This window comes from Brachypodium distachyon, chromosome 3 (assembly GCF_000005505.3).
Source record: "Brachypodium distachyon strain Bd21 chromosome 3, Brachypodium_distachyon_v3.0, whole genome shotgun sequence".
Taxonomy (NCBI): Eukaryota; Viridiplantae; Streptophyta; class Magnoliopsida; order Poales; family Poaceae; genus Brachypodium; species Brachypodium distachyon.
This window is the reverse complement of record NC_016133.3, coordinates 37,821,702-37,882,649: the sequence shown is the minus strand read 5'-3', so window position 1 is coordinate 37,882,649 and position 60,948 is coordinate 37,821,702. Positions and strand designations below refer to the sequence as shown.

Sequence of the window (60,948 nt, the reverse complement as noted above, 5' to 3'; positions counted from 1 at the left end):
AGATTCCAGAATTAGCTGTGGCTATCAGTTGCAGCTGAAAGGTTGGAGTTGTCTGATGCCTGTTTGTTTGTGCGGCTGGTCCGACTGCAGCTGCAGCTACAATGTGCTGAAATGACCTGAACGACCCTATAGTTTTGTAGATTTGGTATTAGTGTTGAATGTACTATTTTAACTGCAAATTAGTGTTGTGTACTATTTTAACTGTAAATTAGTGTTGATAAGCGTAAATTAGTTGTTTAAGAGTTGTTTTTTCCTGCATGCATCATTTTTCACTCCATCAAGATGGGGATGCATGGTTATTAAATAATATAGGAGTACATCTTAGATTAGTGAAGTTTCACAAATATCAGACAATAATTGATTAGTGGGTACACCTTGGGTTCTGCTAAAAATTCATTAGCACATACACCTTAGATTAGTGCTTGCGTATATACCTTAGATTAATGCTTAACAATTGATTAGTAGATACACCTTAGATTAGTGCATAGTAGGCAGCCAGACATCGGGAGAGAGAAGGAGCACAGAAGAGAGTTCGGACGAGAGAGAGAGAGGGGGGGGGGGGGGGAGGGAGGGCCTCATAGAAGCAGGGAGCACGGCCGCACGGGAGCAGCAAGTCCGGGATCAGGCTCGTCCGCACCTCAAGAGCTCGGGGCGGCTCCGTTCCACGCCGACGAGCGGGTAGCCACAGCTGAGCGGCGGCGATGTGCAGAGGAGGGCGGCGCCCAGGTTGGGGCATGGGAGTTTCCAGCGGCGGCTCAGGATAGGTAGGTTCCTCCGGACGAAGGAGATCTACGGAACCGGGGGCCGGAGATCCGCCGGAGGAGTGGCAGCGGCTGGAGGTCGGAGAGGCAGGGGCGCACGACCGCACAGGAGCAGGAAGTCGGGCAGATTGGGGCAGACCGATAGGGTAGGTGTTTGGGCCAGAAAAAGGAAAAGAACGAACCGTTTTGTGGCATTTAGTATGTTATATGTGGTTTGGTGGAAAGGCATTGTAGTAAATGATCCGTTTGGGGCTGCAGCTAGCTGGAAGAAGCACCGATTTTGTAGTTTCTCGTCGCTAGTTCATCTTCAAGCAGCGCTCCACAAAATCCAATTTTAGAATCTGGCTGTTAGGAGCAGATTCTACGGCTTCCAGGCTGTAGAACCTGGAGCCGATTGCGACCATAAAGTATCCGCCCATAGCCCCATAGGCATCATAGTATTCGAATAGTATGGGCCGCTCCCTGATAAAATTTCTATTGGAGCTGTTCTCCTTCAGCCCATAGGAGCCTAGTTCGGCCTGCCAAGTCACCGTCACCATAGCGCAACGGCGCAAGTTAACTACGGGCTAAACTCCTCCTCCTCGACCATCTCGCCGCCGCGGCTGAGACCTAAAGCTCTAAACCCGTCCATCTCTCGTCTCCTCCCCCTCCGCCTCCCACCGACCCACCCTATGGCGCGCCTCACCCCCTCAACGTCTAGCAGCAAGTCGAAACCCTCCATGGACGGCGCCGCCTCGTCAGGGGAGCACAGGCCGCGGCGGCGGCCGCAGATGAAGTCGAAGGCGGCGGGGAAGAAGAAGGCGGCGCAGGCAGCGCATAAGAAGCCCAAGTCTGGCGGGTTCGAGTCGATGGGGCTGTGCGAGGAGGTGTACCGCGGGGTGCGCCACAAGGGGTACCGCGTGCCCACGCCGATCCAGCGCAAGGCGATGCCGCTCATCCTTGCCGGGCTCGACGTCGCCGCCATGGCTCGCACTGGGTCCGGGAAGACCGCTGCCTTCCTGGTGCCCATGCTCCAGCGCCTCCGCCGCCGCGACCCCGGCGCTGGCATACGCGCTCTCATCCTCTCCCCTACCCGCGACCTCGCTATGCAGACGCTCAAGTTCGCCCACCAGCTGGGGAAGTTCACCGGTGAATACTCCGCGCCCCTATTCATGCTATGTTTTTACATTATTTGTACTGTGATTCGTGTAACAGTTGAGCCTAGGTTCGCAGTTTCTTCTTTCAGCTGTAGTGGCTACTGGAGGCCTTGACGTTTTGTGATACAAGACAATGCACCACACATTGTTGCGGGGATGCACGTGCACGATACAAAATAAGAAAAAAATATTAAGCACCCGCTGAAAACAATGTGCCCCAAATATAGGAGGTTTTCGCATGATAAATTCTTAAAACTATGTAAGCATGTGAAGCATGTACTAATATGATAGGTCAGAAATAAATCCATGGTTTATTACTTGATAATGTAGCTTAAGGAGATTTTAGGAAAATACACTGTGGGTTGTAACTATTCAGGTATAGATGATGATTGGTATTTAGAGCAGCCTATGTTTATTGGTTAGAGTGGTTTGCGTTCGGCATTGCCGTGCGTCTATGAAACCTGGTTATGATGCTTTAAGGTGACATATCAATATCAGTTATGTATGCATGGGATAAAAGAGTTGATAGCATGTGTGTAGCACCAGTATGGTCGTTCCCATACTACTTCATGTCACTGGTTGTTCCACCCGGAGTTTCATGTATGTAAAATTAATCTTGTATTTTCATACATTAAGTCACTATATGAGTCCATTTGTGACTTCAAGTCATGCAAAACATAATGTTTGAGTAAACTGTTAACGGTGACTGAATCCTCATAATAACTTGAATATTATTTTCTCGCTTTCTGGATTGTGCATTTGCAACTGCAAATGATAACAGTGCTAATGAACTACATACCTTTGCCTTTCTGTAGGTCTAAAAACTGAAGCAATTGTTGGTGGAGGTAGCATAGACAGTCAATTTGAGATATTGGCAGATAATCCTGATATCATTATTGCAACACCTGGTAGGTTAGTGCACATTTTGACAATGGTTAATGACTTGTCACTGCGGTCAGTAGAATATGTTGTGTTTGATGAAGCGGATTCCCTGTTTAGCTTGGGGTTCGCCGAGCAATTGCACACAATTCTACAGAAGCTGAGTGATACACGCCAAACATTGCTCTTCAGTGCTACTATGCCAAAAGCCCTCGCTGAATTCGCAAAAGCTGGCCTACGTGATCCTCAAGTTTTAAGACTTGATGTGGATAAAAAGATAAGCCCTGATCTAAAGCTTGTCTTTTTGACACTGCGTCAGGAAGAGAAACTAGCTGCTTTACTGTATCTGGTCAGGGAGCGGATCAGCTCTGAGGAGCAGACAATGATATTTGTTTCAACGAAGTATCATGTTGAGTTCTTGAATATTCTTTTCCGAGAGGAGGGCTTAGAACCTTCCCTTTCCTATGGTGCTATGGATCAAGAAGCCCGCAATATTCATATTTCAAAATTCAGAGCAAAGAAGACCATGCTACTTATTGTGACAGATGTTGCTGCAAGGGGCTTGGATATTCCATTGCTTGACAATGTGGTGAATTGGGACTTTCCTGCAAAACCCAAGTTATTTGTTCATAGAGTTGGTCGAGTAGCTCGGCAAGGTAGAACTGGTACAGCGTATTCATTTGTCACTTCAGAGGACATGCCATTTTTATTGGACCTACATCTCTTTCTGTCGAAGCCTCTTAGACCTGCTCCAACAGAGGAGGAACTGTTGAAAGACATGGATGGAATGAATTTGAAAATCGACCAATCTCTTGCTAATGGTGAAACCGTATATGGCCGCTTTCCTCAGACAATCATTGATCTTTGTTCTGATGGGGTAAAAGAAGTCATTAACGGATGCACTGATCTGATTGCATTGGAAAAGCCATGTGCTAATGCTTTCCGTTTGTACCTGAAGACTCGTGCTATGCCTTCAAAGGAATCTATTAGAAGGGCGAAAGATTTTCCTCGTGAAGGTCTCCATCCAATTTTTAGAGATGTTCTTAGATCAGATGAGATATCAGCTCTTGCATTCTCGGAGCGCCTGAAATCATTTAGGTAGTTGCTTTAGCTAGCAATTCTTTACTTTGCTTGTGTTTGCTCAATTTTGTATCATCTAATTGTTGTTTTTTGTCCTTAATTAATGAATATCAGGCCAAAGCAGACTATTCTAGAGGCTGAAGGCGAAGCTGCTAAATCAAGAAGTTCTAAAGTAATGAATTGCTTCTTCTTTTTTCTTCTGAGAATTTTCAGCATCATAGTCTTAGGTTATTCTGCTACATCTGCAACATGAAGCCAGTATTCTGTTATATCTGATTTGAATACTTGATTAATCCTGAAACTTACCATTCATATGATTATAGGCATTTCAAATGTAGTTCAGGCAAACATTACAGAAATGTGTGTTACCATATCTCTTAAAACTAATATGATCATGTTGTCTTGCTTGCAGGGTAGTAATCAATGGCTAGATGTTATGAAGAAGAAAAGAGAAGTCCATGAGGGTATCATAAATTTAGTGCATGAGAAGAATTCTGGTGATCTGGCGACAAAGGTCATTATTACTCTGAAGTCATATCTTTTTTTATTCCCAACTAAACATGAGAACATAGCAGGTTGCAAACCACCACTGAGATATGTAGTACTTATAAAACTTAATTCATACATTTAATGTACCTTGAAAATGCAAGATATGACAATGTTATGTACTCCCTCTGATCCTAAATTCTTGACTCAAATTTGCCTAAATATGGATGTATCTATTCTTAAAAAACGTCTAGATACATGTAATATTTCGACAACAATTTAGGATCGGACGGAGTAGTTATTATAGAACAGACTAACGGAAGGTCTTGAATCAGATCTTGTAGGTTATACTAATTTGAAGTACCTGATAATTTGAAATTTTTATGGATCAAGTAATCCAGAAAAGATTGATTTTGCAGCAAAGACGCTTGGAACAAAATAGATTAACTGGAGAATTCATTTCTTTATATGCTGAAAAGCAAGAGTGTATATTGCACTGGCCTAGAAAGTCAACATTGTTTCGTGAATTTTGTCTTTGTGTGGACTCAAACAAGGCTCATGTACATTAGTTATGCGTGTTTGTTTTATTTAAAACTGTGGACATGCATCTTTTGTGTTCTGAAATTTGCGGATGATGATCTTGGTTGTGATGTTCTTTAGTATGTTTTTTTAGAGAATAATATGTTGGTTTGGAATGTTTACTTCTAACGGAATGCTTTTAACGATTAGTCTGAGTAGGTCAGCAGTTCAACTTTATGTGGACGGACAATAGGACGATATTTATTCATGTACTTTTAGATGAAATGCGTAGCAGATGCATCAATTAGGCCTCGTAGTGGATGATGCATTTGTAAGTTAGCTCTTTAGTTTTATAGCTTAGTGTTCTAATGGTAAATGATACTTGTTTGGGTATGCACCTAATAGTGATTGTACAGTCTGATGCTGATTATTTGGACTAACTGACAAATTATATGGTAGCACTACTATGCGAGACACCACGCATCCATTCTGTGTATATGTTCTATTAGACATATTTTTAGAATAGTTAATCCCCTAAAGTGTAATAATTGATGGTCGGTCAATATGCCATTAATATGATGATATGAGCCTACCTTTATTTGTTCGTCTGCAAGTGCTACTTTGAAAGTGGTACTCTGTTCTTATGCTTTGTGCAGTGATTTATGCACTTATTCATATTTTTCTGCAGGAAGAAGAGGCGGAGAACATTTCAAACTGGGAGACAAAAGGTCAGCATTTTTCCCCTTCTTGAGGTGTAGTGATTTCAGTGCCTGTCATTGCTGTATCAACGTCGTTCATCTTGAGTTCTTCAACAGTATTCCAGGAGGATTTCATTCTCAACTTGATATGGTGATTATAATAGTTTACATATTCTATCTTTTTCAGAAGTTTGTGGTAAGAAGCGGAAGTCACAGAGCTTTAGAGATGAGGATTACTACATAAGTTCAGTTCCTCAAAACCAAGTATGCAGTTTAAAGAGAAATATCCTTCACAATTATTGCTTGTGTCACTTATTGAACTTCTTAAGTGACAGCTGCTTGATGTAACATTTCTCCATATTGATCTCATTATTCTTTTCCTCAGCATTCAGAAGCTGGGTTGTCAGTGAAGGGTAATGAAGGATTTGTTCAAGATAGGTATGATGCATACAATTCCTAGTATATAATTTACTCTATTTGTTGATGTGGAAGTGTACCACTGCACTTGATAACTATAAATCGCCAATTTTCCATAGAAAATGATCAGTATATTTACTGGGAAATATACTGGTTATAGGGAATAGGGATAAGAACACCGGAGTTTGAAACAAGACTAATATATTAATGGTAGATTGTTGTCTTATATAATCATAAACATCAAGGTTTTGTTAAATTAGCATGAGAGTACTTATTTTTCTGTCTGGCATAGAGTCTGCCAGTACGTCAGATGGTTGCTTGCCATGTGTTCTATTATCCCTGGTTTTTATTAAAAGTCGTATCATATGATGTTGGCACAGCTGGTTCTTTACAAAATATCCATTAACACAGGTTGCTTTAATGACAGTTAATCTTCCCCTCGCTCCAGCATGATTCAGTCAAAATTACACCAGAACTTATTCTTACTAAAAAATAATGCTGAGTGGGGTCTCCTGTATTTAATCTAATAAGTTTCGTCTGATATTTCGGTTGAACAATAGTTTTCTTATCCATCTTTTCTCCAATCCATGAAATGTGTTATTAGTCATATCCCTGTGTTGCTCTGGATTAAGCTTAATGTTGCCGTGCAGATTGGACGCTGCTGTCCTTGACTTAGTTGATGATGAAACTTCTGGAATGCAATCCCAGAAAACTAGATATCACTGGATGAAGGTATAATTTTTCCTAGCGACATTGATCTGCAATATAGAATTTCACACTTAGTCATGGTATTTATTCTACTATTGCAGAACAAGTTTGTCAAGTTGAATAGTGGGGATCGTGTCACTGCTTCAGGAAAGGTAGATCTTGTACTTACTATGTGTTCTGTCATGTTTTAGAAGACGATTGAGATTCCACTATTACTATTTGTCTAAAAGAATGCTACTGTTGCTAGATTTCTGCAAATTGTGATTGTCCTAATTTGATTGCATAAATTAGATGTCAGTAGCTCATTTGTTTTCCCCTCCAGACATAAAATATGCATCTGGCCAGTTGCAACTTTTCTTGGAAGTTTGGGTGTTATTTGCCTGTTAACTTGAACCGGAACTAACTATTATAAGTAGTATTTGCGCTTAAGAATATATGTTGATGCCATGATTGGTATTGCAAGCCTATCTGAGCTACACGGAATTGCACTATTATGGTAGAACATGAAATGTAGTTTTGCAACAAGAGTGTGTCCAACTGGAACCAATGGTCAACACTAGCATCAATGAATGGTAACTAATTTGAATGATTACTAACAGCATGATTCTGCCCTGATACAATGCTGATTTAAAATTTGAATGCAGTGGCATATATCAAATTAACCCAAATTATGCTCCGATAACTAACATCAGATTCTGCTCTGATATCAATTAATATGAAAATTGGAATTAAGACTGCTACACACATATCTAAATGATATTAGCATGATTACTTGGGTTTAGTGCTAATGATGGCAATATCGTTTGCTAATGCGTACCATTTACTCCAACTCTCCCAAGACAATCATTAGTCTTGTGTTTGACATAGAAATTGTACATCACGCTCTACTCTGTACCTAGGTTGTTTCTGTAGAGATGTCTTGCTTAATTAGTCTAGATGAGCAGTTTGCTAAAAAAAATTAACCTTTTTGTTTCTACTATTATTACTAGATTAAAACGGAAAGAACTGCAAAGTCAAAGGCCGCGAGCCAAGATATCTATAAGAAATGGCAGCAGAAATCACATAGAGCAATTAATTCTGGCGGAAAAGATGGTGACTTTAGAGAAGGGGCCCCATCCACGCCAGGTAATCTGCTTGACTTATCCTGTGTATCACATGCAGTTGCCTTGTTTGTTTTGACATCAGCTTTTAGGAAGCTCGTTGTAGTTCATCAATATCATGTAATTATAAATCTTGTAATTTTGTTTGTTAACTAACATTCTCTTTCTGGGCATACCATCCATAAGCTCTATTTGATTACCCAGCCCATTAAATTTTGTTTTAGCTTTTCTGTTCTTTCACAGTGGCTGTCCAAAAAATACATATCTGGTTAGCATGTCAGTTTTGCAGTTTGGCATGTTTAACACATTATCTATTTTGTCAAAAAGAAATACATTGAAGGTGTGTGAGCATTTACACACTCAGTGAGTTAAAACATGCAAGGGGGATTGGTCCTATTTTGCAGATTGCTTATTTACACACTCGATCTGATTTTTCTTCATATACCCAAAGTAAATTACATTAGAGCTCCCTAAGTTGCATGCCTTTTTCATTTACTTTCCAAACTTGTAAATTACATTTTGGGCTGCCTGAACTTGTGTCTCTTTGCACTGCTAGTCCAGTCGACTCTCAGATAACGTAAGTTACTAGGGTGGAAGATGGCTTGGCAAAACAATTCAGTTGTGTGAGACAAAATAAAATGGTAGACCTGCATGCCTCCATTAAAGATGGCAGTCGGGTCGGGTTTAGCTGGGTCGACCTAAACCATACCCGAACCCATTTGCATGATCATCATCCGCCCACGAAGCTGCCCATGGGTCCTCATCCAGACCCATACCCAAACTAGACGGGTTACCCGAACCGATCTGGTACCCATCGGGAAAGGAAGCCCCTGCACCCCACTTCGCTTGCTCCGAGTCGACAAGTCGGCGGGCAGCCCCTGCTCTGCCCCTGTCCAGCAGCGGCTCCTTGCCGGACCGACTGGATTTACATGGCTGGAGAACGGACGGGATTGGGAAGATGATAGGTGAGGAGGCATCGGGATTTCTGGACGGGAGTGGGAATCTGCAGTTTCTTGAGACTTGAAAGGCTCTGCATTGGGCTAAACTCTGAGAGGGAGAGGGACGGAGGGAGGAGAACGAAGCATCGATACTGCCTACGCTAGGGATACTACCATTGGGAGGCATTGGAGTGGCACTTGGGCTAGGTAAGGCTGGGCTGCTGTGTTGGGTTTAGTTTGGCTAGGACCTAGGAGTTGGTCCGTTAGGTTAGGTCTTCAACTTTGTTTTGCAGCAATGTTTATAGTATTTGTTGATTGATGCAGATTTGCAGAACGGCTAATAGTGATGTGTTGTAAAGAATGAAAAACTAATATTTATTCAAAAAATAAATTTAATCGGGCGAGGGTATCCATGTGTATGAAGTTACACCCATACCCTGCCCATGGCTAACCAGGTTACCCATGGCCGAAATTGGCGACCCATACCCTACCCATTCGGGTCGGGTATCCATGGGCGCCTTTACCTGTGGGCGAGATTGCCACCTTTAGCCTCCATTTTGCCTCTCCACCTTTTCCCCCATCTTCACCCCCCTCCTTCCCTTTCTCTGTCCTGGCCTGCATGCTCTCGCAGGCAGATGGTCAGCCTGATTCAGGCGACATGTCCAACCTGACAGCATAGTCGTTGCTTGCCATCTACCCTCTCCAGTTCATGCCAGTCAGATTCACCAGCTCGGTGCCCTACATCTGCATCGTGCCCTTCGCCACTATGCACGACGCTGATCTCGCGCTCCAAGTTGTCTTTTCCACACGCACCTTGTGTTCAGTGAGAATCTGGTTAGGGCTTCATAGACATGATGGCTAGCGAGTGGAGTGCGCACATGTGGCCGCTGACATCTCCTGCAATGGAAAGAAAAGTTTTGCTTAGAATCTGCAGCCTGTGCGTGCATATATCCTATCTGTCCTATTGTTCTAGTGGAAATGCATGATATCCTCACCTTTTGTAGCTTGTGGTGGCGTGTTGCTGCTCCCAGCCAGTGCCAGTGCCAAGAAGCTGCAAGAAAGCCCCTCCACCCCCACCCCCACCCCCCCCCCCCCCCCCGTTATAACAGCCGTCTGTTTAATTGCTCATTACGCTTGGTTCGTTTTAAATTTGTAGGCCATAGGTGATTTAGAATCTTCTTAACTTGATTCGTTTTAAATTTGTATTTGTGACATGTGGACCTGGCACCAGAGCTCAGAAAAGGACAGCTGGGTAAAGCCACTTTTTTTTCTGACAAAGTAGTTGATTGTCTTTTTTTCATGGGCTATTATCAAGTATTTAATTTTTATTGCGTGGAAACCTACCAGGAAATTGTTGTGCTTGCACCTTTTGCAGTGGCCTGCACCTAAGCCATCCCATTTAGTTGTGCTACGCATTTTGTAGAAATTATTGGACTTGCATTATTTGAGGTATAATGAAAACCTGAGAGTTTAGATAAGGAAACTCGCTTGTGAAAGAATGTTGACCATAGTTCACTCCACCAGCCAATTGGGACCAGTAATTAACAGCGGAACGGAGCAAGCCTTGAAACCACATGCTATACTAGTTTTGTCTTGTCTGTTTGTATCCTCTTGAATTATCTCTTTCTCTTCATATGTCGCCACAGTTGTATTTAGCTTGGATTGTGTACTGTTCAATTTAGCAGTGTAACAGTTCTCAACTTATGTAGTGTCAAAACCATATGTACCAGTAACACTGCCTGATGGTATTGCCTTTTACAGGTGGCTATCAAAGAGGAAACAGAAGACACCCTGCAGCTGGCCGTGGGCGTTGGTCTATACCAAATGCGGACGTGCCATCTGAGATAAGAAATCCGCAGCAGATGCAGAAGGGCAGGCAGCAAAAGGCAATGCAAAATATGCGCATGAAAGAGAAATCTGCAAAGGATGGTAAATTTCCTGGTAAATTCCAGAAAAACAAGAGGCCCGATGGGTCCGGAAGAGATGGTAAATTCCAGAAAAACAGAAAACCGGATGGTAAAGGGAGCAGAAAAGGAAATGGGAACGGGTTTGGGAAAGCAAAAGGGAAGGGGAAACCCAAAGGGAAGGGCAGCAGGTGAAATTATCTGGCCAAATTTTGCAGCCCACACTCATACATGCTGAAGCAAAGAATGTGTTGTAGAACCAAAAAGGAAAGAACTGCGCGACCAAGAGCTCTTCTCTTCTCATATGGCACGTACCTGCTGATAGCTCAAACAGGGTTCTTAATTTACTTCAGATTTGTTTCTTATATTGTAATTCTTTTTGTGATAGTCGGAAAGAAATAACCCTGAACTTACCAGAAATTTGAGGGCTGCTGTAACTCATGCGACGTGAATGACCAAAGTTTATCTTACCGAAGCATGACCAAAGTTTTGTTTGGATAGCAGTCAACCTTCTGCAAGACAAGCTTTTTTGTCGTTTAGTTTTCCCTCAGTATTTGCCGGCAATCAATACACTTGGCCAAATTTTTTGTTGTTAAAATATTTTGCCTGAGCTTGGATTCAACCCGAATGTGACCTAAAAAAAACATCTTCCAAGCCCTATTTGTATTTTGTCCAATTATTTGGTGCTGTGGCGCAGTATAGAAACTAAACTAGTATCTAATATTACCTGATGGAGGAAAACCAGAGCAGAGGCCATATGCCATTTCCGGTCTGCGATGTGGGTCAATCAGTTTTCTTATTTTGTGCCGTCGGTTATGTTTTCGTTTTTCAATGGCAAGTTGCTTTCAATATCATAACACATTGCAGCTCAAATTGACTTGCATTGTCAACCGTGCACACGCCAGTCTCCCTGAAAATTGCGTCGTTGCAGCCATGTAAGTGCATCTTGTGCCAATTAATTATCATTGCACATCATGCTATTCAGCTCTTCTTTCCCTTGCACCTGAGCATTTCTTATCCAAGTCTGTTTTCTTTTCTTTATCCTTTGCAACTTCCCCATCTTGTCCAGTGGCAATGAGCCATTTGGTCAGACAGACAACTGAACGACCATTTAGAAATATGCTGCGTAGATAACTTAAACAAATGATCAAATAGTCACCTCAGATCAAAAGATTTGTATTATTTTCTCCATGTACATCATGCAAGGACAAGGTCAGATCTTTTCCAGATTTGGAAAATGCAACCTCAACTCCAACCGAGATGTTGAACATTCAGCAGGGTTGAAACAGGGTGAGCTGCTAATAACAGAAAGGTAGGTGCTCTTCTTTACTAAACAAAATAAAAAGGGCAGCAATATCTGGTAGAAAAGAGGAGAAACTTAAGGTCAGTGGAATCATTTTTTTGATGTTACTGGTGGTGGTGCAATCTGGAAACAGCAAGTGGGGGACTAAGGTTATGACATTTGTTAGAATCTAAGAAAAGAGGCTTATCAAAAGATGCACTACTGTTCCTCATGTCATCGAAAGCAAGACACGGAAGGGCATCTTACTGGGTCGATTTCGACAAAACAGATCTCGGAACGAAACTATTTCACACAATGAACTCGACGCGAAACTATTTCACAGATATAACCTTTTTGCTCAGCGCCCAACGGTGTGACGCTATCCTCCATAGGTCAGCACCTCTCCGCGAGGCGCTATCCCCTGCCAGCGTGTCCTGCCTTGGCCCCACACATCGGTTGTGTAGCGCCCGAGGCACGGGCCCCATGCCCACTAGCTTCATGCCAGAGTTATGGGCGCTATGGTCCCAAATCTGCGAGGCGAGCCCAGCGGCCGTCAATTAATTCGATCATGAGTGATCGTTTATGCATGTCCTAATTAATCGATTGGTTAAGTAAAGGTGGGGTTGTTTGGGTGCTTGCTAGCTTACGCCGTGGCCCACCATTACTGAACTTTAGGCCATCTTCAAGCTTAGCCCTTGCATGTAGCCTGAAGATTCTATTACGGCCCTGGACGGTCCTTCTGAATGCTCCTGCCACTGCCTCTTATTTCTCAGATAATCCCGAGAGCGAGCATCGAATGCCCTAAGAATGACAGTAGAAATCTTATCAACCCATTCTGCTCTGAACTCTTTCAATGTGGATTCCAAGAATCGAGCTGCATTAATGGACTGTGATACTTTGAACACGGCATTATCATCTGCCAAAGCTCACGGCGGGAACGCAGATTGCCGCCTGATCCGACACCACGCCGGCCTCCGACAAAGAGCCCTAGAAAGATTCATCAACTCAAAAGGGTCGGTTTCGTCTCGATCGAAGGCAGGGCAACTAACACTGTGCGCGAGGGAGTTGGTGTAGGAGCCGTAGTTGGAAGGCGGCGGCGGCTTGGCAGCGCCTCCTCCTCCTCCCCCTTGCCTCCACATGCAGGTTATTCGTCAGCGCCTCCTCCTCCTCCAGCTCGGGCGCCCGCATGGCGCCGCCGTGGAAGCCGAGGATGGGGGAGATGGGGACGCGGAGGTGGCGCTGGGCGAGCAGGTTGGGGCGGTGCACCTCGGCGTCGGCCTTGCACGTCACGGCCACCGGGCTCGCCTCGCAGACCCAAGGGTTAATCTTCTGTATCCCTCGTCTTCCGCCATTCCGAAGAACTCTAACGGGTATGGTCACTCGCAGATTTGAGACCATAACGCCGATCACTCAGGCGTGAAGCCAACGGGTATAGCGCCCATGCCTCAGACGCTACACAACCGTGTGTGGGGCTTAGACTGGCCACGCTGGTAGAGGGATAGCGCCTTGCGGAGAGGCGCCGAGCAATGGAGGATAGCGCCGCGCAGTCGGACGCTGAGTAAAAAGATTAGATCTGTGAAATAGTTTCACGTCGAGTTCATTGTGTGAAATAGTTTCGTCCCGAGGTCTGTTTTGTTAAAATTGATTTGGAGATGTTAGTCGGAAGATTTGCTTAAAATTTATGGGCAGTGCACAATATTTAACTCACCTTATCCATACTTTGCGTATTAGATTGTTCTAGGTTTCTTTTCCTCTTGACAAGACTTAAGAAAACAATTTCTCTAGTTTTCGGTATTATACGAAACACAAATTTATACTTCTAACTGCACGTAACTGAGGTTGCTGAGAATCAATACTGAACTTTCAAATTCTGTCAAGCATTTCACTAGGTTTCTGATTCGATCCGATGGCTCGTCAGAATAAGCGAATCAATTCCTGATTCCCCTCATCCAAATCTCTAGATTGCCAGCTGCAGCACCCTGAAAAGTCTATATTCGCATGATTCCTCCTCCCATTTCCAGCCACGTCTCAACTTTATTCGTCACTATTTATCGTACACTCGCGGACTCGCCCCCCAAAAAGGTTGCCAAACTTTCTAACCTTCTGCATAGAGAAAACGCAGCAAACTTTACTTAACTCAATTTCCCGTTTGCTAAATCCCAATTAGGAACTTAATCGGATATACGAAGTACTCTTTTTCCTCTTATATTGATTTGGCTGAACTCCTGCCCTTGTCTCAGACAAAAAAAAAATTCCAATTTGAGGAGCATCTAGGGAAACACTGATTTTTCTCTTTCTTTCTTTTTTCTTTTTGCAAAAGAACTAGTACTTCACTAAACACCCGCAAGAAAAAAGTACTTCACTAAACAACTCCAGCATCACAGACAACCCTTAACAACAAAAATTGAGGAAAGTAACCATGTTGAACTCTTCGCTATGTCAAAAGGAACATTGAACTGAGGCGAATCTGAAAACCGATCATAAAACCTAATCCAAAAAAAGATGAGGACTCATGGACGGAGACAGATCCTCCTATCTCACGACGTCGATGAAGACCCTGAAGATAGGAAGACGAGAAAGATCGGAGGAGTTGTTCCGGTGATGGTCAGGGCAGCATGGATGAGAAACCCTTGCTAGAGTTTTGCTTCCATGGCTAAGTTCCGTGCTAGCACACATTTCTCTTAGCAACTTACAAAGAAACTCTCAGTAATATAAGATGCACGTAACCGAAGAAACAATGTTTTTTGAACAAATTCCCGTCTAAAATCTAAACACGGCATCATCAGTTTGACGGTGGCACAAATATGCTCGGACGCTCCATTCCAACGAAGGAAACTAGAACCACAGTACGTGAAGCGTATGGAGCCATGGAAGTTAGTTGGAGCTGGGAAGCCGGGAGTTGTTGCAAATCGGGAAATCGCTGTCTGCGCGTGCCGATGGCGTCAGGGTTCCTTGCCCGTTTGGAATTGGCGTCTACAGGCGCTGCACCTGGTCCTCTGAACCAACCAGCTGGGGATGACAGACAGGGACAGATTTGCAGTATCCAAATACTAGTTCTATAGGTAACTCGAATTGTTCAATCTGATTCTTCTGCTAGTAAAATGGTAAATTCAGACCTGTGAGTAGCTATGGTTTGCACGTGTGAGTAGCCTTTGGTTCAACTAGAACAAGTTTTCAGATGGCAAAATCAGGGGTATCGTAGGCACTAGGCAGCATCCCGGAGTTGGTATGATTTTTTCCACCACCTAATTCTAAAGACTGTTTAGAAGGATGGTATTTTTCAGGAAAGTTTTGGTATTGAAAAACAAATGTGAGCTAACTGCTAACGTTTTTACTCTTCTTGTCTGCTATAATTAATTTTGGTATATAAATTAATTTGGCTTAACCGGCTATAAATGGGTTTATTTTCGTGCAGGGCTTACTCCGTACTATATATTTGTTCAAAGATAAGTACAGAAAACTTAACGACAATCGAGCTGTTGTTTTTATATGTCAGCGGACTGATTATACCTAATTCTCTGCACTCCACGAGGATCGAATCATAAAGGTTTACAAACTCTTTTGTGTGTCTTGCCAAGGAATATTTTCACCTTTCAAGTGACAGGCTGGTCTGCGGGTTGTACTTAGTTTTCTACAAACACATCTAAGGCTCAGTTTGGCATTGTTGAACTGTGTTGCGCGTGATGAACTTATTTTAGAATTTGTCGTGGAAAAAATACACACGAAAGTAGCGAAAAGTAGTTAGCCAAACATGAAAATAGCCGTATGCGGATGAAAAAACGGGATTACGATAATCCACCGCAATGACAAACGCAGCCTAATTAATGATCTCAAAGAGCAGAACTGCAAAATAATTATTCAAGAATAATAAATAAAATAAAAATGAATAAAAATCACGCATGGGATTAGAAACGCGAGGAACACATTTGTCGACATAATTCTCTTTGCTGGCCCCTGATTTGTGTGAGATGGTACCATCGACCGGTCACAATATATGGATCACGAATTCACGATTCGTTCCTTCATGTGACATTCTTTTTTTTTTAGGAAATCTTGTGACAGGTATGGCGCCATAACAAGGTACTGATCTACAAAATCCTAATTTTGGTGCATGGATAGCCTGACGCCACGATCATCACCAAAAGACACGATTAGCGACCTGGTGGAGAAAGGCCTAGCTAGGCGGCTAGCGGCGCACGGAGTTCCTCACGACGACGGGATCCTTCGACGATCACGATCCTAGCGTTCGCCTTTGTCGCAGCAGGAAGCCAAAGGTCCACGTTTCAGTTGGGGGCACGTACGCACAATATGGCCGACCAGGTGGGACTCTCGCCATGCCGGATCCGCACCGCCAAACGTGACGGCTGACGTGCACCCTAGGTGTTCATGCTCACGGCTCACCTTTGCTTTCCTCTCTCTTTTTTCATCAGTGACACACAACCAAGATCACTGTAAAACCACCCAGACACAGAGAAGTATCTTTCGAAGATCGGCCTCAGCGTTGACACATATTTGTGGCCATCCATTTGGGTTCGCGACCTTCTGCCTGCAAACATAACGGTCCTTGTCGTTGCAGCTAGCAGAGAGAGGCCAAAACCGAAGCTACCGGGTTTGTGTATATGGCTGGTGAAAGACAGTAATACCACTAGCTAGCTAGCCAGCGCCGTTCTCGATCATTATGTCAAACCTGTTATTGCCGACGCCGCTACGTACAAGATAACAAGATGAGTCATGCATCGCTCCAAAAACAACGGCTCCAAAGAAGAAACAACGATGAACACGCACGCTACTGCTGTCTAATCCGGCAAGCTAGATATCTAGGTTTTCTCTCGGATTTGTGAGGGTCAACAATGCCGACAACTTCACCAACAGTAACAAAACTGGGCAAACCTTTTCACTTGAAGTGCCACAACCACTACAGCTACGTGACCATCGCGCCACTCAACGATATCATAAAGGTTTTAGTAGCATCTGACCCAACCTGAAAGCTAGGAGGCCATGCAGCCAACCATGATGTGGTCGTTCCCTAACAGTTTGAGTTTTCAGTGAAATGGTTAGTGCATAATTTTTTTTCTAGAATACAACAAAAATAGGATACGGCTACAACAAAAAGAGTTACCCCTACACCATCACACGCCACCTTGAATTGTGAACACCGCCGCCCAAAACGACATGGACTAGTGATAACGTCAGTCAAGGGAGATGGTCGGGTTTGATCAGGTCCGTCACTCAAAATGTTTTGCTTCTCTCTATCTCATTCTCAGTATGTATTTAGCCGAAATTATCTTTTTTTTTGTCCTCCTACAGTGTACACCAAATTATATCTCAAAATTTGCTGACATCATATACTTGTAGAGTATAAGCCGGCAGCCTAAAGATAATGGTAGCACCAGATATTTGATACTGGTCCACACTGCACAGTGCGAACTATTATCTTATCGCGTTCCGGGACTGTTTCCATTTTTCTTTAATCAAAGAGATATTGAAGCATGGATTCAACGTAATTGCCCTCGCTTAGACCTCGTTTACACAATGTTTTGGATCCGCGATCAACGCTAAGTAGCACCAGTGTCATAGATCTCCCTCGCCACGTCTCGTGACTTCAATTAACAAACCCTAATCCCCAATTAGGTTACAAAACAACCTCCGTAACCAAGGGCGTTCTCGTCAATCCACACAACACGTGTCGCCTTCTCCCTCTTGGAGCCAATATAAGTCCACCCTCTCTCCTTCAAGCTCCTAAACTTTAGCCACAGCATTCACAAAGTCGCAAAAAGATCCTCAAGAAACGAGAAAATAACAGCAGGCGCTGCGTCTACCATCGTGCTTTCTGTCCTCTGCATACCACTGGGAAGAACGCTATTTGCGTTTCGGTCCCTGGCCTTCCCCGTCCTGCCGCCGGTAAGGAGCAGCCCGCCGGCGAAAATCCCGTCCCCCTGCCCTGCGGCGGTGGCATGGGGTTCTCGCTGTACCCCATGAAGACGTCTACGCGCATGCTGTGGAGCACCAGCTTCTTCCGCCATAAGCTCTCCACCTCCTTCTGAGCCACCCACCTCGCCTCTCCGTGGCGGAGGCTGCTGCTGCTGCGCACAGGTAGCCGGCGAAGTGCGCGCCTGCGTGCACGGATTTCATTAGGTTTGGTTTTGTTTGGATTCTTCGAGAAGGACGAGGAGGAGGAGGGGGAGAATAGGATGGATCCCGGACGCGTCGTGTTCGATTCCGGCTTGGCGCGGATGGCTGCCCCTGGCGGCGGCCGCGCGCAGATGCTGCTCTTCGGCGGCGCCAGCAACACCGGCGGTTTCTTCCGAGGTGAAACGAGTTGACTAGCCTTGGCCGAGGTCTGGATCTGTACTAGTTCTCGCGATTCATGTCTCACAGCTTCAAATCCTTTGCGCGTGCAGGTGTTCCGGGCATGGATGACGAGCGGGTTGTTAGCAACAAGCGCCCCTTCTTCACGACGCACGAGGAGCTCCTGGAGGAGGAGTACTACGACGAGCAGGCGCAGGAGAAGAAGCGCCGCCTGACGGCCGAGCAGGTGCAGATGCTGGAGAGGAGCTTCGGGGAGGAGAACAAGCTCGAGCCGGAGCGGAAGACCGAGCTGGCGCGGCGGCTGGGGATGGCGCCGCGGCAGGTGGCCGTGTGGTTCCAGAACCGCCGCGCGAGGTGGAAGAACAAGCAGCTCGAGCAGGACTTCGACCGCCTCAAGGCTGCGTACGACGCGCTCGCCGCCGACCACCACGGCCTCCTCTCCGATAATGACCGCCTCCGGGCTCAGGTAACTTAACTGATAGAGATCAATGACCTCCTGAATCGATCTACTTTGTGAATTATTTACGGCATATTTGATTTGTTTCGATCGCTGGTTAGTTAGCTGATATCACGGACTCCGATGGGCTTGTTGGTATTCATGATACACTAGTGTTCATATACACGCACCTGATGACTTTAAGGAATTTCATGGGAAACTCTAGAAATCGGGACAAATTCCTTAATGCGAGGCACTTAAGCCTTAGTGCAAGCCTTGGCAATTTGTGGAGCACAGCTACAACATGGATAATACACACTTAACCTTAATTGGTGGATTTTACACACCTAACCTCAAGAATGTTCCACCTAGCTTTTTCTAGTGTCCGTTCGTTACTTTAGTAACTCGAGTCATCCCAAGATTGATAACCGAGTTAATACATGGCTAATATCTTTCGTTGCAAGGGAAAAGGAGGCTATTATGCTCTATGATGTGATTCTGTTCTAGCATGTAGGGTGTTGGAACTACTATCTATGATAGCATTACTCATTGCTTACGTGAGGTTTGCTCGTCTGACATTCTGTTGTTAGTTAGCTGTAGCCTGTAGAACATTGACATAAGCTTTATTAATTTGATTTTTTTCCCAAATCACGAAACATTCAGTATCATTTTTACTCAGCCCCTTTGCACTCAACTAAACTCACTTTTGGGGATAGTCAAATGTCTAATATGTCAACAATAAGAGATCCTCTTAAACATGTGTTTAAAGAGAGAATATACCCACATCACCAAGCGTAAGAATCATCTCATGTAATGCAAGTACTTACTGTTGCATGAATGGTTAGGTAGTTAGCATGGAAGTAAAATTCATACAACCTCAATTAAATGCGCAACTTAACTACAAAAGCAGTGCTTTCATGTGCGTACCAAAACATTACATGGCAGAAAATGCAGATTCAACTAGGGGAATAAATAAACTTCAAATATGAGTGTTCTTGGGAAACTTCGAGCATCGGTACCTCTCAAGGCGTGATTTTTATCACTTCAGGTTGATTCTTGCATAGTTGAAAACCTAGTTAACTTTTGACGTTTTTTTATCCTTGAAACAGAATCACCAAAATTGACAATATATCTTTAACGCAAGCATATTCTACATTGATGCCTCGCATCCAACTTGCTAGCACCTACCAGTAGTATGAGTAATATCTGGAAAATGCACCAGTGCACTTGGGGCTCTGTCTTATACACACTACTTAAAGGGGATTTTGTTCCAGATACCTTTTTCATTAAGTTTATGTTTGGTTTATTATCTCACTGGCAGATCTAGCTAATGAGTGCCTGTGCGGCTGTGCTTCTGTAATACCTCTAGTACATTAGAGTCACATGCTGTGTCATAGATGTACACATGCATGACACATGCACCCAGATCATGAGTGTACCAACCTAGTGGATGGGATCAGATCACAGTGCCAGCTAAATAATTGATCGCACCATAGAACATGCATTTTGCAATGATTTGTATTGTCACATTAGGTTCAGAATCGTTCGGGTGATACTATTCGTAACAAATAGATCCGTTGTAATAGGTTGCTGTGACAATTTTTATCGCGACAATAAATCATGCTGCTGCAATGATCTGTGGCTTTATAGTGACAATTAACACTACAATTTGTGTGTGTTGCCACTTGCCATGTTGGTCACAAACTCACTATTATGCATGTTGTAACAGGTGATCTCACTGACGGACAAGCTGGAAGGAAATGAGACATCACCATCAGCAACTGCCACCATGGCGCAAGAGGTTGATCAGCCAGACGATCACACTGTGGGAGCGACTGCAACAGTGCCGGCCCAGCAGCTCAAAGAAGACATCCTCAGCAGTGGCACCAACGACAGCAGCAGCCCTGTGGTGATCAACATTGCCGAGGTCACCAACCATAGCGGTGAGTCGGCCTATATCGCCAGGGATTATGGCTGCACTGGGCAGTATGGCGTTGGTGCTCTCTCATCGGAAGAGGAGGACGGCGGCGCAGTCAGCGACGAGGGTTGCAGCTTCCACTTACCGGACGCTATCTTGGGCCCCGGGCTAGTCCATAATGTCACCGAGGAGGAGGTGCAGCTGGGCAACTGGACCTCCTGGTTCTGGAATGAGTGATCGGTGATGGGTCCACACATGAAATGTCCAGATCAAGACATCTCCTCCATCCTTTCTGCACCCTACAAATTACTATGTTCATTATGACGATATTATGTCTTCAAGTGTTTTGGGTTATGACTATATATTACTCTTGTTGTAAGTATATGTTTCTGAAGGTGTTATATGTTGCGATAATATGATCTCGTCATGGAAGTCAAACTATTGGGAAAAGCTCCAGTGTTGAGCTGTGTGTATTAGTAGCATACTTCTTGTTTCGATTAAGAAGTTCCAATGTTGTCTAAATATAAATTTCATACTACTTTGACTTCTGGTAAAAAAAAGGTTAATCCTAAAACTGCAAAAGATAGAAAGGACTAGAGTCAAAACAAAACAAATTGACACACAATTGTGCTCCAAGTATTTTGAAAGCTCTACACAGCCTGCAGGAAGGGAAATCGTGCAAAATTAGCCTCTGAAAGTTATTTTTTTAGGAATGGTCTCCGAAATCTGAGGATCATAATTTTTCTGGTTCGTATATCCTTCAACTGCATCAGTCATTGCCGATGATTGCAGTTTCAAAAGGACAAAATCCCCCAGTGGCCAGCAATGGAGATTCCACGAAAATGAAAAATGATGACCGGACAAAAAGGATATGCAAACCAAAAAATATTGGTGAGGACGCAGGCAAGAAGCCCAAAACTAAGTAAAAATTGGTCCAAAGACTCCGAACTACAGACCTACAGTAGTCTCTATGCTTGTATATCAAAGATGCATTGGTCAGCTTTTAAGTCCAAATTAATTTTCTTTACTATTTGGTCAGTTGAATGCTTCCTACTGACGACTCAGCAAGTCAGCAAGAGATGAGAGGAATTTCGGAAGTGATGCAATTTTCGTTTGAGGAGAAGTATCTAGGCTTACCTGCACCAGAGGGAAGAGCGAAGGACAGCAAAGCAGATTTCAACAGATCAAAGAGCGTTTTGCCAAAAGACTTGCAGACTGGCCGGGAAAGATCAGGATGCCGGCAGAAATCAAGAGCAGCTATCTTCTGATTTCTGAAGCGCATACACTCAGTAAAAGAGGTTACATAACCCGTCCAGAATTCAGAAGCGCATACAGAGTGGCTATCTCTGAAGCAATGGGAAACAGCGTCGGAGGCGGCAGCAATCATGGAACAAAGCGATGGTGGCAGGAAAATATGTCATCTGATCTGATCTGGCAATGCAAAGGTACCACGAGTGTTTGCTTGCAGCGCAGAGGACAGATGGCCAATCTGAGGAAGAAACAGCTGACTGGACCCTGAACCAACCTACTCCAAAATGCCTTACCTAGGATCTACTCTGCTGTGTAAAAATGTGGCCGGCTCCAAAGGGGGAAAGCTGTAATGCGATGCTCCGAGCCAGAGGAGGTCCACGCTAGGGTGTGCCTGTTTGGTCTGAAGCTCGCTGTCGAACATATCAACACATCCCTTACCCTAGAAACGGCGCGTCTGTGGCTGCAAGTTTGAGTTCAACTCAAGTGAATCTCTGTCTGGTTGGTGCACCGTCTACACTACTACAAGGAGTATCAGATGGCTCAGCGAATCTGGCTAGATCGACCTGTAATGTAATACGTTGTGGTATTTGCAGGCACTGAGCTAGTGACCTGGTTCTTGCTCTACTGTGTATGAATTGCAACCATGAGCCTTCTGCTAATATACTACTACCTCCGTCAATAAAAAGAGATGTCTGAAATTTGTTTAAAATTTGGATGTATCTAGACAAAGTCAAAACTCAATTGCATTGAGAAGAAATTAAAAAGAGAATGAATAGTGTCAAACAATGAAGAATTACTGTGCCACTGGACAGAATTGATTTTGGACTTGAAGTTTTTACACACATCCAGATTGTAACTTCCCTAACATATGAAATTTTGGATTTTTTAAACTTTTTTACAATGGTTTTCACAAAAAATTTACTGGAACGCCACCAAAAGCATGACTGAGATTAAGGCAGTATATAAGCAATGCCTATATAGATAACTATGAAGTTAGGATTAAAAAAAGCGGCTCATATTATTTCATTCTAATGCAATGTTTTTTATATTGCTATAGATGTAGAAATAAACATTCGGTAAATCGAAAATGCTTATTAATTAATTTGAAGCTAGATCCAGGCTCACTTAAAACTGGCATCTCATGCATGTGTGCTATGAGATCATTATCTTCCCAAAGAAAACACTAGTTACTTCTTTAGTCTAATTTTATATGTGTGTGTCACCTCGAAGACCGATCCATTGCTCGTTGCTTTTGGATCGAGGCCCACGGGAATCATGAAGCATATGACAAGTTAGGCATTCGACTCTTATTTAGAATTAGCTGATGTGAAAAAAGAGAAACAAGAGAGATAATTAATCTGATTCCTCATGAAGAGACAGAGTTTTTAAGACAAGAATCGACCAAGAATCAGCATTTTTACCATTTTACAACATTACATTTAATGCTAAAAAATTATTTAGAGTCAGTTTAAAAAACATGACCAATTATACTTGTGTAATTTAACGTCGATTCTCGATGACGGTAAGGAGTCAATACTAACTTATTATTGCGGATGTCTGTGTCTATGCGCACATATATATTGCCGGATAAAGAAACATAAGATCTTCCAAAAAGAGGATAAAAGGGAACGAGTCACTCTCACGCATTTTGCACGCGCTGTGGCGTAAAGAAGGGGTCTGGAAATTCCAGCGTGCAATTAACGTGGCATGCAACTGGGAGCCGTAGCAGCCGGGTCCAAATGCATTGGCCACCACCCGACCCGGCCGCCGTACACAGTATGCCATCGTCCTCGCATGCAAAGCATGTCCAAATCCAAATATCTCTCCCGATCTAAGGCCTGGGTTTGCAAAGCTTGCAGAGGTGTCTATATAAAGCAGAGCGCAGCACACTACATATATTACGCCCCGTCCTAGGAGCTAAAACCGTGAGAATGCCCGTTGAGCACGCATTGAGAATGCCGGCGGGGAGCGTACCTGTGGCCATAATGCTTTGTTTTGCTCTGGTGGTGGCCTTGCTGATGATTCATATGGCGTTTAGATGGAACAGCGGTAGGCGCCCATGCAAGGCAACAGGGGCGAGGCTGCTGCTGCCGCCGGGGTCGAGGGGTTTCCCCTTCATTGGCGAGTCGTTCCAGTTCTTCGCCGGGAGCGCATCGCTGGAGCTGCTCCCATTCTTGAAGCGACGTCTGGACAGGTACATACGTTTTCAAAACAAAAAAAAAATTCGAGCTTAATTTAGTTACTGATTCTTAATTAACGTCATTACCAAGTCGATGCTGATGTGAAAGATCTCGTCAGTTCAACACTTGACGAGCTCTCTGCATGACACGCAATCCAAAATAGTGGAAAGTACCAAACACATGAACAACGATATGTGAAAGAAAAATCATGTACTCTCTCCGTCCAACAAAAAATGTCGCAAGTTTGTCAAAATTTGAATGAAAAATCATGTACAGTAGATGTTGTCTAGAAAAGAATCGAAAAGGTTGATGACACAATTGTTCAAAAAGGTTTACTATATATAGCACTAAACGTTGTCGAACGGCTGAATTTTCAGGTACGGCCCAATCTTCAGGACGAACCTGCTGGGCGAAGACCTGATCGTGTCCCTAGACCAAGAGCTGAACAACCTGGTGTTCCAGCAAGAAGAGAAGCTGTTCCAGATCTGGTACCCGGAGTCGCTCATGAGAATCCTGGGAGCCGACTGCATCATCGCGACGCTGGGCTCTTTCCACAAGCACCTCAGGACTCTGGTCCTTCGCCTCTTCGGCCCTGAGAACCTCAGGCTCGTCCTGCTCCAGGACGTGCAGCGGACGGCCCAGGCCAGCCTGCTCTCCTGGCTCGATCAGCCCAGCATCGAAGCCAAAGAGGCCACCTCAAGTGTAAGCCACATATAAATTAATTTCCCTATGGATGCATGGTACTGAACTTGGGAGTCTGATTTTACAGAGCGTTATGCCTTGTTGCAGATGATATTCAGCGTTACGGCGAAGAGGTTAATCAGCTACGACTCATCAAACTCAGACGGGAAGCTGTGGAAGCAATTCGATGCGTTTCTTCGGGGACTACTAGCATTCCCTCTATACATTCCTGGCACTGCATTCTACAAATGCATGCAGGTAATTAAGAACTGTATACACACTCAGTTTTTGAAGGATACACGTATTAGTATTACACATATTATTCTCCAGGGACGGAAGAATGTAATGAGAGTTTTAAGGGAATTGCTCGAGGAGAGGAAGAAGGCACCACGTCGGGAGAGCACTGACTTTATTGATCTCCTGATAGAGGATTTAAAGGAGGAGGAACATTTGATGAACGAGAGAGTTGCTTTGGATTTGCTCTTCTTGCTGCTCTTCGCCGGCTTCGAGACCACGTCGTCCGGGATAACTGCAGCACTCAGGTTCCTGACCGACGATCCCAAGGCCCTGCAGGAACTAACAGTAAGTAAAGTGGAGACACTTGGATGGTTTTCATTTTGAATGTAACAAAAAGCTTTTTTTTCAAGCTAAAATGCATGGAAAAGTGGATTAAAATTAGTTTGCTGGTTGCAGGAGGAGCACGACAACATCCGGAAAAGAAGGGCGGATCCGGACTCTGAAATCACATGGGAGGAATACAAGTCCATGAAATTTACATCTCATGTATATGTCTCACTTGATCCTGTTTTTTTTAATGGCACCAATCACCCCCCCGTGTGCACATGTAAACCTAGAGCCATAAGGACTTTATACAATGTGTATTCATCTGCTTCATTGTTATTTGTAAGTTATACACGAAGCATTAAGGCTGGGTAACATCGCCCCCGTGATGTTTAGAAAAGCCAAAGAGGATGTTCATATAAAAGGTAAGAAGGATTTTCTAAAGAAACGGAGACATTTAGAAGTGATTAACCACAGTCAGATTTAGAGAGAGACACGCACAATTATTTTTAATTAATCGACTAAACTGTGTGTTACTAATTACCAGGAGTACTAAATATGTCACCGTTATTCATGCAGGTTACACTATCCCAAAAGGATCAAAGGTCATGGTTAGTCCTTCTAGTGTTCACTTCGATCCGACAGTTTACAAGGATCCCAATGCGTTCAATCCTTGGAGGTGGAAGGTTTGTAAAATTTCATAGGAAAATTCCTCTCACTCCTCAAAAAGAGAAATTCAAAATGCAGAGCTCAAGAGCTTCCCGAGAAAGTAAAAGTAGTTCACTGTCAATAGTATCATATCCTAGCTAAGTGAAGTTTAACATTATTGAAAAAAACTCTCCGTATTTAGGAATGGAACATTATATGACAGTGTTTTGACAAGAAAAATGTAGGAGAATCGAAGGCTGAAATAGTAACATACCCCTAAAAGGGGACTTCTAGGCAGTAATATGAATTGGGCTACTGCAAGAACTATGTCTCTCCGAAACCTGTAAGCTAAAAACTTTGTGTACAGGATACTGCAGAACCAGTTGGTGGCGCCTCCAAGGAATTTATGGCCTTTGGAGGCGGTCTGCGGTTATGTGTTGGTGCTGACTTTGCTAAGCTGCAAATGGCTATCTTCCTTCATTGCTTAGTTACTAAATACAGGTGAAGTGCTCTTTCTTGCCCTTGAAGTGTTAATAAGCATGGAGTAAAAATATCAAAGGTAAAAAAATGAAAAAAATGTCAGAGGCTGCCAACTCAATTAGTGAGTGGCTAGTTTCCTCCACAGCTATAGTAAATCGAAGAAATACAAAACACAGGACATGAGCACTTTTGCCTCGTGGGTTGTAGACATACCTTTTTGTTTATGAAAATATTTGTACAGAGATGATGACTTAAACTTGTCCTGCAGATGGAAAGCTATCAAGGGAGGAACCATGGTACTTGCCCCTGGACTACAGTTTCCCGGTGGGTTTCACATCCAACTTCTCCCAAGAGCTTGATGCGAGGTTCTTGATCGCTGCAATACCCACCGGCACCACTAAGCCTCAGGGGCATATGGAATTGAGTCATGGAACTGGGATTACTGAATAAACTCTTTATTAAGGAACATACTCGTAAGGGTTTAGTGAGAATGAAGTCTTTGTAATTTTTATTTTCTGCTTACCCTACCTATAGAAGTGTGATTTCACCGAGCTGTATTGCTAAAAGAATAGTACTAAATGTTACTACTACATTGCCATATTTTGCTGACAAATGCGTATTTGTTATGGGGTTATTATCTACGCCTTTGGGAGTAGTTTTCTCTTGTTGCCGTTTTCAACCCTTGTCTGTCATAGCTGTTGTGCTTAGGACTTCTCGAAATTTTTGGCACCGGAATATATTTCTCAAAAAATGTAGAGCCACAAACGACTGACGGATCGGTGGGTTAGGGATTAGGCCAAGAGATGGCTACTACCTTATCATCAGAATACTTTGATCTTCCACAGGAATTTAGTCGAGACCAGATTTTGTCTGCTAACACTTGATCAAACTGCATTTTTTCTGTCAGAGCTAAAGTTACACTGAATGTTTGTGCTTCGGTTTTTTCGAAATTTTGGCTACCTGAATATATCACTCAATTAACAGGGAATTAAACAGGGGGTGAAATAGCAACGAGAACCGCAGAACGACTAAGCAAGCATAAGCTGAGAACAAGATGAAAAAAATAAAAACGAATTAAACGCCCACCGTGGGGCTCGAACCCACGACCACAAGGTTAAGAGCCTTGCGCTCTACCAACTGAGCTAGACGGGCTAATTTGCTTTTGCAGGTACAAACGACTTAATTAATCTAACTAACTTAATAAACTCTAACTCAACGTATGAAGGTTACTCCAGCTATTTCGGCACCGCTTGTTCAAAGTTCAAACGTAATATGCCAAGTACTGCTGGAAAGCAACCGGCAGTGGCGTGACGTCCGCGCGCGATTCGGTCTCCCGCCGTGAGAGCCATGCGGGTCAATCACGCACAAAACGACGTGCCAGCCGATCGAACAGGTCGCGGAGAGGTCATCTTTCAGCCGTGCGCGCTTCAGCATTCCCGATTTTGTAGATGTTGCTCCAGCTATCCAGAACAAGACGATTTTCTTGCATCTTCAGACAACAGAATGACAGAGGAAGTAAAGGAACCACCTGTTTAGCTACAGAAGCAAAAGCAAGATACGATCAAGCGAATGAATGACATATCTTTTCTGCAAAGGAAAGACTGTAATGTACTAACCCAGTAACTTTTTTTCTTTCGAAACGGAGGCAAAAGATTTGCCTCGCCTCATTAATTAAGAAGAAGTAACATGCTTCGCTACCACTCACGAGTTGCAGACCACAAGTAGCGTCAGTTCCAAATAAATCACTCAAGGTAGCAACATACGCATTTCTGCAATTGGATATATGAAATTTGCAATCACCAATATCTCTCGCTGCGTGAAGACGAGTTCGATCTTTGTGTATTCAAAGTCGGCACAAACCACGTGGACTGCAGTTCTGCAGCCTTGTTTATATGACACTCTCTTATATGTACTACAAGAGCAGGACAATTAAACAAGTTTTGGAAACCACTTTCACATCATCGTTCTATGTTCAACTATATACACATACATACATGGCATACTCACACCACCGTGTGTATCCGGTTGTATGTCTCACACGGTCGTAGTATGAAAACCCGTCCTTGCGCTCTTCTAAAATACGAGCTAGGCCGCCAAAATAACCCAATTTACAGGAATCAAATGTACACCTTATGTTCTTAGGACACAAAGTTCGTGTGCTGGACGCGAATGGCACGGTCACCGGCCGGCTGCGCGACCGCCGGCAGCTGACGCTGGTCGTACACCCGGTGGATCTCGTTGACGAGCCACCTCGCCCTCTTGGCCCCGACACCGCCGCCCTCAGCGACGAGCGCGTAAAGCGCCGGCATCAGCGCCGGCATCTTCCCCATCAGGGCCACGACGCCGTCCCCTCCGTGCCGGCACAGCGAGGCCAGCAGCGCCACGCAGTGGTCCTTCCCCGACCTCGACGCGCACGCGCCCAGGAAGCCCACGAGTCCCTCCACGAGCTCCGGGATCGCCAGCACGGCACTCGCGCCCGCCGGCTGCTCGGCGATCCTCGCCAGCAGCGCCACGGCGTCGCTGGCCAGGTCTTCGCGGTCGCCGGAGCCGGAGAGGACGAGGCCCGCGAGAACGCCCACGGCGCCGGCCGACACCGCCTTGCCAACGCTGACGCTGCTTCTCTGGCTATTATTGCTGCTGTTCTGGAGCACGCCGTAGAGGCTCACGAGCGCGTTCTTGCGCCCGCGGTAGGCGCCTTCCCGCATGAGGCAGACTAATGTAGGGATGGCCTCCGGGATGCGGCTGATCTCCTGGCAGTAGTTCTCGCTGCCGTTGGAGGAGAGGTAGAAGAGGACTGCCGCCGCGTTCTGCCGCGCCTCAGCCTTGGCGGCCACGTTGACGGCGTCCACGACCAGGCCCAGCCCGCCGGCCTCCACCAACGCGGCCCGCCCGGCCGGGTGCTTGGACAGGTTCAGCAGGCTCGCCACGGCGTTCTCCTGCACGGACGCGTCCGGCGAGGACAGCAGGTGGAGCAGCCAGGGAACGGCGCCGGCGTCCACGAGGCAGGCCCGGTGGAACACGTTGCGCTTCGCCAGCTTCCGGACCTCCTGCGTCGCCTTCCTCTGCTCCTCCGTTGTTGTGCTCGTGCCATTGCCACGGGAGAGCCTGGAGACGAGGAACGCGGCTGCGAGGCGCACCCCGCCGGCCGCGGCAGGGCCGAACGCGGCCACCGTCTTGTCGACCGCGTTCCGGTGCTTGTTGCTCGGCGGCTCGTGGAGCGCGTTGCGGCTGAGGAGGAGCTGCTCGATGATGCCGCGCGCGGCGAGGTTCGGCACGAGCTCGGCGCTGCGGAGCCTCTCGCCGGTCACGGGGCACGTCCGGCACCCGCTCTTGACCCACCGTTTGATGGACGCGCGGTCGTACGTCTGCCCCGTGGACACCGTCACCGGGTCGCTCATCAGCTCCAGGGTGATCGGGCACAGCAGCGCGTCCTGGCTGCCCGTCCACGTCGCGCCGCAGCTGGCAGCAGCCGGCGAATCCTGGCTCGCAGCAGCCGGCGCGTTCTTGGAATCCACGCGGTCGAAGAGGACGACGCGGCAGTAGACGAGGAACGCCATGAGGCCGCTGATGAGGACGAGGTCGTTGTCGTCCTCGCGGCCATCCTCCAGCCGCTCCATGAGCTCCGCCTCCAGGAAAGCCGCCTCCTCGGCGCAGAGCCACCAGCTCGTGATCCCGACGCGGCCCAGCACCATCCGCGCGTCCTCGGCGTCCGGCGTCGCGCCGCCCTTGAACTGCGCCAGCATCGACCGCACGCTCCAGGCCGCGCGCGCGTCGTCGGCGTCCGGACGCACCCTGGCCGCGCACCAGGCCTGCTCGGACACGAGCCTTGCGAGCTCCTCGGCTTCGACGGACGCCGCGGCCACGTCCGCTGGGAGCACGTCCATGGCCGTGGCCACGGAGCCGAGGACGAAGCGGAGCTCGGAGGCGACCAGCTCGGCGTTCATCAGCACCCACAGCCTCGCCCCTTTCCTCGCGCAGTCCGCGAGCAGGAACCGGAGCTTCTGCGTCGCCACGTGCAGCTCGGACAGGCCGAGCACCGCTGCAACGGGAAGCGCGGCAGACTCGCTGATCTCCTCGAGGAACGCGAGGAGGACGCCGGCGATGCGCACGGCGTCGCCGGCGCCTCGACGGAGGGCGGGGAACGCGGAGGCGTCGCGGCCGGAGACGTCGGCTACGAGGGTGAGGAGAGATGCCAGCAGCGGGCCCGGCTGAATTGCCTCGCACGGGCACACCGCCGGCAGCGCCAGCATCCGGCGGCCCGGCGCCGCTCGACGCTCGTGCGGCTGCATCTCGTTGTACGTCCGTCGTCCGGGCAGTGGAAATTGAAATTGGAGGGAACCCAACGGAAGAGAACAAAATGGCGGACAAAAATGGAGAAGCGGGCGATCTCGATCTCTCTCTGTTTCTCTTGCGGCGGACAAAATTGGAGGCGGAGCTACTTATAGAGACGACCGCACACGTGTTGTTCCGCCGTGGACAAAGATTCACGGGATGGCAACACGTGGCGATCTGCGGGCTGCGAATGGCCCCGCGGGATGCTTCCAGTTCCACAATGGTCGCGGGATGCGGAGAGGAACCTGCTGATGCTGAACTGCAGCTTCCCGGATGGGACGACGCGCCAATAAAAATTATGATTGCACAGTGCTGCTGCTCCACTGTTGGTTTTCAAAATCTCGTTGCTTTATTTGCTTCAAATAAAAGATTGGCTGGTTTCTATCATCTTCGTATGATTGACTGGCTCCACTGAACTTATCCATCAGAGAAGGACTGCTGGACTGGGGATTCAGTAGGTACATTCCTGTGTCACAGAACAGATTTTTTATCAGCGGAACATCCCCCTGGCAGTTAACATTATTAGGCGGCCAGAAAAGGGCACACATGGATCGGCGCGTGCTTTTCATGCGGCAATCATAAAACAAACAGATTCTGGATTAGTCGGACAACTGTTGGCTGCTGTTTTTAAGCGAGGTCCAGCTGACGCTCGCTATATTACCGCGCGAAGATTAGCAAGCTATTCTTGGGGAGGGGAACACGTTTGCTGTTCGCGTTTCATACTTAAAACATTCCCCATTGCTGTTTGCTCGACGTGGCCACATGGGCTTTCGCGGCGGTGCTGCCGTAGTACTTTCCCGGACGGTACGGAGTCCGGGACCGTTGGGCGCGGTGTAGAGCCCGGCCACACCGCGGACCGTCCAGGACACGTGGGCGTGGCTTGGGAGGGCGGCTGGGCCCACCCTGGCCGACACTGTGCCGCCGCCCAGCCCAGGAATGTGTTTTGGCGCCGCCGAACCACCCGCCTGGCGGCCACGTGCGCTTCAAGATTCACGCCATCACGTGCATGCAAAGCGCTCGCTGCTGCGATTCGATGCACCGGGAGGGGAGCCTCGTATTGTACGGTTCTACTAGAAAAAGAGTCCTTCCTCCTATGTACTGTACGGACTTGGGTCAAGTGAGAAGTCAATTGTGCCGAAAATTATTAGTCCTGTGTCGCGGCTGATCGACGCTTTCGCTTCTTCTTTTTAGAGATCTTGCAGAAATCTACTCATTACATCACGTGTCATTGCGCGGTTCCACGGTAAGTTCAACCGAGGTTTCCTTGATTTAATTTAACAATAGAGAAACGATAGTACCAAGACATGCTCTAGGTTATCCAATTCAATAAGCGGCCGACGTCTATCGCGGAAAGAGGCTCATGTCATGTAGGCAGGGGGTACTAAGTACAGATCCACTTGCATGATGCATCATTCCGTGGGGAACAGGCTGAAATTAAGAAACCATGGTCACTCTCGCCGTGTTCCCCGACCGACCACTCGCAATCATGCACGGTCATCAGGCCGGTGCCCCGTCTTCACATCACCCGATCAATGATCCCGGAATCTCGTAATCCCAATAATCGTCCGCAGGTGTACGGGTCACTGACAGCTGCCGGCTCTGACGCATCAATCAAATGAAGAACCCGCCCCGGTCCACAGCTTCCGTTTAAGCGCGTGCGTACGTGCAGCCGGCCGACAGACGCCCGAGCTGAGAAGTGACCAACGCCCCGAATCAAAATCGTCGGTCGGTCGGTCGGTCAGACTGTCACTGATGTCTGATGACGTGGCCTGGTGCTCGGCAAGCTAGGCAGAATTTGCGACGCGGCAACCAACGATTTTTGTGATAGTTTTTTCTTTTTTTGAGAAAGATTTTTGTGATAGCTACGTGCGTCTTGCACGCAAGAAGGCAAATTAAGGACCTAAACGGGCCTGCTGCCAAAATAAGACCTCAACGGGCCTTTTTTGTTTGGTTGGTCCACTGCCTGACCGGTGAGCAAACCGACCCACGGGCTTTCACGGTCCAGATCCAAACGAAACGCACGCCCATAAACAAAAAACTCTCTCCGCTGTCTTCCGGTCACCGCTGGTAACTTTCACTCTCTTTTTTTGAGCGAGATAACTTTCAGAGCCTAAACCACAAACTGAGCAGTAGTTGGGCTTGACCGTAAGTCCAGTTGAGTTTCGCAATGCCGATCCACCTTTCTTTTCTCCGGCCCTGCTGATACTTTGAAGGCCCAGATATGGCTGGCGGCCTGGCGCTACCAACAGTTGGGCTTCAGACAGGAGAATCTCCTCACGGCCGGTGAGGGAAACTCTGGAATCCACTTGGGCATTCTGTTTTCTGAAGACGCATGGCCCCGGCATTGGTTTCCCTCGTTTTTCATTGTTCGTTTTCAAGATAGATCTCCCGTTGCTCTGTAATCAGCGCTGCCCTGGAACTGGAGTGTGCTGGCTGCATCGTCATGTAGTATCATCATCCAATTAACAAGATAATGCTCTTTACAGTTCATGAAATACCAAAGAAGGTGCGCCGATTCACGTACTGCTGCTTGCATTTTGTAGAGGCAAGTTCGGTTTACGAGAGAGGAGAGACCGCTATAGCTCTTCACGGTATCACCTCGTTGCTTGAGCGAGGCTTTTCTGCGGGGGCAGCTTTATGTTGCTAGCTAGCCTTGCACGCAGACGTAGCTTTACCTACTGTGCATACCCAGACAAAAGGATGGCTCAGGTTTATCTCCAAATACATGCGACCAAGAAAGCCTAGGAGCCTATCCAAAAATAGGCAGATAGCTCCACATGGCCGGCCTTCTCCGGGGCTTCAGCTAAACTACTCGATCTTCTATTGCTGTTAGCTTGCTTTCTCAGCTACTACAGTTCTCTTACTACTGTTCGACCTAGTATTTACACAAGTTGACTTTGATCAGGCCTCAAAAGATGAACCTAGCTTGACTTTTGTGGAACTTGGACATGGCCTGTTCAACACGAGTTAATTAATTATTAATCCTCTCTCTTCCAGGGAAAAAGAAAAACCAGCCGACATATCAAACATCCCCTTCAGCCCTCTTTTAAACCTTTCCTTTTTTCCCCCCTCCACTCTCATGCTGATTTAGTCTCCACGCATGACGCATGGTCATCATATATACAAAGCAAAGGCAACAACTTGCTTGCTTGGTCCTAAGGTACGTAGCATCTACATATCGTTCTTTGCAGGGCCTTGAGAAACCAGCACCAGCACCTTTTCCCATCCAATCTTATTATCTTTGGTATGGTCTCTCCAAGATCTCAGATATGACATGCATGGGCAAATCCACCAAACACGCGCATATATGAAATACTAGGACCCCATATCCTTATCTCCCTAAACTACCATATCCTTATCTTCCTAAGCCTTTGCGCCGTGGGCAAGCATGCATCTTGATGCACATGAAGGCCATGCCAGCCGATATACAAGAAGGCTGTAATTAAACGAACATTGGTTTGTTCGCTCACTCCATCCTTTTTCAAAACTCTTATCAAAACTGCAACCTGGCAGCACATCTCTTCGATAGACATTGGAGTACATGCATGACCTTATCCAAAGGGCAGCCCTAGACATCACATCGGCATCCCCGATCAAAAGAGCGTCTCAGGATTAGAGATGGCCGCTTTCGCTGCGTGCCCCCTCCCTTTACAAGTTTAACAGGCAGAGCTGTCCGGCTACGGGCTCCCTCTCCCGAATCAATGCAGGTTCCATATGTTCATGTGCCTTGGTTCAGAGAGACAGTCCTTGCAGGCCCATTTGCTAGCTGCTGCTGCTCCCTGACGCGTTGGTTTGGCTCGCGCGTGCAGCTCTATCTTTTCGTTCAAGTGTGTGTCCGAGAGTGAGAGAGAGAAAAAGTCAACAGCTGGGTCGTCGTCGACAGGCTAGCGGCCTGGCTAGCTTAGGAGGCCTCCATGCCGTGCCACGTGATGGTCATGTGGGAATATAGAAAAGAAGAAGAAGAAGAAGCAGCAGCAGCAGCTGGGAACGGGTCGACATGGCACACATGCAGAGGCAGGTTTGTCGATGTTGTACTAGAAAGAACACATAGTCGTTAGAAATTAATTTAACTTTGCTTTGGGGTTGATCAACTGGCCGGTCAATGTGCTGTCAGCTCCGAACCTAGATAATCTTGCTCGATCCGTTTGTTTTGCGGTACCCGCGGGGCAGGCATCGGTGACGACTCTCGTACGCACAGAACAGACGACGCATTAAAAAAAAAACTTGACCTCCGTCGTACTACTGCTGTTCCGGCCGTCGTCGCATTCTCCCGTCGATACCCAGTTTCTCGCTCTGGACTCTGGAGACAAGCAACATACCAAGTTCATGAAGAATCTCGATGGTCTGGACATTTTTTGTGGGGGGCTCTCGTCAGTGTTCTCTGCTGTGTACGATTAGGAAGTTTGCATAGCCGAATTTCCCACGGTCGCCCGCCGACCCACGAGAGGAGAGCGGCGCGGATGGGATGGCTGGCCCAGTGGCCCGCATGGGTCGTGGACGCAGCGACCGAGGCGGGCCGTGGAACGCGGCGACCCAGCGCAGTCCGTGTGTGGCCCCGCATCGATCATCGCGGCCGTCGTTTAGTGATCGGACGGGCGCGAGGAGGGGGGCATCGGGGGGAGGAAAACGCGCGCGCCGCGGCAACAGCCAGGGACACCCAGGAGCCAGCCAATGGCTCCGGTTCGCGCGTCGTCACCACGTGAGGACAGCCCGGGCCAGGACGCAGCCGTTCGAGTTCCCCTGCCTGGACACCAAAGGGAGGAGAAGCCTGAGCTCAGCTCAAGTTAAAACTGAAGCAGATGTACTCCATTTCACTGTATATCAACGATCGAGTAGCTAGGACCGTCAGGAAGTGCTTCGGTTCAGGGCTTCAGTCTCGAGATGTCACCAAGTCCGGTCTTTTACTGTATATCAATCACGTCATGCATATGCGTATCATGTTGTCGGTAAATCAAGCACGGTCGACATCTTTGTTGTGCTGTTGGTATATGGGTGGCGTCACGTACGGGGACGGGATAATGGACTTGCGGGCGCACTAGCTAGCTACTCCGTCCGTTTCATAACACAAAGCACGCACGCACTCCTAATTCATCAATTTAGCTAACGAATCTAACGATGTATTTTTTGTTAAAAAACATGGGTATTTAATTGATCAAATTGAGAATCTAGTGATGTGTGTGTCTCATGTTATGGGACTGAGGGAGTAATTAGCTAGCCTGATTCGAAAAGATATCAAATATGGATCTAGTGACGTGTGCGTTTCGGCTAAGTGCACATTGCTCGCAAATTGCAAAATCTTGCTTTTTTGGCAGATCTTGATTGATGGCAATTCTTACTCAATGTGTGATCGGCAAACAATACGGATGCGTGATTTTCTTCAAAACTTCCTGGAATTAAAAAATTCTCGAAGTAAAGAGCTCACTCGACTCGAGCTTAAAATGCTCAACACACATATATACAGGTCCGTTAGTTAATGCCAGTGTGCAAGTAGCGAGAGCTCATTCATCGTGTGCGCCAGACCAATCGTCAAACGTTACGGCGAGCCGGACAGGACAACCGAGCGAAGAGCGCGGCAAAGGAAAAATCTAGAGCTACACTTTGCTGAAAATAGGGCATATCTCTCTCCCATGGATGGAGCCCACGTTATTTCTTTACATGGAGTAGAGTACACCGGCCTAACCACCTTTTCTCAGGGTCTAGCCAGAGTCTTGATTATTAGGCCATGAGCGAGATTAATACTCTAATAATAAGACCAAACATAATCCTCTGTCCAGGGTGTGTACTCCTGTGCTGTGTACCAATGGAAATCGTTTATCCATGTAAATAAAGAGACCAAAGTACATGGCTGTCACATCAGCGATTTAGGAGTACCATGGCTGTGTGCTGCTACTAACAGTTTACCCCATCTCCAGGGTCTGTACAACAGCCCTCTGTGGCTCTGTGCCTTTCACTTCTCCCGAAAATGCATGAGCAATTGACCTGTACTCCCAAAATATGAGGATCGAGACAATAATAACATGGAATCCTGAGGGCTGAACTGCAAAAGGGTCGGCCTTATCCGGATCGTGATGCCAGCGCGGACGTCGCGTGGTCGGGCAGCGGCGCGCAGTCGCCAGTCGCTCTCGTGTCAGTCACGCCCTTCGAGTCGTCGCGGCCACTCCACCCGATTAAAAAATCCACTTTAATTAATCCCATCCGAACACCTTAATTAACCCAGCAACGACCCCACGCTAATTCCAAAAGGCTACAGTACCTTTCCCAAATAATAATAATACGGAGTATATCTTCTTTAAAAAACTCGACCTGTGATTATCACGGAGTAGCAGATAAATCCGGAGGTTAAAAAATTTGAAATTTCGAAAACCCGACGCCAGCTTCTCGAAAAGAAGCGACAAACTGGACAGTCGGCAAAGGCGTGTTCTCCAGCTGTAATTAGTCAAACCCGATGCAGAGAGCCTATAAATGCGACAGGCGGGCCCAGCAAGTCCGTCCCACATGTCAGTGACCTCCGGTGAGCAGTGTGCGCGCAGGGGCTTCGTCGGTGAGCTGGACCGCTTTACCACGGGGCCCTGGGTTTAACTAACGTTATCCACTCGCTGTTTAGTGATCGCCCCCGAACTTACGACGGATTTACGAGGGGTGCCACTGGTTCAGAGCAGATTTGGCGCTGGTTGGTCTTGTTTTATAAGATAAGCTGTGCGTGCTGTTAGCGTCCTCCTAATCTTCTCTGAGATCTGTCCTGTTGGTATAAAGTAATGATTGATTATGGATGATAGGATTAGTTAAATTATATGATGGTTGTGGTGGGGATGCAATCGGGATATGCTTGATACCGATTCCAACCAAATTGTCAAAGCTGGTGAAAGTCTTTAGCGCGCATGCGACGCATGGGAATTTTGTTTAGTGTTCATGTTCCTCCTTTCTGTCTGGTTAATCTCATCGTATCTTATGGACCAATCTAATAGATGTAATCCGTTGCAGTTTAAACAAGTGTTTGGTGAAGTAGAGGGCAAAGGCCCGTGGCTTTACAGGAAAAGAGGCATGCGTTTGGACTTTGGAGGAATTTGCTCTTGAGGGCATAAAAAAAAGAGAGCACTTTTTTTTTTGCACAATGTACAGGGGTAAAAAACATGATTGGACTAATGAGTCTTTTCATAGTCACATTTTGAGTAATTTGTCGTCGTCGGCGTGTGCAAAATATTTGGCAATTAGAAGCTTAGAGTGGGTTTGGCATTGAGGTGGATTATGATAATTCGACTTTTCCAACCAGTTTTTACCTATTTTTGTATTCCCTCCGATCCTAATTAATTGTCGAAATATTACATGTATCTAGACACTTTTTAGGCATATATACATCCTATTTGAACAAATTTGAGTCAATTAATATGGATCGGAGGGAGTATTTGGCTAACGAACTTCTCTCTTCTTTCATGTGTATTTTTCACAACAGATTATAAAATAAGTTCGACGCAACAAAATTCAGCAGTGCCAAACTGAGGCTTAATTCAGTAGCTTCGATACTCAACAGTTTTTACCTATTTTTGTATTTGGTGATTATCTTTTTAACCACAATTGCTTCTTTTGGGCCAGCACATACATTTTTTTTAACCACTGTAGCTCCGATACTCAATTGACATGAAACCTAACCTCTCCTTATGGTGACGCTAATTTCATCCTTTTCCTATGACTGAATTGTACATGATAAATCAATGTCATTGTAGTTTTTGAAACAAAATTATAAAGTATTATGATTAGTATCATTTCTTTAATGCCACATGTATCTGAAATTTTGGAGACATGCCATTCGACAACCCGCGCTTATCTTTTTGTTGTTAAACTCTGGATTTGTGGTGCTGTTTGGTCAAAAGTTGTCGTAGTCTGTATGGGACTTTTCTCTTCTTCTCTAATTGTGTAGTGTTCAACTAGATAACCATATCTGCCAATGAAGGATAAGATAAATAACGTGCCTCCACCGCTCTGTATTTGGATAATAGCAAAGTTGGTAGTTGATACTTGACCCTGTGTCTATCGCGCTGATGGTCTGCTTATCCCCTAAGAAACTGAGTAATTAACGGGCTAAGTGTGCCCTTTTTGGCTAATTAACATGCCAAGCGTGCCATTTTTTAGAACATGCTAAGAATTCCTTAACTAGCATGTTAATAGGCAAGTACTCATTCAGTCCTTCTCTGATCTCTCATCTACACCTTGTCTCATCCATCAGGATGACAACAACAGCAACAAAAAATGATAAGAGAAAGTAAGCATGATTAATTATATGATTATTAATTAGGCTTTGGAAGTCTAATATACATTTTCATTCCTCTAAGAGACTCAATTGATGGCGGGGTCCATCACACAGTGACATCTTGAGACCGTATCACTTGTTCATTTGAAACATGATCTGAAACAAATCAATAAGATGAGAACAAATATTGATTATATGATTTAAGACAATAAATGTTAGTAAGATATACTTTTATATTCGGTAGTAATGCACATATATTGTACTAGTAAAAGATTTTGAAAAAATGTGCCTATACTATGTTGTCTCTACGGATACACAAAGAAACGGAAAGAATTTTCAACATTAAATAGAAGTTAATCTTCTCTATAAAAAAAGAGTAATTCTAGAAGTGCTTATATATCCGGTCGAGTTAGTACAAACCATGGTCTTACTTTGGAAGCCCGTTACTCCGAGGTATACTACTCCCTCCGTCCCAAATTAATTGACGTGGATTTATATAGATTTTTATACAAATTCACGTCAGTTATTTCGGGACGGAGAGTACATTTTTGGGTCTTTATCAATTTGTTGTTATCTCTGCATTGATTCTATACTTATGGGAGAAGAAGGTGATCTTATGGCAAATTAAAACCCGCTCCTATATTCATACCTAGAACGCCAAATTATTACCTTGACAGAAAGGAGCCTGCCCTTGGACCATATTAGCATTCTGGAGTATATAATAAAGCGATCTTATCCTAATGTCCGTATCGTAAATATGAGAACCTCTGGGGGCAGTTGTCGCCTCTCTCTCATCCATCCTAAGTTGGGCGTTTCGCTAAACCTTTGAGCCCGAACTTCCAGCTCAGAGAAATTTCTCATTTCCTCTCGTCCCCGTCTCCGGCGTTTCTTGCCGTCTCAAACCTGCCCCCTCCCCCCTTGCCCCCTCTCTCCCAGTTGTGTGTTGCTCCCCTCTCTCTTAATAGCCGTGTGTCAGTGTTGGTGTGGTGGAAGGGAAGGAGGAAGCAAGGCAAGAAACAAGGGCAGAAAAGCCAAGAATTCCGCAGGGAGCAGAGGAGCGAGACGGGAGTAGCAGCGTAGGCCGTACTTCGGAGCAGCCGCGTTGATCTAGGTGAGGAACACCTTGCTCTATGATTTCTGTTTCTCGGTTCGCTTGAAAATGCTGTTCTTTGGGGGCGGTCTAGTCTTGGAAAGGATTCGATCTTGGATGTTCTTTCGGACCCCATTTCTTGTTACTTCCCCTTTTCTAATTAAACGGCGATCTTTGTTTTGTCGATGCAGAGTCTGGTGATTTCTTTGTCGCGGGTTGTTGCGAGTAGTTACAATCTGTTGTTTATTTCCTTGGGAGAAAACCGATTTGTTTATGGTTTGCATTTGGAAGGATATTTAATGCAGAAAGATTTTTTATATAAAAATGATGTTGCTTTGATAATCTTCTTTAGGACTTATCCTGTCTCTATTTCCATTTCTATGTATGATCTGTAGTTACTGCATTCGCGTACAAACAGTGCGGCAACTTATGTTTCTGGTTGTTTGAAAAGGCCATACGGTTTATGAACAGGGGAAAGAAAGCCGTACTTATCTGCTTTTGCGTTGTTTTATATGTGCTCCGCACCAATTTATTTCTAGTTATTTTAGGATGTGTTTTAAATCATCCGCAATTTTTCTGTTCTTTGACCTAAGAAATAAACCGCCGGCGAGATTTATTCTTGTTCAGGCACATCTGTATTATTAACGAGCATTTGGAGCCAGCTGTATACTTGTATTGCTACTGCATTTCTTGCTACCAAGATAGGTTGCTATGTAAATCTAATTTATGTACTTCACCAAGCTAATACTCAGTCATGTATTTTTTATTTTCTTTTGCTGCTCGGTATCTTACTTACTCCTACAAGATTATGATGTGTAGTGGTTTGAGTTTGATGCGAAAACTCCTATGTGAGCACGTTGCACGAATTTATAGCATCAGCAGCTGCGTTTAATACGACATCCCCGCTAGTTTTGGCAGCTAGGATGAGTTGGATTGGGTGCCGGATCAAGTTTCCATGGCTGCTTTGCCATGCCATGTTAGTAGTATCTTGTGTAGGCCAGCTCCAGCCAAGTAGGCTTTGCAATTTGTGTGTGTGAACTGCTCTGATTGTCATAATGATACCTCACGCGGGCCTCTATATTGTGATGCCAAGTAATTGCAGGCAGGCAAGTGTGGCATTGAGGTTCTAGGCTGCTGTCGTTGGTGAGATTAGAATGGGAAAGGACTGAAATGAATAGTGGTTGTGTCATGCTGATGGAGTGCGGTGGTGGTCCTTGAATTTCTATTTTTGTGTTTTCGTGGTAGGGTGAGTGGTCCAACTTTTTTTTTTTGGAATGGATATTGTGGTCCTCAATTGAAGGCAAATGTGCTGTTATTTTGGAAGTTTGGGGATTTAAGAGATAGATTCACAGGACTTATGTCAAAGCTCTTGAGTTGCAGAATAGCGTCCTCCGTTAAGGATATTATGAGGTGCTGCAGTTGCATGCTGAACATTTTTTTTTTCAAAAACTTGATCAATACACCTACGCTAGCTATGAAATTTATGTACTATTTGTGTTGAATCTATTTTTCATTGCTTTACTATGACATGATATTTCAGTGTCATTTGAAATTTCTCCACAATTGGATGCTCCTGAGTTCTAATTTAAGAATCACTGTAGTCAGCTAGCTCAACCACATTCATAACCTATTTCAGTTTTGTTACAAACTAGGTTTTTTTTGGACAAAGTTATGTACTCCATTTGGGAAGAGAAGCTATTTGTTTGACATCGAATAACGATATCATTTTTTTTTGTATTTAATGGGTTGTTTTGTGCTTCATATTATATATATTGTACTGTATCCAGATTAATAATTTGACTTAAATTCAGCAAAATGGGATATTATCAAGGTTGCTTACATGATCTGTTTACCGTTTAACAGGGGATCGTAACGTATTTTGGAACAAGGGCTTCTACAAATTGGCTTCTCGGTATTTTGGTTTCAGCATAAGGCAGTGGAATCATGGTTTCAAAGTCTTACTCGAATCTTCTAGAGATGAGCTGTGGAGATAGTGTTGACTTCAGACAACCTTTTAAGTCTCTTCCTCGTGTAGTGACTTCTCCTGGCCTTATATCTGATCCTGATTGGGATTCCAGAAGTGATGATGATTCAGTTGGTTCAGCTTCTTTTACTGAGAGGAAAATAATTGTTGCCAACTTCCTTCCACTGAACTGTATGAAAGATGAAGCTGGCCAATGGTCCTTCTCAAAAGATGATGATGCATTACTCATGCAACTTAAAGATGGTTTTTCAGATGAGACTGATGTTATCTACGTCGGTAGTTTGAAGGTTCAAATAGACCCCAGTGATCAGGACCATGTTGCACAGAAGCTTCTTAGAGAATATCGGTGCATACCTACTTTTCTCCCTTCTGAACTACAGCAGCAGTTCTATCACGGCTTTTGTAAACAGCAATTGTGGCCCCTTTTCCATTATATGCTCCCTATTTGCCTTGACAAAGGTGAGCTCTTTGATCGCTCTCTGTTCCGAGCCTATGTCCGAGCCAACAAAATTTTTGCTGACAAAGTTATGGAAGCAATCAATACAGATGATGATTGTGTTTGGGTTCATGATTATCATCTCATGCTTCTCCCAACATTTTTGAGAAAGAGGTTGCACCGAATAAAGCTTGGTTTCTTTCTCCACAGCCCATTCCCTTCCTCAGAAATTTACAGGACATTGCCTGTAAGGGATGAGATCCTGAAGTCATTGCTTAATGCCGATCTCATTGGTTTTCAAACTTTTGACTATGCCCGCCACTTCCTTTCTTGTTGTAGCAGATTGTTAGGACTGCATTATGAATCAAAACGTGGTTACATTGGAATAGAGTATTTTGGCCGAACTGTGAGCTTGAAGATCCTCTCAGTGGGTGTCCATGTTGGGAGGCTTGAGTCTATCTTAAAGTTGCCTTCTACAGCTAGCAAGGTTCAAGAAATCGAACAAAGGTACAAGGGCAAGATGCTGATGTTAGGTGTAGATGACATGGACATCTTCAAAGGGATAAGTCTAAAACTGCTTGGATTGGAGCTTCTTCTAGATCGGAATCCAAAACTTAGAGGGAAGGTGGTCCTTGTACAGATTGTCAATCCAGCAAGAAGCCCAGGGAAGGATGTGGAGGAAGCAATAACTGAAGCTGTCTCTGTAGCTGAAAGAATTAATGTTAAGTATGGTTCTGCAGATTACAAGCCTGTTGTCCTTATTGACAATCGTATTCCATTTTCTGAAAAGATTGCATTCTATGCTGCATCTGATTGTTGCATTGTAAATGCTGTGAGGGATGGTATGAACTTAGTACCATATGAGTACACTGTTTGCCGGCAGGGAAATGATGTGATGGATAAGCACAGAGGTTTTGACAAAAACCACCATCATACAAGTACCCTAATTGTTTCGGAATTTGTTGGTTGCTCCCCATCTCTTAGTGGTGCTTTCAGGGTAAATCCTTGGAGTGTTGATGATGTGGCTGATGCTTTACACAGTGCAACAGACTTGACTGAATCCGAGAAAAGACTGCGACATGATAAGCATTATCGCTATGTTAGTACTCATGACGTTGCTTACTGGGCACGCAGCTTTATTCAGGACCTGGAAAGGGCATGCAAAGATCACTATAGCCAAAGGTGTTGGGCCATTGGATTTGGTCTGAATTTTAGAGTTATCGCTCTTTCTCCTGGCTTCAGAAAGCTGTCTTTGGAGCACTTCCTTTCTTCTTATAACAAGGCTACCAGAAGGGCAATATTTCTTGACTATGATGGCACCATCGTGCCTCAGTCATCAATCAACAAAACTCCAAGTGCTGAACTCATTTCTATCCTTAACAGCTTATGTAATGACCCAAAGAATGATGTATTTATAGTCAGTGGAAGAGGACGGAATTCACTTGATGAGTGGTTTGCTCCATGTGAAAAGCTTGGTATTGCTGCAGAACATGGTTATTTTGTCAGGTACACCTATCAAAAGTTCTTCTGTTTCATGCACCGTTGTATGTTTGTATACTTCCATATTATTTACTATTCATTATTTTTTATGAACATTGAACAATTTTCTTTCTCAGGTGGAACCAAGCCACTGAATGGGAATCAAACTATTCGAGTCCAGATCGTGAATGGAAGCATATTGCTGAACCTGTCATGCAAGTATACACTGAGACAACTGATGGATCCTTCATAGAGCCAAAGGAAAGCGCTCTAGTATGGCACTATCTGGATGCAGACCACGACTTCGGTTCCTGCCAAGCAAAGGAATTACTGGACCATCTTGAGAGGGTGCTATCAAATGAACCTGTTGGTGTGAAGTGTGGCCATTTTATTGTAGAAGTCAAACCACAGGTTTATGCAATTTGGATATCCTACTGCCTTTTATATTTCATTCATGAAGGCTCACACTAACTGAGCATTGTGTTTCTCATACAGGGAGTTAGCAAGGGGCTTGCTGTAGACAAGCTAATTCGCACATTGATCAACAATGGTAAGACACCAGATTTTCTAATGTGCATTGGTAACGATCGATCCGACGAGGACATGTTTGAAAGTATCAATAGCAAGGCCTGCAGTTCTGCATTTGCCACAATTCCAGAGGTCCTTGCTTGCTCAGTTGGGCAAAAGCCGAGCAAAGCAAAATACTATGTTGATGATACTGCCGAAGTAATCAGATTACTCAAGAATGCAAGCGGCGTTTCATCTCAACAGGAGGTTGTCAGCCAAGGCCGTGTGTCTTTCAGACATGTGCTGGATTATGTGGACTGAGATAGCAGCTATATTTACCTGGACTTGCTAGTCATGAAGCATGTACATTCCAATGTCCTAATCTCTGATGTTGCATCCTGGAAAGCATGTCACCCAGAATTCTAGACTAGCCAACATGAATCACCACCTCCTTCAGAACTACTAGAAATCTGCAAGCTCAAGTTTGCCAAGTTTTAGGTGATGAATATTTAGGCAATATTTTGATAGGAAAGGAGGAGGATCTTTCTTGCAAACTGCCTGCGTGAAAGAAGAGCTTTTGGCTTGTGCTGCTGTTGTTGACTTGCTTCACTTACTAGTAATTGCCTTAATCTAATCTCCTGCTCTATTGGTTGTGCTGACTTTCAGAACTTTTCCTTCAAGAAATTTGCATTGAGAGTACTAACTTCTTTTTAGTACCGGCTGGTTAACACCAAATCATGTGGTTTTGTCATCATGTGTGTGTGGGTGGGTGGGGGTGTGGTTCGACAGTGCTGCCTATATTTTCCCTTCTGGAAAATGGTTGTTAGGCTCAGTTGTCTATTCTGAAAGTCTCATTGTGAATCGTGCGTTTTCTGAAGCAAAGCATATTAAATACTACTTCCTCTGATCCATAAAAAAATGTCACTATTTAGTACAGAATCCGTACTAACTTAGTACAAAATGGCCGGCACTTTTTATGGATATGAGGGAGTAGATGAGAAGTGTTTTTCTATAGTCTCAAAGGCCATGACCAAAATTTAGGTCTTTGTTTGGATTTACCAATGCTTTGCATGTCAAGGTCTCCTTGCCTATTCTAATTCATTTATCTCGCCAATATTAAGCAAGAGGAACCAAATATGTGGCAGAACATAATTGAGCTCAAACCACATAATCCCTAACTTCGTAGAGGGATCTGTCCTCCGAGAACAGCAAAGTGTGATTTGGAGCGAGCCCAGCTAGACAATTCATATAAATGCTGCCTTCCTGGCTGGCTGTAAGATGATCTTTCTTTCTGACTTAAAAGTCCATAGTAATGCCATCTGACTGGCGATGTGAATTGCATGGGCACATCCTTCATTCTGTGATCTCTATACGTAGATGACACTCAGGAAAGAGTGTCTATGAATCAATCAGCATACAACGGGGCATTGGCGTGGCATTCTGTAATGTTTCAGGCTGTCTGGGCAACGAGAAGCTCAGCAGTCTTGGCAAGGACTAACTGAAAGTTTAGTCAGCAGTGCAATGAAAAAGCTCAAGAGACAGAGTCACGACTCCCTGCGTCCCGAAATAAGTGACATGAATTTGTATAAAAATCTACGCAACTCCAAATCACTTATTTTAGAACGGAGGGAGTATATATTCACAGAAAGGTGTCGTCAGAGCAATCAACAGCACCAACCAGCGAAACGAATGCTAATCATCCACACAAAATACCATAAGTTCAACATCACAAAGGAACACTAATTACATAATTACATGCCACTGCCACAGAAGACATTACCAGTGGAACTAATGCTAATCATTCACAAAAAGACCACCATAAGTTCATCATGATCATGGCATATACGTGATTATTGTACTCACATCAGTTGATATTTGGTTACTTAACAGGCCCTGCTATAGTAGATACTGGAATAGATGCTAAAACAGGTGATATTCACTTCTATAATACCACAACGGCTCAAGGGTAGTAGCGAGCTCAGAGAACCTTGCTATTTCCATGCAACCTCCTCCTGCTTACACCAGAATGATTAAGAGCTGAACTGCAACACTTGTCTTGACCAGAAAAGTCCAATAAGTTGGCCTCAATCATGTTATCTATTTTCATAGAACTACCTTGTGGATTAAGTGGATTATCAAGAAGAGCCAACAAGTCACTGTCAAGCGACAGCTCCTTATCCTCCTCCTGAGTATTGGCACTGCCATCAAAGGCGGATTCATCACCCTCAGTATCGCTGTCACCCTCGAAATCCCCCAAAAGCTCAGAAGGCTGTGCTTTGTTGTCAAGATCAATGTTAGGAGTAGTATCAACCTTGTCTAAATCAAGAAGAGAAGGAGAAGGCTTTGACGGAACTCCTCGCTCTAGCCTAGCACTAGGTAACACGACAGTAAGGTAGCCAACACTAATTCTAACTAGTTTCAGAAGGATGGTAGAAAGCATGGAGTTAGCAATTGCGCTTCTGATGCCGGAGAACATAGTAACGATGAAGCAGGCTGGAGTTCTTGCCCCGTCTCCTGAAGTGGTCCTACTGAAGATAGTGTCGGAGCACGGTCTCCGGCACCGGGGATGCCGGACACCCCCTTTTTGGTTCGGTGGAGGGCGAGGTGATCGCTCCGGCGATCACCGGCGTGACGATAGACACGAAGTGTAGACACAAGAGTTTTACCCAGGTTCGGGCCACCCGGAGGTGTAATACCCTACGTCCTGCTTTGAGTTGTATTCATAAGTTTTGAGTGCGTACAGATCACCTGAGGAGCTCCCGGGTTGGCTACTTAGGTGAACGTTGTGCTATGTTCTACTCACTCGGGTTCGAACTGACCTGAACCCTTTGACCGGTGGCAATGGCCTTTCTTTTATAGACAAAGGGATACCACATGTGCCAATGCATGCAGCGTGACACGTTGCCTAGACGCGTGTCACAGCCACACGGAATACACTTTTGCTCATCCACGCTGAACGCCATGCAGCGCCCGGTCCACTATACACGGTAGAAAAAATGGTTCTCAGGATAGCCGCTCCAGCCTTGTTAAGCAAGACTAGGCCTGCCAATAAGACTCCTGTTGGTGCATTAAATGCACTGCGCCCGCCGTCTTGTCCTGTCTTCACTGTTCTGCGGGTCCTGCCTGCATGCCCGAGCGCGGGTTGCTGGGGTGCACCTTCCAGGCTAGCGCACCGGCTAGTTGCCGGGAGGCGTTCCTTCGACTTCTCGGGACCGGGGTTTCCGGGAGCATCTTGTACTCGGCTCTTAGCTTTAGCTTCACTAGGGGTCGTCTCCTCGAGACAGGCTTCCCGGGTTCGTCGCTTCCCAGGAGTTTTTCTTGATGGAGTTTCGTCACTGACGACCACGCGTCCCGTATCAGTGGGACCCCGTAAGCCACTAGTACGACAGATAGCGATACCGTTGGCTCAGGATAATATCCAAAGGAAGACCGTACGTCCCAAAAGCAGGATGGATTTTGTAGTTGAAAAGAAGCTGAAGTACGCTAAGCTCTCGGATTTATGCCAAGACAAGACGCAGGGCGAGGATGGTGTCATAGTACCACGGCCGTCTAAATCGCGCGTCACGCGTTGTGGAAAATGCAGGAAGACCGGGCATAATCGTTCGAAATGCACGAAGAAAGGGTTTTGAGTTCCTACCCTGTTATTATGTAATCAGAATTAATCGTATCCGGTGCCAATGAATTACCAGCATAACCGGTGTGTTGTAAGAAAGAAGACGAATTGCCCACACTACACGTAGTGTGCTTTGGTTTGTTCAACGTGCATGATACGTGTGTTTGCTGTACAATTTTCTTTCCTGTCGTGCACGGTGCACGTGAATACGGATCGTCGGGGTATCTTCGTGTATGTTCATTGTCATACATTGCTTATTATTACCCAGCGTGTTTTGATGTGCTCATTTTCCGTCGTGCCGTGTACGAAAAGATTTTGTCTTTTCGTACGTACATTATTGAGTTTTTCTGTGGTGTGTGCCTGTATTGGTGTCTCACGTGGTTAGGACGGTGCAAATGACGCATGCCGTCACTCCCAACTGTCAGTTTTCATATGGTGTTACACACGATCTCAGGATAGAAAGTAGTGCTTGTCGCGATATCTGTACGTATCGTAGTCATGCGAGACGGAATTCGTCCAAGACATATGTTCCGTACATCACTGATGTGGTTATACCGGGTGGCACATCATTTTTTTTTATTTTTTTGTGTGCCACGGGACACGACTTGTTATCTGACGCGCTTTGTGGTTGTGTTATGTGTTGCGTGGCTGCAAGAATCCAGCACTTTTCGTTTCAAAAACAAAATTGATATAATGGTAGTAAATCAAAGGACGAGCTCATACGCGGGTGCCCCAGGGTATTATATAATTTAAAACATAAGCTTCATTGTCATTACGATGGAGAAATTCGAGTTCACCTGACACAACATGGAGCATACATAGGATCGGCCGAACTAATGCCGTAATTGTTCACAGATAAATTATAAAAAAAAAAGAATAATAATTCGCACGCCTATTATAATTTTACTGGCGATGATAGGTTGCTACTAGTAGCACAAAAGGGGAGCTCGGTCTCTCATACTTTCTCTTGCCCATCTTTTTATTTGGCCGGCGCTTGTCGTCGATCAATTGGCGGGGTCGTCCCTTAGCTTAAGTATATTGCTGTCCATATTCATCAGTGAGTGGCACAAGTCTTTCCTTGCGTACAGCACTGCTTCCTGCATGCATAAATAAAATGTATGTAGGATGGTCATCAAGACATCAAGATAAAATCAATCAGGCAGAAAATGATGGTAGTGGCCATTTTCGTTCCATGATACAAAATGCTACATAGACTTGCCTGGCTGTTGAACCCCACTGGTACTTTCACGGTGCCCAAATCGGGTACCATGTCCTTTGCGTTCACTGCCATGGCGACGTGTGTGCAGAAAATGCTGCTGTCGGACCTGCGGGAACAATTCGTTAGGTACATTAAAAAAAAAGATAAAATAGAAACAACGGATATTCAAACAAACGTTGTTTCCTGTTTCGGATCATAGCGTTGTTGCGCGAACAAGAGAAAAAGTAGTATTCTGGTACCTGCTTGATGGCGCCCCTTTGTGCGCCATCACGTTGACCCTGTAACCCGCGTTGATCTTCGCGGCCAGCACGTTCCGGTAGCAGTACTGAAGCGAACCCATAAGGAAGGATGCTCTCACGACATGTTTACCGAAAGCCCTAGCGAGGTTGTCTTCTGGAATGGTGGGGTCGTAGACGTTTACATTCCCCCTAGCGATGTCAAATGCGTAACAGCTCCAGTTGTCGCTGTCGTTCTCCCTTGTGAACGTAACAACCTGCATTTTTTAAACGCAGCAGATTAAGCCGGTTTCAAGGTACAAAGAATGTCCGTGCGTGCGAACGACATATGCTGTCATTACCAATCCGCATTTCGACACATCATATGGAACACCGGGCCCCATGAACATGTGTCCTACAGAACGGATCTGCGGCGCACCTCCAGTAGCGATACACAAGTCCTGTTTTTTTTTTCATGTTGTTAACAAAGAGTGAGGAAAAAAAATCTATGTCAAACACGCAGATAAAATGAGTCTGTAAAAATGATGACGATGACAACTAAATTTTCGGTTATTTTACTCACAGCCCAATCCAGCGGCAGGTAATGTTTGCTGATAACTCTTCTCTGCTGGTTGCTTATTTTGTACTCTACCTCTAAACACAAAGCAGTAACCGCCTTCATCATATCGATATCGAGGGGAAAAACTGTCTTTCCATGCGATTCTCTCGCTGCCCGAGCCGTGCATTATTATATTCTCCATGGCGTAAAGGAGATGCTCTCCTGACATATCAATAATGGTGCAGCTCGAACCTGTACCGCGGTTAGCGCTAATGTTAGGGTATTATCGGAATCCTTGGTTAGCGCGGATCCTCATATGCCACGCGTCGTGTATCAGACCCCTGGAGCAGCAGGACCCTGGTCCCAAAGAACATTCGCCATGCATGGGCCACACAAAGACCTTCAAGTCAAGAGTTCACAGCGCCATAGAAAAGCCGTCCAAAAAGTTTTGAATTTGTTTTTCTTACAACATTCATACACCATGTCGTCATCCTTGACAGTGGAATCCCATCTCAAGATCGTTTATACTTCCTCCGTCCCATATTAAGTTGGTTTTTGCTATATCTAAATTGCCTGAATTTTAAGAATAAGTTGATTTCTTAGCTGTTGGATATGACTTGTGCTTTAAAATTCTAAATGGATGATGAAAATAAATAAATAAAATGAGATATGTATACTAATCCAATGGTTTTCATTCGTCTAACTTAGATTTTTTTTAAACTCATGCAACTTCGATATATCCACGTTACCAACGGAAGGTTATTCCTCGTTCAAAATAGAACGTCTTTATTTACTACCCTCCCTATAATTCTCCACTACATCGTCAAAAGTTAATGCGATAGAGAAATGGTCGTGGATCAACATGATCAGCTGCTGCAGGAGACGATGATCGTCTTCCACCTATGCACGTACGCTACCGAAGCTAGCTTAGGTCTCGCGCGCGGCATTACTGGCCTTTGCTAGCTCTTCGCAGCGCCGGCCGGCGGTACTGCTCAAGGCCAGCCAGCTAGCCCGGCCCCAAGTCTTGGCAGCATCAAGGGTTCCCCGTCCCCAATCTGGCCCTGCAATGTTCAATCTTCTCGCACCCCCGCGAGAACGTGTTGGCGACGGCGGCCGGGCGGCTGAGCGAGCGGTCGCGGCCAGGCACGGCGTCGGCGCGCATGGCGTCGTTGAGTATTAGCCGCTCGCCGTCGGAGTCGTCGGCCCCTTGAACAGCGGTGACCAGGAGCAGCAGGAGAGCCATCAGGGACGCGGCCACGACGGCCCAGCGCAGCCTGCCTTTGCCGCTCTGCATCTTGGATTATTGAATTGATTTGACTCCGCTCTAATTTGTGTGTTTGAGGATTGAGGGAGAAGATATTCTCTGGTTGAGGGCCACCCGGTTTTATATATACACGCATGCATGCGTGATTTTTATTTATAGTGCATCGATCTGCATGCATGGGTAGAGAGAGTGGCGGAGGAGCGGGGGACTCGGGTGTTTACGGGGGAAGTGGAATCTCTAAGAGTACAAGAATAGTAAAAATGACAAGATTAAGAATAGAGTAAGTAAGGTCCTGATCGATGGCAGGCTGGCAGCGCAACCAGATCGCTCGAAACCCTGGATAATAGTTGCTTTCTTCGGTTCAGTCAAGCTTCACCTGATAAAAACTGCTTATACCTTTATCGGAAATTATAACGCGGGAACGTTCGCGCGCCTGCGTGTTTGCGCGACGCCCTCGAGGGCAACTAGCTACTGTTGCCGTGCTGGCCGCTCTGTTGCGCTAGATATGCTGCTGCTGCTGTGCGGGCTGCTCTGCTGCGATGCACTCGAGGGCAACGGCAGCTGGCTGCTGCTGCGTGCTGTTTTGTTGTGCTGGCCCGATGCAAATTTTTCCTTTTTTCTTTTTGAACGGAAATTATAACGAGAACATGTTCGTGCTCTCGTCTCCTCGCGCTCGTGGCCTGTTCGCCTTGCGCCGCCTCCACGCCCCGTAGTCTGCCTCTGCGCAACATCCCGAACCGTCCCTGCCTCCGTGCGCAGCCCCGCCCCGTCCTAGGTGACGAAGATGTAATTTCGACAATGTCCATATTGATGGATTTGTATCAAGAAAAAAGGAGTGTGTGTTGGCTAACAAAGACACAGGGGACATGATTTACTCAGGTTCAGGGCCCTCGATGAGGTAATACCCCTACGTCCTGCTTGTCGGATCTGTATTGATGAGTCGATTACAATGGGATGCCGCAGAGTTTAGATGCACTGAGTCGTCAAGTGTGTCTAGACGACTTGTATCTAAGTTGGTTCTCTCCTTGGCTCCTCCTCCTGGTCCTTTATATATGCAGGAACTCAGGTCTCAGGTAGAGTCCAAGTCGGTTACAATGAAGAGATATACTCTAATTAATCTCCTTGCCTTGTGTAACATCCCAATTTTCAAAATTCTTCATATGCATTGCATATCATAAGCATCATGTCACCCTTGCATCTGATCACTTTCAAAACCCTAAAGTTTTCCCAAAAAAACCCTTTTGCAAAAATGCTTTTATTTGATTTTGGGCTTTGATCTTGCTCTTGAGTATTTGCATTTTTAACCCATGAGGTTATTGTGGTAAAAAGGGATTTAATGCACATATATAAAGCTATCCCATAATTGGCTTTTGAAAGTACGTTGAAAATAATAATTTGATTCGATAGCCTAAGGACCCTAAAAACCATTTTATAGGTAAATGTATTTTTAAATATTTTATTTTGAGAAAATTCTTGCTCCAGAAGTTAGATCATATGAAAATATGATTTTAAAATTTTTGTTGCATTTTATTTGGAGTGATTTGGAGCTCCGAATCAATTTTGAGCTTCAAAAATAGAAAATAGATAAAAGAAAAGGAAGAACCGGACCGAACCGGACCGGCCCAGCCCGAGCCGCCCGCTCTCACTGACCGGTGGGACCCACGCGTCATCTTCAACCTCGGTCCGAAAAATCCGGCCACGCACGTCCGCGAACTGCCCAAGACTCCACCTCTGTTTTCTTCGCGCACGAGCCACCAAATCCGAAACCCCGCGCGTCATATCGAAGCCCTCGAACTCCTCTACCACTTCCCCCAAACCCCACGATCAATTTCGCTTCGGTTTGAGATTAATTTCTCGCCAGAATTACTCTCTGCCACCGCCGTTCATCGCGTCTCGCCGCCGTTCCGGTGAGTCTCCGCCCGCGCCGACCCCCTAGTCTTCCTCCTCTCTTCCTTGCGCACACTGTGACGCGAACCGGCCGCGATTTGGAGCTCCGCGCCTCCGTCCGCCGTCTTCCTCGGCGCCGGCCGCCGCCCACCGCCCGTGCTCCGCCCGTCCGTGCTCCGCCCGTCCGCGCGCCGCCTCCGCCTCCCGCTCCGCCTGGTCGCGCCCGCGCCGCCGCCTGCGCCCGCGAGCCCGCGCTGCCCGCACCCGCACGCTGCGCCGCCCCGCGCTGCCCGCCCCGCGCCGTCCGCGCCGCTCCGCTCCGGCCGCCCGCCCGCGCCGCCTGCCCGCGCCGCCCGCTGCCGCCGTCCGGCGAGCTAACCCCGCCGGCTGGAACCCTAGATCCCGGCCTATCCCACGCTGCCACGTGGCAAAACTTTTGTTTTATTTTAATTCGGCCGAATTGGATAATGCAATTTTGCAGAAAAGTCCCTACAAGTTCAAAGCCTCATATCTTTCAAACCGTTTGTCCAAAAATTGTGTTCCGCACCTTTCTGGAATCGTCACAACGTGTAGAATATTTTGGCACTGTTTAATTTCAGTTTTGAACAACTTAGTCAGAAGAAATTTACAGATTGGTTGAATAGAGTTTAAATTTCAAATGAATTGTTTCAAAATAGTTTTGAGCATGTTATCTTGCTGTAAAATTATTTAAACTTGTTCTCTGTCCATTAGGACTAGAAAAGAAATTGTTTTGTGAATAAAAATGGCTTACAAGTTTAAATCTTGTTCTATGTCGCAAAAACCACACAATCTTTGATTTAAATCCTATCCTTGTTTCGTGCATATTAATTACCTCTTTGGTATTGTATAATCTGTCCAAATCATTTGAAAACTTTTCAAAACAGAAACAAAATTTGTTACACTAAAAATAACCTTTGTATGCATCATCATAACATATGCATCATGGCATGATTTTTGCATTGAATGTTGTGTTTATTGTGTGCATGTTTCTTTTATTTTTAGATTGTGTGGAGTGTATTCTTTGTTGTTGCGAAGAGTGCGAGAACTATCACAACCTTGGACAAGGCAAGTTCACTTTGATCATATCCCATTATTATTGTTGTTTTAAAATACTTATGCATTAGTGTTGTTGGTAGAGATGCATTGATAGGACTATTACTCGTACTCTATGCTAACTATAAATCCCAGGTAGTATAGTTTACCCTCGCCATTACCTTGCTACCAAATTGCCATCGATTGTAGTTGAATGCTAAGCTATGGTAGTATCGTGGGAGAAATAACTACTTTATGATATTGTTATGCCTTTGGCTATATGAAATGTTTTGTTAGATGTAAGGCAAAACAACTAATTCAATGAACCATCCCGGATGGGCTGCTTTGAGGATTTTGAGGATTAGCGGCGTCAGGTCCATTTCTATGGGTCCCTCTGAGTCGAGTTCCTGTGGATTCAGGAATGGATCGTCCATGGACGACTCTCCCGTGGATTCGGGGAGCGCCTACGTTGCAAATGTGGAATGCCACCTGGGGTAACTGAGACTGGACTAGTTTCCTATTTAGAGGCTTCTAGTACAACCACAATGCTATATGGGCTCTGGCGAGACAAGAGTAAGTTGTATGAACCTAAACCCGAAGAATTGTACTGAGGTAGCCGTGTAGGGGGAGCGTGATTCTCTCGTGGTTTAGGGAATTACCTCTGAAAATCTCGTAATCGATGCCGTTGCTACTCTACCCTGAGGACAGCAAGGGATTAACACGTCGGTTTCTTGTGGGGAATGTGTACAAACTCTCGAGAGCGTCAAAACTAAGTACTTAGCCGTGTCCCCGGCAACGGACAATTTGAGCAACTAGATGTGGAGCTGTAAGGAAAGTCTCACTCATTCCAATTTCTTAAATAAAATGAATGGTTTGAACAGGGTAGGAGCACTTGAAGAATCCACTTCAATGTACTCTAGGTTAATAGGAGCATGGGTGTGTCTACCCCGTGTTCATTAGTTAACATTATTATAACATTCCTTTGTAGTAGGGTAATTTCTGTTCTGCTTCCACGCAAACAGCCTGAACTCTACCTTGCCAAATACTGCATATACTTGGTAGGTTCTGATATAACTCCTAGTGAATCTTGCCAATACATTCAATGTATTGACCCTAGTGGCTGCATCGTTTAATGATGCAGGAAGCTCCGACGACGAGTAAGATGTACGTTCTACTTGTTTGGGTTACGGGCTTACATTCCAACACGCTCTCACCGTGGTGTTGATGTGCCCTTGTATCTTCCTTTTTCCGCTGCTAAACAGTTGTTTTATTTCCAGCTAACCCGTGAGGTTATGCGAGTTGTAAGTACCCTTTTATATTCTGGATGATACGTTGTAATATTGAGACCTTTGTTCTATGGTATTACATCTTGAAACTGTGTGTGCTAGTGAGTCGATCCAGGGACTAGCACTAAAGCACAGAGATCGAACCCTTGTAAGGGGGCGGTCGCTTCACCTTGAGTCGCAAGATTTGGCATGTAGACTCCTGGAGTCGAAGTAGGCTTCCTTGTGGGGCCCCAGCTAGGCTGTACCGGGTATACTCGAGTCGAGTGCGTGGTTAGTCATAATCACATCAGTAGCCCCCAAGTGCCTGGTTGAGTTGAAGACTCGACTAGAAACTTTCCCCATAAAGAATGAGCTTATTCTGTTGTTGAGCCAGTTGCACAATGCTGCAGACTTGAAATTTTATGTACTTCGAATGAGAAGTATTTTCGACTCAGGAAGTGTCTGAGCCGATGCTTTAGTGCTTGATCGTTAAATGACAGTTTCGCAATATGAACTGACATTAAATTAATGCGGTGAATAGGAGTCATAGGGATATATGCTTAATGTGCCCAGATACTCGAGAGGTCGAGTCCAGTTAATCGCTCTACGGTGAAAACAACAATAGCTTTCATCAGCATTTGAGTCCCCGGGCTCGAACCTGGCGACTGGCGAATTTTGACTTAGCCTGCTAGGGTCTTATAGAGTCAAATTTCAGTTTTTAAGTACTCGACTCGTTTGTCAAGATTGCTTAAACTAGAAATACGCAGCTGATACGTTTCTAGGCCCTATAGGAAGCCTACAGGTCTTATCTTCATGTAATGAACATGGTTATAGGGAGCGATCCTTAAACGAGGATTGTTACTGGAGGGATGCAGCCGATGCATATCCAAGCCTAATTTTTAGGACTTAGCTTCATACAATGAGTATGGATTTGACTGGAAACAACGTAGTTGGTATGATTCCAAGCCCGTAAGAGAACTTTCGGGTCTTATCTTCATGCAATGAGCATGGATTGACTGAAATACGCAGCTGGTATGATTTCAGGCTCGATGGAATGATCCATAAGGCTTGTCTTCATGCAATGAGCATGGGGCTTATCAGAGCAGTGCAGCTGGTGCGGCTCCAGGCTCTTTGGATAAAACCCAAGAGGCTTACTGTTATGCGAATGAGCATAAACAAATGAGGTGTCGCAACTGGTGCGACTCAATTTGAGTCGATTATATGAAACTGACTGCCTTGTACCAGGGTCATTACTCTATTTTTACTGTTATAAATAAAGAATGAACAATAGCTGACTGAATGAAGTCTTTAGCTAGTATAAAACAATAGCTGGTTAGTTCGCGACTCGAATGAGAGTCTTGGTATTCGCGGTCGAGACTCAAGATGATTTTCAACATTTAAGATAAACTCCGCCATGTCGTATGGGAGATAATTTTGAGTCAAGATATTTGAGTCAGACTTTCTCATTGATGACGTACCTTCTGGAGGTGAAAAGCCGTTGGGTCAATAGATGTGACCGGGTGCACAGTCTAGCCTGACAGCTAGGCGTACTGTTGGCGTGCGTCAGTGGGAAAACGGTCACACTTTGTGCAGTAAATAAGGGATAATGATTTCATGGATTCTTGCGCCCGAAAGATGGGTGGCCATTTCTGTTTTCACCGCTTCACTTCCCGATCGATGTGGGACACGTGACCAAGATAAGGATCTTGCGGCCTGGATTCTTCGGCCGGATTCAGCCTATAAAAGGAGGAAGGTGAAAGGGTAATGCATTTTGCCCTTCATCTTCCTCGCAAAATCTGCCCAGGCGCTAGAGCTCCCCGCTTCCATAGTCCAAAAAATCTCTTGCGAGTTCCTTTTGTGGCCAAGAATCCCGCACCATCCAGAGATGGGCAAGACCAAGACCGCAGGCTCTAAGACCGATGCCGGCAAAGGAGATGCCGGCAAGGGAGTTGTTCCCTGGCCCGCGGTGGTCGACAACCGCGTCAAGATCTTGGAACTCCAGGATGAGGGAATGTTGCCGGGGGGCCCTAACGGGGTTCGCTTCCCGGCAAAGGAGGAATACCCGCGACCGTTGCTAGGTGAGCGGGTTGTCTTCCTCGATTATGTGCTGCGGGGGCTCTCTATTCCCCTTCATACCTTCTTCCGTGCTATGCTGCTAGCCTATGGGCTGCCGCTTCATGACCTGACCCCCAATTCTTATTTGCACGTTGCGTGCTTCATCACATTGTGCGAATGTTTCTTGGGGGTAAGCCCTCATTGGGGGCTCTGGAAGCGGATCTTCATGATCAAGGGCCAGAAGGCAGACGCCGTTGGGAGCGTCAACTTGCAGGTATGGCCCGACACCAAATATTTCTCCCTCCAGCAGCGTGAATATGTGCAAGGCTGGAGGTCGAAGTGGTTCTACGTCCGCTCTGACGCCCCGGGTGCCAATCCGAGTCTTCCTGCCTTCTCAATCAAGAAGGTAAAGAAGACGGCGGCATGGAGCCATGAACTGACGCCTGTGGAGGAGTCTGAGGCGACTCCCCTGATGGCTAAGATTCACTCCCTTATGGGACAGGGGTTGACAGGTGTTCACCTGATAGCTCTGTTCCTCAAGATCAGGACCCAGCCACTGCAGGCCCGGTTCACCTGATGTGGTCCTTCGAAGGACCCGGGGATCCCACTCGAGTGAACGTGGAAGAACTATCTCTGAGCGAGCTGGAGTCGTGGGTGCGAATGTTAACGACCCTGATCGACGCGACTCCAAGCAAGATCGACTCGTCAGTGGTCCCTTATGGCCCTGACAGGCCAAGGGAAGAGGTAACTTGTATTTTTGTCGTTACGAGCTTATATTTGTAAGCTACCGATCTGCTTGCTGCTTGTAGGGACTCGAAGACCCCTTGAGTCAACCTCGTCCCGCAGGGGAGGAGCTGACCGATGAGTCCTCGGAGTCGCCGGAGCAGGCTAGCGACTCCGAGACTGAAGAGGTTACCCTGGAGACGAGGAAGAAGCGCAGTAGGGAGTCGAACCCCCAAGTTTGATGATCAGTCGACGGGTGTCGAGGGTCCACTCGCTGCGACCTCGTCACCTTCTCCTGCAGCAGAAAAGACCAAGACAGGCGGCCCAACGCCTGTTCGCCAATTTGGCCTTTTTGGCCGAGTCACCCAGGCCAGGTAGGTGATTCTTCATACATCAGCTAAATAATGTAATCCGAATACTGAACTAGCTGTTTTCCATTGCCAGCTCTGTGGCCTCGGGTGACCAACCAACGACCCAGGCTATAGAGCCCACTGGGTCGGACCCGAAAGCTTCGGGTCCCTCGATCGTCATCGAGACGTTTGAGCCTCAGGCATCAATGCCTGAGGCGCCTTCTTCGGTGAGTGGGGAGCGTCAACCCCAAAGGTTGTCTCGTTCGTCGACTCACTTGGAGAAACATGGAGCCGAAGCGGCTCCTTTGACTTCGGCTAGTCACATAAGTCTTGAGTCCTTTTTTGTCAAATGATACTCTTTTGTTAAAGAATTTTACGCTCTCGGTGGGAGTATGAGTCAGATGCTGACGTAATCACTGCCGCAGCCGATCATCTGCTCCATAACGGAGTTTGTTGATTGCTATGACACGGTGACGGCTAAGCGGATCAGCTTCACCAAGAATTAGAGCGAAGCTAGCAAGAGCTGAGGTCTGCTCAAGGTAATGCTTCCACCTTAGTCTTTCTTTGAGTTGAAAAACTATTGTGTTTTACTGTTTTGTCATCTAGATCTCCTTTCTCAGACTAACTCCCTCAAAGACGCCGCCGAGCTTGAATCCAAGAGCTTGGAGAATAAGCTTGCTGATCTGGCCAGGGAGTCGACAGAGAAGCTGGAGGCTCAAAAACGCCTCGCCCAAGAAGCTTCGGGCGCCCTCCTCGCCAAGGAGGCCGAGAAGGAGAAGACGAGAGCCGTCCGACTCCAAGGAGTCATTGGTCCCCTCGCAGGTAAAAATATCGTACTTGAATCCACTCTTTTGGACATATTGTTAACGCTTTGGCTCTTTTGCAGGCCTGCTTTCCTTGTCAGGTCTCCTACCTTCGAGTGAAAGTTCACTCGACAAGGTGATTGACGCTGCAGCAAGTGTCTTCTCTGGAGCGGCGACTGGAGTCTAGGGAGCCTCCCGGGTGCTCACCGGTTTGTTCGGGAAAATGATTCCTGACGAGCCGGTGCCTGAGTCGCTAGGGAAACTCGTAGAGTTTTTCAGCGCTAACCCGAACCCTCTGGACGAGTTTAGCCGGGCTCAGACCAACTCCGGTGCGGAGTCGACGTTCGTGCTAGCGCTAGCACACGGCGTCGGCGAAGACGTGCTGCGGAGGTGGCTTCGGGCGTTCCCTTGCTACCCAGCGGCGAGGAGGTGGCTTTGACGCCTTACTTCCAGCTTGGGGAAGAACTGGCGGTCTAGCTGTTGGCTCAGCTGGGGAGCATGGCATCTGTGGGAGGAGCGGCTCCACCATCGTCAACTCCTGCGCCGAGCTAGGAGGTGGGCCCAGCTTGAAGCTTAGACTTCTTTAGGCTTTCACCTGTATTCTTCTCTTTTTTGTATGGTTCTTGCTCATATGCGAGCAATATTAATAAAGAAACATCCTTGTTCCTTTGCACTGATATGAGTCGGACTCCTTGCTTTTAGTTAAGACTCGTGTCTTTGGATCTTCTCCGGGACTGAAAAAGGGGGTATTTCTCTTCTGCAGCGGCTGAGAGAACCCGCAACTTTGACAGTTGAGGTCGACAGAGAGAAGGTTGTGACACCTGAGCTGAATAACGCGAGAGCCGCGGTCTCGGCTGATTGCTCCGGAGATCGCGGAGTCGACGGTTCCAAAGGAGGTTCCTTCTCTGGACAAGACTTGAAGTGAGCTAGAGTTCCTTCGTCGATGCCTCCAAGAAGCCGAAATACGGGCCAAAAACTCGACGATGGAGAGTCGGAGAGTCGTGAGCAAGTTGCAAATTGGCAAGACCAAGCTGAAAGTGGCTGTCGCCCGGGAAGAGTTTATCTTCGAGGAGCTCGCGGGCTGGGCTCACAGCTTCAATGTAAGCCGTTGCATCCTTTTGCTTGGATCTTCTTCTTCTCGGTTTTTCTTTACAAACATGAGTTGTTTGCAGATGTGCAGGCCGACCCGCGAGCCGAGCATGATTGGGTAAACAGTGCCCTGAACGCTTGTCAGACAATCGACCGATCATCATTCTGGTCTGATCGAGCGAGGGGTTATGATATGATGCTTTTGCGAGACCGCATAGATCAGAACAAGAGTTTCTTCGACTCCCACTTAGAGACTTTAAGGCTATTCATCAGGCATTTTGGCCCTTGGAGGAGGTTCCCCAAGAGATGAGCAAGCTGACCCGAAAGCTTGGGCAAGACAGCGTCTTTCGGGAGCTGATGTACCGTCAGCTAGTCCGGGGGGCGAAGATAGCCTTGGCGTTTGTGCGG

At 46.0% G+C, this 60,948-nt stretch overlaps 6 protein-coding genes and 1 non-coding gene across 9 annotated transcripts; 4 read left to right on the top strand and 3 right to left on the bottom strand.

Annotated features, from left to right (window-relative positions):
• Positions 1–1,307: 1,307 nt before the first annotated feature.
• Positions 1,308–11,149, top strand: LOC100841963 (DEAD-box ATP-dependent RNA helicase 29). Its single transcript, XM_003574435.4, has 11 exons — positions 1,308–1,889; positions 2,713–3,874; positions 3,971–4,028; positions 4,269–4,370; positions 5,550–5,589; positions 5,747–5,823; positions 5,945–5,997; positions 6,627–6,708; positions 6,786–6,836; positions 7,674–7,809; positions 10,484–11,149. Exons 1-11 carry the CDS (start codon positions 1,433–1,435, stop codon positions 10,819–10,821), a joined length of 2,556 nt encoding a protein of 851 aa, XP_003574483.1. The 5' UTR covers positions 1,308–1,432; the 3' UTR covers positions 10,822–11,149.
• Positions 11,150–17,628: 6,479 nt separating this feature from the next.
• LOC100841656 (homeobox-leucine zipper protein HOX5) lies at positions 17,629–21,106 on the top strand. The gene is made up of 3 exons (XM_010236823.3): positions 17,629–18,217; positions 18,310–18,683; positions 20,383–21,106. Exons 1-3 carry the CDS (start codon positions 18,100–18,102, stop codon positions 20,806–20,808), a joined length of 918 nt encoding a protein of 305 aa, XP_010235125.1. The 5' UTR covers positions 17,629–18,099; the 3' UTR covers positions 20,809–21,106.
• Positions 21,107–23,702: 2,596 nt separating this feature from the next.
• On the top strand, positions 23,703–26,985 carry LOC100823178 (cytochrome P450 87A3). Of its 3 annotated transcripts, none has more exons than XM_024461596.1 (8): positions 23,704–24,016; positions 24,380–24,704; positions 24,792–24,941; positions 25,014–25,265; positions 25,377–25,466; positions 25,824–25,930; positions 26,260–26,393; positions 26,641–26,985. In XM_024461596.1, exons 1-7 carry the CDS (start codon positions 23,754–23,756, stop codon positions 26,378–26,380), a joined length of 1,308 nt encoding a protein of 435 aa, XP_024317364.1. In that variant the 5' UTR covers positions 23,704–23,753; the 3' UTR covers positions 26,381–26,393; positions 26,641–26,985. The 3 variants fall into 3 exon arrangements, with proteins under 3 accessions (XP_024317365.1, XP_024317364.1, XP_024317363.1); XM_024461595.1 differs by lacking the exon at positions 26,260–26,393 and adding an exon at positions 25,591–25,669; XM_024461597.1 differs by lacking the exon at positions 26,260–26,393 and having other exon boundaries at positions 23,703–24,016.
• A 466-nt stretch (positions 26,986–27,451) lies between these two features.
• Positions 27,452–27,524, bottom strand: TRNAK-CUU. The gene has a single exon. It is a non-coding gene; the product is annotated as a tRNA-Lys (tRNA).
• Positions 27,525–28,154: 630 nt separating this feature from the next.
• Positions 28,155–30,774, bottom strand: LOC100822870 (U-box domain-containing protein 19). The gene has a single exon (XM_014900339.2). The coding sequence runs from the start codon at positions 30,659–30,661 to the stop codon at positions 28,511–28,513; it is 2,151 nt and encodes a 716-aa protein (XP_014755825.1). The 5' UTR covers positions 30,662–30,774; the 3' UTR covers positions 28,155–28,510.
• A 9,002-nt stretch (positions 30,775–39,776) lies between these two features.
• Positions 39,777–45,158, top strand: LOC100841352 (probable alpha,alpha-trehalose-phosphate synthase [UDP-forming] 8). Its single transcript, XM_003574433.4, has 4 exons — positions 39,777–40,060; positions 41,903–43,965; positions 44,076–44,349; positions 44,434–45,158. Exons 2-4 carry the CDS (start codon positions 41,984–41,986, stop codon positions 44,764–44,766), a joined length of 2,589 nt encoding a protein of 862 aa, XP_003574481.1. The 5' UTR covers positions 39,777–40,060; positions 41,903–41,983; the 3' UTR covers positions 44,767–45,158.
• Positions 45,159–46,127: 969 nt separating this feature from the next.
• On the bottom strand, positions 46,128–47,102 carry LOC104584212. The gene has a single exon (XM_014900544.2). The coding sequence runs from the start codon at positions 46,919–46,921 to the stop codon at positions 46,424–46,426; it is 498 nt and encodes a 165-aa protein (XP_014756030.1). The 5' UTR covers positions 46,922–47,102; the 3' UTR covers positions 46,128–46,423.
• Positions 47,103–60,948: the final 13,846 nt, after the last annotated feature.

Bases quoted from the DNA above. Each gene is read 5' to 3' on its own strand.
- LOC100841656 (XM_010236823.3), top strand. From the start codon at position 18,100: ATGGATCCCGGACGCGTCGTGTTCGATTCCGGCTTGGCGCGGATGGCT. The intron at 18,218-18,309 runs GTGAAACGAGTT...TTGCGCGTGCAG, and splicing joins CACCGGCGGTTTCTTCCGAG to GTGTTCCGGGCATGGATGAC. The intron at 18,684-20,382 runs GTAACTTAACTG...ATGTTGTAACAG, and splicing joins ATGACCGCCTCCGGGCTCAG to GTGATCTCACTGACGGACAA.
- LOC100822870 (XM_014900339.2), bottom strand. From the start codon at position 30,661: ATGCAGCCGCACGAGCGTCGAGCGGCGCCGGGCCGCCGGATGCTGGCG.
- LOC104584212 (XM_014900544.2), bottom strand. From the start codon at position 46,921: ATGTTCTCCGGCATCAGAAGCGCAATTGCTAACTCCATGCTTTCTACC.
- LOC100841352 (XM_003574433.4), top strand. From the start codon at position 41,984: ATGGTTTCAAAGTCTTACTCGAATCTTCTAGAGATGAGCTGTGGAGAT. The intron at 43,966-44,075 runs GTACACCTATCA...TTTCTTTCTCAG, and splicing joins GAACATGGTTATTTTGTCAG to GTGGAACCAAGCCACTGAAT. The intron at 44,350-44,433 runs GTTTATGCAATT...TTTCTCATACAG, and splicing joins TTGTAGAAGTCAAACCACAG to GGAGTTAGCAAGGGGCTTGC.
- LOC100841963 (XM_003574435.4), top strand. From the start codon at position 1,433: ATGGCGCGCCTCACCCCCTCAACGTCTAGCAGCAAGTCGAAACCCTCC. The intron at 4,371-5,549 runs GTCATTATTACT...ATTTTTCTGCAG, and splicing joins CTGGTGATCTGGCGACAAAG to GAAGAAGAGGCGGAGAACAT. The intron at 5,824-5,944 runs GTATGCAGTTTA...TCTTTTCCTCAG, and splicing joins GTTCAGTTCCTCAAAACCAA to CATTCAGAAGCTGGGTTGTC.
- LOC100823178 (XM_024461595.1), top strand. From the start codon at position 23,754: ATGCCCGTTGAGCACGCATTGAGAATGCCGGCGGGGAGCGTACCTGTG. The intron at 24,017-24,379 runs GTACATACGTTT...CTGAATTTTCAG, and splicing joins TTGAAGCGACGTCTGGACAG to GTACGGCCCAATCTTCAGGA. The intron at 25,266-25,376 runs GTAAGTAAAGTG...TGCTGGTTGCAG, and splicing joins AGGCCCTGCAGGAACTAACA to GAGGAGCACGACAACATCCG.